Raw genomic sequence first — 72,089 nt, forward strand, 5'->3', positions numbered from 1 at the left:
GGGGGAGATGTAAAGATAAGTGACGCTCTCACTAAACAGCAGCGGAGGGAGGTTCGGAAATTAGTGCAGCAGAATACGGGCGTATTCTCGGAACTGCCCATCCGCACATCTCTAATCCAACATGATCCATCATCAGCATCGGGTAAGGGTGTGAATGAAACCATACTGTATGCCAGAGGCCCGGAGAGGCAAGCCTTCACGGCTGAAGTGAAACAAATGCTCCAGTTAGGAGTCATTGAGGAATCCAGGAGTGAGAGAGCTAGCCCCATTATGCTGATTCCAAAGCCAGACGGATCATTACGGTTTTGTAATGATTTCCGAAAATTGAATGAGGTGTCAAAGTTTGACCTCCAATGCCCCGGGTAGATGAGCTTATCAAGAGACTGGGGCAGGCCCAGTACTTCACGACGCTCGATCTGACCAAGGGTTACTGGCAGCTACTTCTTTTGTTGGGTGAAGAGAATGGGGCATCAAACTGCGCTGCTCGCCTGTCAGAATTATGTACCAGAGGAATCCAAGTCGATGTAATAATAAAATAGACTTTATTTCTACGCGTTTCGTGGTGATCACACCACTTCCTCAGGACAGTCTATACACATACACATACAGGGTCTGTTATTTATAGCAAAAGGATACACATGGAGAAGCCTCCCTTACAAAAAATCACCACACCCAGTGGGCGGGGAATCAGACTAAATGAATGTATACACCGTAAAGCACACACAAAACAATCATAAAGCATAATGGAATATATCGCTTAAACATTTAAAAATATGACTGCTGTTTTTTTTTTTTTAATATATTAAAAAATGATTAAATAAATTTTATAAGCTAGGGGTGTGCTTGAACCTATGATGTTGACCCATTTGTTCTTTGTCAGCACCCTGCTGTTACTGCTGCTTTAAACCAGTAAACCATGGGTGAATTTGATTTGATCTCTTTATTTGGTAATGGTTTCACAAGAATCAAAATAAATGAAAATAATATTAATGATAATAATAATACTAATGGATAAAAGGAGCTCCAAAGCTCTTAGACTAGTTTAAAAGAAGGGATATTCAATTTTATAAGAAATTGCAGTTAGGTGATCCTTATAAAAATCACATAGCAATTGATGGGTCAAAAATAATGGAAAAAACGGGGGTTAGATAAAAGGGAGCAAAGACAAACCACACTGAAAGGGATGAAACCCCTTCCTAGAAAGAGCTGATTTTTTTCAGTAACATTCATTATTACAAAATACAAAGAAAAAAAGGAGGTGGGTTGTACAGAGGAACAAAGCAGAGTCCATAAATATATCTAAATTAATTGAACAAATCAGTTGTTTCATTGAGTCCATGTGGATTTATAGTGTTCAGCTTGTGAATCCAGAAGATCTCTTTCCTGTTAAGAGTCTGGACTCGGTTGGAGGTCTCATGGGGGACATGGTCAATGGGGATCACCCAAAATGAGATCCTTTTATTGTGATATATCGCATAATGCCTAGAAAGGCCATGTTGTAAAGATCCTTCTTTTATATTATACCTGTGTGAGTTTATTCTTTTATGTAGCTGTTGTGTTGTCCTTCCCACATATAATTTCTTACATTCGCATATAATGACATAGATGACGAAACTGGATTGGCAAGTCAAATGATATTTGATTTGGAACTCACCGGGATTTTCACTGTCTGGTGGAAAATTTTTCGCATTATGAATGATGCTGGAGCAACATAGGCATCTCGGGATGCCACATCTATAGGAGCCTTGTCTGGGCTTTTCTACAGAGGGAGTAAAATCCTCTTTTTTCTTTAGCCGACTTGGGGCCAACATATTTTTTAATGTCGGGGCCCTTCGGAAGGTTATCAGGGGGTTGTTGGGTAGAAGCCTCCCCAATATGGGATCATTGAGAAGTATACCCCAATGTTTTTTCAGAACTAAACGAATTCTCTTGTTCTGGACTGAAAAAGTGGTGATAAAATTAAAATTAAACGTAGTGTTGGATGCTGATTTTTTTGTTTTTGTATTATTAGAGATTAAATCTATCTGTTCTATTCTTTTGCTTTCGGAGAATGCTCTCTGGATCAATTTTTTCGGGTAACTTCTTTCAAGAAATCTATGTGATAAAACTTTTGATTGGTTGATGAAATCTATGCCCATACTACAGTTCCTCTTAATTCTTTTGTATTGGTTGAGCGGGATATTCCTCAACCATTTAGTGTAGTGTCCACTTTGATAATGGACATAACTGTTCGCATCTACAGGTTTAAAGTAGGTTCTTGTGTGAATTTCTTTATTGTCATGAAAGAAAGTGAGGTCAAGGAAGTCGACTTTGTCCGGGTTTACTGCGGGGGTGAAACCCAAACCCCAGGTATTATTTTCAATGCTCCTGAGGAAAGACCGCACATCATCCTTTGAATTATCATAAATAAAAAATAAATCATCTATGTAACGTTTGTAAATGATGATATTGGGTGCATGTATACTACTGTATATGAAGATGGACTCGAAGATGGCAATGAACAAATTTGCATAAGTTGGTGCCACCTTCGAGCCCATTGCGGTCCCAAGTATCTGATGGGATAAGGTATCTTGAAAAGTAAAGAAATTGTTATAAAGTATAAACTGCATGCTTTCATACAGTAAATCTTTTTGTATGGGTGTCAACCGTGGATCAATGTCTATGAACGTTTTGAAACACACCAGTCCCAAATCATGTGGGATACTGGAATAAAGGGCAGAAACATCCATGGAAATAAAAACAAATGTGTTCTTCTATGGAATGCCCTTCGTAAGTCTGATTAAATGACTGGAGTCCCTCAAGTAACTGTGTAGTTGGTCTACATGTATGTGCATTACTACATCCACATAATTAGCAAGATTTGATGTCAGGGACCCTATCCCTGAAATTACGGGTCTCCCAGGGGGTCTTACAGCATCCTTATGGATTTTGGGGAGGTGATAGAAGAAAGCGATCGGTGGATTAACAACTTTTAGAAAATTTTTCTCTGATTTGTTCAGAATGTTCTGTCTATCCGCTTTTGATATTAAAGCGTTATAAGTGATCACTGCATTATTATATTGAGTGTTATTAACCTTTTTGTAAGTATTGGGGTCGGACAATAATCTCAATGCTTCTGCCAAATAATCCCCCCGTTGCTGTACCACTATCCCCCCCCCCCTTGTCTGCCGTGCGGATGACAAGGTCTGGATGGTTCTTTAGGGATTTTAATGCCTCTTTTTCTTTTGGGGTAAGGTTGGATTCCCCCTTGCTGTGTGTCAAATTGATTTTGTCCAGGTCATTTGAAACAAGATCAGAGAAAGTTTTCAGATGGTGGCCTTGACTTTGGATGGGGTAAAAATTAGACGTTCCTTTTAATCCTGTGTGATAAATGGGATCTTCTGTTCTTTTACTACTCTGGAGGGGGTTTTCCTTGGCGAAATGTCGCTTAAGTGTTAGTTTTCTTATGAATGACTGGAAATCCATAAACAGATCTATATCCCTAGTGTTATGGGTGTGATAAAAAGAAAGTCCTTTCTGTAGGAGACAGGTTTCTGTAGAAGAAAGGTTATAACTGGATAAATTGAAAATATTGTTACTTTTAGTGGCAGAACCGATGGAAGCTGTATCCATGTCACTTTCATTTGTTGGTACTACTTTTACATCAGGGATGACCTCCCTTTTTTGTTTGTGTTTTCCACCCCCTCTTTTCCCTCTGGGGCGTTTTTTCGTTTTGCTGATTTTACTGAGAGGTACTTCGTGATGAGATTGTTCTGGAAGGAAGCCCTGGGTAAAAAAGGCACCAAAGAGCTTCCCCCACCAGTATTGTCAATTACAATCTTATTTCCATCTGTTTCTATTTCATTTGTGATACAAGGTGCTGTTTGACATGATGCTCCCTCTTCTGTCTCATGTATGCTGAAATCAAGGAGATTGATCTCCACCTGATCGGTTTTCCCTTTGTCAGGTGAAGATTTTGTCTGATCAATTCTTTAATTGTCAGACAAAATTTTAGTTGATGTGGCCAATTTCTTATCTTTTTTGATTTTTTCTATCTGTTCAATGATGGCCCTCAAATGGACCTGGGTGTCAGAAAGGGTTTTTCCTTTTGTTCCATCCATGTCATTATTGCACTCCTCAGTGTTGGTTGGATTGATCTCTGGGACCTGTTCATACCTAGTGGAGCTTGTAATGACCTTTGGTTTGTTTATAATTAGTTCAACCCCCTTAGGTGTGTTCTCATTGATTGCAGATGATTCAGTGGTGGTCAGATCCACCATTGTCTCAGTATTATCAGTTCCTTTATGTTGTTTGAGGAACATGTTTGTCAATAAACTAGAAGTAGGTGTATGACCTTTATGAAAGGGAAGGGATTTCTTAGGGGGGGCAGTCCCTATAGGGGATCCAGTTCTCTTAAAATTGCTGTTAGTGAACCTCCTTTTGTGAATGAATTCCACCCCTCTGTTGCCATTGGGAGGATGGGTCATCAGATTGGGATTAGGTGCTGAGGGGTTTCTTGGGGCCCCCTTGCTACTGGAGCTGTAATCCTCCCTATCCCTATAAAGCTTTTTTGATTTTTTTAAAATAGTTTCCTGCTCTAGTTGTAGAATTTTTGTGGTGATAACTGAATTCAATTTATTGTATTCAGGGTGTGTGCTAAAATGCAGCAATTCCATAGACACCAGACTGATCTTTTCTGCTGCAGCTTCAGCAACAGTAGTCCGTTTTTTGAACAGGCATTGCAACATACCTTGGGTGCAGTTATTTAGGACAGTCTCCCACTCCTCTGTAAAAACCGGGTCCTGTGGGAAAGCAGATAGATGGTTGAGCCTCAGACCTCTAGGACAAAGTTTTTCATCCAGGTAAATAGAGAGGAACCGTGCATCGATATAATAATGCAGTTCCTCTCTTAATAAGTCTTCTAGTTGATGGAATAATTTCCTCATCCTCATAGTATTCTCCTCCGTGAAAGGTGTCGTGTCATTAAGGTCAATTTGCGACTGAGACTTGTTCCCGATGGTTTGTACAATGAGTCTCTCTCGGGATGACAATCTGTGTGGGAAGTAATCCATTATACCCTGCTGCTGCTCAATCCCGTATAAGAGGAGATCTTGAGGAACCTCCTGGACATGTAACAAGGTAACTAGAAGGAATATAGAGCGCACATAGGGTCTTATCCGAGATAAAGGAAATATATGTGAAAGATAAATCAAATTCACTCACCTATTGGGGTTGTGTAAGACGCAACCACTGTACTTAGCATTGGCGGCTGCTGCAAACCCCGAAACAATGATCCTTTGTTGGGTGAAGAGAATGGGGCATCAAACTGCGCTGCTCGCCTGTCAGAATTATGTACCAGAGGAATCCAAGTCGATGTAATAATAAAATAGACTTTATTTCTACGCGTTTCGTGGTGATCACACTACACTTCCTCAGGACAGTCTATACACATACACATACAGGGTCTGTTATTTATAGCAAAAGGATACACATGGAGAAGCCTCCCTTACAAAAAATCACCACACCCAGTGGGCGGGGAATCAGACTAAATGAATGTATACACCGTAAAGCACACACAAAACAATCATAAAGCATAATGGAATATATCGCTTAAACATTTAAAAATATGACTGCTGTTTTTTTTTTTTTAATATATTAAAAAATGATTAAATAAATTTTATTAAGTTTTACAAGCTAGGGGTGTGCTTGAACCCATGATGTTGACCTATTTGTTCTTTGTCAGCACCCTGCTGCTACTGCTGCTTTAAACCAGTAAGCCATGGGTGAATTTGCTATGATATCTTTATTTGGTAATGGTTTCACAAGAATCAAAATAAATGAAAATAATATTAATGATAATAATAATACTAATGGATAAAAGGAGCTCCAAAGCCCTTAGACTAGTTTAAAAGAAGGGATATTTAATTTTATAAGAAATTGCAGTTTGGTGATCCTTATAAAAATCACATAGCAATTGATGGGTCAAAAATAATGGAAAAAACGGGGGTTAGATAAAAGGGAGCAAAGACAAACCACACTGAAAGGGATGAAACCCCTTCCTAGAAAGAGCTGATTTTTTTCAGTAACATTCATTATTACAAAATACAAAGAAAAAAAGGAGGTGGGTTGTACAGAGGAATAAAGCAGAGTCCATAAATATATCTCAATTAATTGAACAAATCAGTTGTTTCATTGAGTCCATGTGGATTTATAGTGTTCAGCTTGTGAATCCAGAAGATCTCTTTCCTGTTAAGAGTCTGGACTCGGTTGGACTATTCCAGTATCCCACATGATTTGGGACTGGTGTGTTTCAAAACGTTCATAGACATTGATCCACGGTTGACACCCATACAAAAAGATTTTCTGTATGAAACCATGCAGTTTATACTTTATAACAATTTCTTTACTTTTCAAGATACCTTATACCATCAGATACTTGGGACCACAATGGGCTCGAAGGTGGCACCAACTTATGCAAAGTTGTTCATTGCCATCTTCGAGTCCATCTTCATATACAGTAGTATACATGCACCCAATATCATCATTTACAAACGTTACATAGATGATTTATTTTTTATTTATGATAATTCAAAGGATGATGTGGGGTCTTTCCTCAGGAGCATTGAAAATAATACCTGGGGTTTGGGTTTCACCCCCGTAGTAAACCCGGACAAAGTCGACTTCCTTGACCTCACTTTCTTTCATGACAATAAAGAAATTCACACAAGAACCTACTTTAAACCTGTAGATGCGAACAGTTATGTCCATTATCAAAGTGGACACTACACTAAATGGTTGAGAAATATCCCGCTCAACCAATACAAAAGAATTAAGAGGAACTGTAGTATGGGCATAGATTTCATCAACCAATCAAAAGTTTTATCACATAGATTTCTTGAAAGAAGTTACCCGAAAATATTGATCCAGAGAGCATTCTCCGAAAGCAAAAAAATAGAACAGATAGATTTAATCTCTAATAATACAAAAACAAAAAAATCAGCATCCAACACTACGTTTAATTTTAATTTTATCACCACTTTTTCAGCCCAGAACAAGAGAATTCGTTTAGTTCTGAAAAAACATTGGGGTATACTTCTCAATGATCCCATATTGGGGAGGCTTCTACCCAACAACCCCCTGATAACCTTCCGAAGGGCCCCGACATTAAAAAATATGTTGGCCCCAAGTCGGCTAAAGAAAAAAGAGGATTTTACTCCCTCTGTAGAAAAGCCCAGACAAGGCTCCTATAGATGTGGCATCCCGAGATGCCTATGTTGCTCCAGCATCATTCATAATGCGAAAAATGTTCCACCAGACAGTGAAAATCCCGGTGAGTTCCAAATCAAATATCATTTGACTTGCCAATCCAGTTTCGTCATCTATGTCATTATATGCGAATGTAAGAAATTATATGTGGGAAGGACAACACAACAGCTACATAAAAGAATAAACTCACACAGGTATAATATAAAAGAAGGATTTTTACAACATGGCCTTTCTAGGCATTATGCGATATATCACAATAAAAGGATTGCATTTCGGGTGATCCCCATTGACCATGTCCCCCATGAGACCTCCAACCGAGTCCAGACTCTTAACAGGAAAGAGATCTTCTGGATTCACAAGCTGAACACTATAAATCCACATGGACTCAATGAAACAACTGATTTGTTCAATTAATTGAGATATATTTATGGACTCTGCTTTGTTCCTCTGTACAACCCACCTCCTTTTTTTCTTTGTATTTTGTAATAATGAATGTTACTGAAAAAAATCAGCTCTTTCTAGGAAGGGGTTTCATCCCTTTCAGTGTGGTTTGTCTTTGCTCCCTTTTATCTAACCCCCGTTTTTTCCATTATTTTTTGACCCATCAATTGCTATGTGATTTTTATAAGGATCACCTAACTGCAATTTCTTATAAAATTGAATATCCCTTCTTTTAAACTAGTCTAAGAGCTTTGGAGCTCCTTTTATCCATTAGTATTATTATTATCATTAATATTATTTTCATTTATTTTGATTCTTGTGAAACCATTACCAAATAAAGAGATCAAATCAAAATCACCCATGGCTCACTGGTTTAAAGCAGCAGTAACAGCAGGGTGCTGACAAAGAACAAATGGGTCAACATCATAGGTTCAAGCACACCCCTAGCTTGTAAAACTTAATCAAATTTATTTAATCATTTTTTAATATATTAAAAAAAAAAAAAAAAACAAAAAAACAGCAGTCATATTTTTAAATGTTTAAGCGATATATTCCATTATGCTTTATGATTGTTTTGTGTGTGCTTTACGGTGTATACATTCATTTAGTCTGATTCCCCGCCCACTGGGTGTGGTGATTTTTTGTAAGGGAGGCTTCTCCATGTGTATCCTTTTGCTATAAATAACAGACCCTGTATGTGTATGTGTATAGACTGTCCTGAGGAAGTGGTGTGATCACCACGAAACGCGTAGAAATAAAGTCTATTTTATTATTACATCGACTTGGATTCCTCTGGTACATAATTCTGACAGGCGAGCAGTGCAGTTTGATGCCCCATTCTCTTCACCCAACAAAGGATCATTGTTTCGGGGTTTGCAGCAGCCGCCAATGCTAAGTACAGTGGTTGTGTCTTACACAACCCCAATAGGTGAGTGAATTTGATTTATCTTTCACATATATTTCCTTTATCTCGGATAAGACCCTATGTGCGCTCTATATTCCTTCTAGTTACCTGGCAGCTACTTCTGACAGAGTCGGCCAAAGAAAAGACCGCTTTTATTACGCCGGAGGGTCTCTATCACTACGTTGTCTTGCCTTTTGGATTACATGGGGCCCCGGCCATGTTTCAGAGGTTGATGGACGTAGTCTTAAAAGCTCATCAGAACTACGCTTCAGCATATTTGGATGATATCATCTTTAGTACCGACTTGCATACCTACCTGTCCCAGGTTCAAGCGGTGTTGGATTCGCTCAAAGTCATGGGATTAACAGCGAGCCCCAAAAAATGAGCGATAGGTCTCAGGGAAGCCCAGTACTTAGGGTACGTGATTGGCAGTGGGGTTATTAAACCGCAAATAAACAAGATCGAAACCATTCAAAACTGGCCCTGGCCTCTTACTACTAAACAGGTAATATCGTTCCTCGGCATGGTTGTGTACTACCGATGATTTATACCTAATTTTGCTGGGAGATCAGCAACCCTGACCGATCTGTTAAAGGGTAAGAAGTCTGTTATGGTTCAGTGGAACCCTCAAGTGGAGGAAGCCTTCCAGTACATGAAGTTGGCATTGTGCGGACAGCGGGTCCTCACCAGCCCCAATTAAATCCGGTCATCTACTTGTGAAGGAAACTTACCCTGGCATTGAAAAATTATAGCGTAGTGGATAAGGGGTGCCTGGCCATTAATTGGGTCTTGGAGTGCCTACGCTATTATTTGCTCGTGCGACAGTTTCAGTTAGTTACGGACCATTCACCCTTGGCCTGGATGAGAAATGCAAAGGAAAGGAAGTGTAGAGTCATCCAATGGTTTCTGTCCTTTCAGTGGAACATCAAGGTGGGAAGTCGCAAGGGAATGTGGATGCCCTGTCATGGGCACCCTGTATGGTGACAGGTGTTCAACCCCACAAGTTTCAACAGATGGGGGGTATGTGAGGCAGTGAGGGGAATTATATGCGAGGGACGGTATGTATCACCTAGGATGCGTATAGAAGCATATTGAACCCGCTGGAATGCATTGCAATCACAGAAACAGCTGTGCTTGCAGTGAAAAATAAAAGTAAAAGTTTGGACTTGGTCAAGCTATTTGACCAAGTCGGATTCAAGAAAACCTGACCTGGGCTTTTATTTTTGAGGGATCAACAGGATGGTAGTGGGGCTGGTCACTCCCTCCACCCCGGGTCTTACAACTGGCTCATGTCTGGGATTCACATTTAAACCTCAGCAAAGGTTTGGGTGAGTCAGTGTTTTGTTTGCTAGCTGCAGAGCAGGAGGCTCTGTGCACTGCATGCCTGGGTGAAGGCATAACACAGGCCTGCGAAGGCAACGTAACAGGTGCACCTCAGAGCAAATGGCGCTGCCGTCACCTACGACAACCAGTTTATACGGACTGTTTGGGCCACCCGGCTGCGATCCGGAGGACATCATTTGCATTTAAATTGTGAGTTTTTGCAAATAAAGACATTTACGTTGAACTTTCCTTGGGTCACTGCCTCATGACCGCACAGTGTGAACACCGCCACACTACAATGTATTTATGTGCTGTGTAAATGCATATACGTCTGTATATGTGCTCTTTGTTCACATATATCTGTATGCACTGTGGGGAAAAAAAGTATTTAGTCAGCCACCAATTGTGCAAGTTCTCCCACTTAAAAAGATGACAGAGGCCTGTAATTGATATCATAGGTAGACCTCAACTATGAGGTAGAGACAAAATGAGAAAACAAATCCTGAAAATCACATTGTCTGATTTGGAAATAATTTTTTTTCAAATTTTGGCGGAAAATAAGTATTTGGTCAATTACAAAAGTTCATCTCAATACTTTGTTATTTATCCTTTGTTGGCAATGATAGAGGCCAAACGTGTTCTGTAGTCTTCACAAGGTTAGCACAAACTGTTGCTGGTATGTTGGCCCATTCCTCCATTCAGATCTCCTCTAGAGCAGTGATGTGTTGGGGCTGTTGCTGGACAACCTTTGGAGAGAGTTGAAAGTACGTGTTTTCTATAGGGTTTAGATCTGGAGACTGGCTAGGCCACTCCAGGACCTTGAAATTCTTTTTACGAAGATTCTCCTTCGTTGCCCTGGTGGTGTGCTTGGGATCATTGTCATGCTGAAAGACCCAGCCACGTTTCATCTTTAATGCCCTTGCTGATGGAAGGAGGTTTGCACTCAAAATCTCATGATACATGGCCCCATTCATTCTTTCATGTACACGAATCAGTCGTCCTGGTCCCTTGGCAGAGAAACAGCCTCAAAGAATAATGTTGCCACCCTCATGCTGCACAGTAGGTATGGTGTTCTTTGGGTGCAACTCAGCATTCTTTCTCCTCCAAACACGACGAGTTGTGTTTGTGTTTCTACCAAACAGTTCTACTTTGTTTTCATCTGACCATATGACATTCTCCCAATACTCTTCTGGATCATCCAAATGCTCTCTAGCAAACTTCAGACGGGTCTGGACATATAATGGCTTAAGCAGGGGGAAATGTCTGGCACTGCAGGATCTGAGTCCCTGGCGGCGTAGTGTGTTACTGATGGCAGCCTGTGTAAAGTTGGTCCCAGCTCTCTGCAGGTCATTCACTATGTCCCCCCCCATGTGGTTCTGGGATTTTTGCTCACCGTTCTTGAGATCATTCTGACCCCACGGGGTGAGATCTTGTGTGGAGCCCCAGATCGAGGGAGATTATCAGTGGTCTTGTATGTCTTCCATTTTCTAATTATTGCTTCCACAGTTGATTTCTTCACACCAAGCTGCTTGCCTATTGTAGATTCAGTCTTCCCAGCCTGGTGCAGGGCTACAATTTTGTTTCTGGTGTTCTTTGACAGCTATTTGGTCTTCACCATAGTGGACTCTGGAGTGTGTTTGAGGTTGCGGACAGGTGTCTTTTATACTGATAACAAGTTCAAACAGGTGCTAGTACTACAGTTAATGAGTGAAGGACATAGGAGCCTCTTAAAGAAGAAGTTACAGGTCTGTGAGAGCCAAAAATCTTGCTTGTTTGTAATTGACCAAATACTTAGTTTCTGCCAAACTTTGAAAAAAATCTCTTTCCAAATCAAACAATGTGATTTTCAGGATTTGTTTTCACATTTTGTCTCTCATAGTTGAGGTCTATCTATGATGTCAATTACAGGCCTCTCTCATCTTTTTAAGTGGGAGAACTTGCACAATTGGTGGCTAAATACTTTTTTTCCTCACTGTATGTGTTCTGTGTATACATGTATTTGTCTGTATGTGCTACATATATTGGCCAATCTATGCGCTAAGTACCTTCCTTTACTGTAATTTTCATATTAATATTACAGAATTTTTTTAAACATTTTGTAGCCCTTTCATAATTTTCTATAGCAGCAACATAGTTTCTATGATTCAGAGCAATCACTCTGAGGCTATGTGCCCACGATGCAGAAATGCTCAGGATTTTTTCCTGAGCGTTTCTGCATCTCCCTGGAAGAAAAAACACATGCGGATTGTACATGCGGATTGTACATGCAGATTGTACATGCGTTTTTCCTGCAGGGACATGCGGAAATGAAGCGTTCTTCACATGCATTTCCGCATGCGGGTTGACAAGCGCTTTCCAAGTGATTAGCATCACTTGGAAAGTGCTTGTGACAACTAGGTCACACTATATAAATCCATGCAAACAGCATGGATTTATATAGTGTGACCCGAGAGAGTGGTTAAAAATAAAAAAATAAACCTATATTTACCTTCCGATGGCCCCTGCAGGCTTGCTGCGCTCCTGTGCTGGCTGCCGGCAGATCGCAGTACGCTGTACTGAAAAGACCTGCCGTCACATGACTGTGATGTCACCGCAGGTCCTTCAGTCCTGTGCGATCTGTCGGCAAGCGAGGAGAAGGAGTCCAGGGGCCGTCGGAAGGTGAATATAATCTTTATTTTTTATTTTATTCTTTTTTTTATGGTACTTGGGTGTGGATGAGACTCTCCTCTCCTCTACACCCGGGTACCATCCGCACATTAGAACGCGCCAATTACGCAAGTACAGATGCAGTCTTGCGGAATTGGCGCGTTCTAATGCAAGTCAATGGCGGCGAAAATGCAGCGCTTCCGCAAAATTAATGGACATGCTGTGGATTTTTGAGCGCAGCATAAACGCTGCGGAAAAATCCGCAGCATGGGCATTGAAAGTGTGGAATTGCATTGGAGACCATGGGGGAAGGTTTACCAAACTTTTCCCAAGCGTTTACGCTGCGGAAATGCCGCAGCGTAAACGCTTGAAAAACGCATCGTGGGCACACAGTCTAAGCAATTCAGGATGCAACTTTGACATTTCCTCATAGTTTGAATTTTTTAAGTTGGCTCATGTTCACACTGGATGTGCTGGTCATTTTCGCTATTTGCTTCTAATTCTCTCTTTGTCATGTGCTCTCCCATCCCCATCAGACTCAGGTGATTTTAAGTAGTTAGCTCGTTCATTCCTGACCCATAAATTGTAGGCTTTGAGCCCAGGAGACGTGACAAAGCAGGACAGGGACCCAACAATGAAGAACGCTTTGACGCTGGTTGTTGGGCACACGTATATTGGCCAATCTATGCGCTAAGTATCTTTCTTTATTGTAATTTTCATATTAATATTACAGAAATGTTTTTTGAAATATTTTATGTGTACATTTTGTAGCGCTTTCATAATTTTCTATAGTAGCAACGTAGTTTCTATGTTATTACAGATGGTTATATACACAGCATATTCAGAATTAATATAAAAGTACAAATTATGCCAAGAGATCCACATGGATATCAACCATAGTTCTGTACACAAAACAACAAGTATCCTTACAGAAAAATGTGGAAATCAGAACAAGACAACAAGTACACTACTAGTATAGAGTAGAAGACAAATGTATTTAATCATCAATTATACTTTATTAAATTTATAATGCAGGACATTTAAAAACATGATCCATAAAAAATGGGTAACCATTAGGTGGCACTGCCACCCCAACTATCATAAACTACCAGGTAATAAACAAAAGGTAGTGATGCAGATTCAATGATATATATCTCTAAGAAATGGCTGCAGTGTAAAAGAGCAGACAGCCGATCAGCCTACTGAGTGAAACTGCAACCTAATCTATCACACCACGTTAACCAGAACCAGGGACACTACCTGACAGAGGGTTGAGCACCACCACACGATCCAATGCACGTTTCGGCTTGTCACAGCCTTCTTCTGGGGTACTGCCATACTCACATAAGACATCTTATATAGGTGGAAGATGCCATGCACACCAGTAGCTCTGTTCCTAATTTGGGTGCACCGCCCCCAGCTCGACCCATATGATCTTTGCTCTCCTCATCTCCCCCCCACATACACATGTACTACCACAAACCACCACCCACCGCACCGGCCTCCTACAGACCAATATGTGGCGCATGCCGCATCCATCCATCAGGAGAGGTGTATTAAAGGGTCGCATCAAGGGAGGCGGTCCGACTACGCTGCCAGAAGTCGACGCCCACCCTGTGACGTGGACAAGAGTTGGACTGCGTCATCAGAGCACCGCCCATGGAGACACCCCCATGGATACGCACGTCCTGACAGGCAGAGTGCGCACGCACACAGAGTCCAGACTCAGAAGAACCAGTGCAGGAAAACCTCAAGTAGGTGTATAATAAACAAATGGGATGGGGAAGGAGAGATGGAAAAAAAACAAAACCAGGAGGCAAGACATAAGAGGTGAGGGGGAAGAGATCCAAAATCAATAGCAATAGTGGAATGGCAAGATCAAGACATAAATGCAAGTGGTTTTTATGTTTCAGAGTAATCACTCTTAGCAATTCAGGATGCCACTTTGACGTTTTTTCATAGTTTGAATTTTTTAAGTTGGCTCCTGTTCACACTTGATGTGCTGGTCATTTTTGCTATTTTTGTTCTGTGTATACATGTATGTCTATATGTATATATGTGCTCTGTGTATACATGTTTCCATATGCATGTGCTCTGTGTATATGTATGTGTCTGTAGGTATGCTCTCTGTGTATACATGTGTCTGTATGTATGTGCTCTGTGTATGCATGTGTCTCTATGCATGTGCCCTGTTTACACATGTGTTTTTATTTATGTGCTCTGTGTCTCTAAGCATGTGCTCTGTATCTGTATGTATGTGCTCAATGTATACATGTCTCTGTATGTATGGGCTCTATGTATGCATGTAACTATGTATGTGCTATGTATTTACATGTGTCACTATATATGTGCTCTGTGTATATTTGCTATGTGTATGCATGCATTTGTATGAATGTTCTCTCTGCATACATGTGTCTGCATGTACTTTCTGTATACATGTATGTGTGTGCTCCGTGTATGTGTGTTTCTTTATGTTGTGCTCTGTGTATACATGTGTCTGTGTATATGTAATCTATGTATGCATGTGCCTATATGTATGTGCTCCGTGTATATGTGTGTCTGTATGTGCTCTCTGTATACATTTGTCTGTATGTATGTGTTTTGTGTATAAATACATGTGTGTATGTGCTCTGTGTAGACATGTGTGTGTTATATGTGTATATGCATATATTTATGTAACATGCATTGTGTGTATACAGTGGTTACGGAAAGTATTCAGACCCCTTTAAAATTTTCTCTCTTTGTTTCATTGCAGCCATTTGGTAAATTCTAAAAAGTTCATTTTTTTTTCTCATGAACCCCTTTACCCCCAAGGTGGTTTGCACGTTAATGACCGGGCCAATTTTTTCAATCCTGACCACTGTCACTTTATGAGGTAATTACTCTGGAATGCTTCAACGAATCCCATTGATTCTGAGATTGTTTTTTCATGGAATATCGTACTTTATGATAATGGTAAAATTTCTTCAATATCACTTGCGTTTATTTGTGAAAAAAATCGGAAATTTGGTGAAAATTTTGAAAATTTTGCAATTTTCTAAATTTTAATTTTTATGCCCTTAAATCAGAGAGATATATCACACAAAATAGTTAATAAATAACATTTCCCACATGTCTACTTTACATCAGCACAATTTGGGAACCAACATTTTTTGTATTAGGGAGCTATAAGGGTTAAAAGTTGACCAGCGATTTCTCATTTTTACAACAAAATTTGCAAAACCATTTTTTTTGGGACCACATTACATTTGAAGTAACTTTGAGGGGCCTTTATTACAGAAAATACCCAAAAGTGACACCATTCTAAAAACTGTACCCTTCAAGTTGCTCAAAACCACATTCAAGAAGTTTATTAACCCTTCATGTGCTTCACAGGAATTTTTGGAATGGGGAAGAAAAAAATGAACGTTTAACTTTTTTAACAAAAATATTACTGTAGACCCCAATTTTTTTTATTTTTGCAGGGGTAACAGGAAAAAATGGACCCTAAAATTTGTTGTGCAAATTCTTAGGAGCACGGAGATACCCCATGTGTGGGGAAAAAACACTGTTTCGGCGCACGGCAGGGCTCAGAAGAGAAGGAGCACCATTTGACTTTTTGAATGTAAAATTTGCTTGAATAATTAGCAGATGCCATGTTGTGTTTAGAGAGCCCCTGATGCGCTTAAAAAGTAGAAACCCCCCATAAGTGATACCATTTTGGAAACTAGACTCCCCAGGGAATGTATATAGATGTGTGGTTAGCACTTTGAACCCCCAGGTGCTTCACAGAAGTTTATAACATGAAGCCGTGAAAATAAAATTTTCACATTTTTCCCGCAAAAAAGTTTTTCAGCCCTCAGTTTTGCATTTTCGTAAGGATAACAGGAGAAATTGGACCATGCAACTTGTTGTGCAATCTCTCCTGAGTGAGCCGATACCCCATATGTGGGGGAAAAACACTGCTTGGGTGTACGGCAGGGTTTGGAAGGGAAGGAGCGCCATTTGACTTTTTGAATGTAAAATTTGCTTGAATAATTAGCAGATGTGCCCCTGATTTGCCTAAACAGTGGAAACCCCCCACAAGTGAAATCATTTTGGAAACTAGACCCCTCAGGAACTTATCTAGATGTGTTGTGAGCACCAGGTACCCCCAGGTGCTTCACAGACGTTTATAACTAGTGTTGAGCGAGTATGTTCTATTAACCTTTTCGCCGAGTATGCTCGGCCGAGCTCCGAGTATTTACAGCTGCTCGGTGATAAGGTTAAATCGCTCCCGTGTGCATGATTTGCGACTGTTTGACAGCTTTATTACATGTGAGGAATGTCTATTTCTTACACATTCCTCACATGTAATAAAGCTGTCAAACAGTTGCAAATCATGCACACGGGAGCAGTTTAATAGTGTTGAGCCACCCCCTAGTGTTCGGATTCGGTTCGGTTCGTCGAACACCTGGATGTTCGTGGAACTGTTCGTCGAACACCTTAGAACACCGTCGAACACCGTTAAAACCAATGGCAGGCAAACAAAAACACATAGAAACACATAGAAAACACCTTCAAAGGTGTTCAAAAGCTGACAAACTGCTTAGAAGACACCCTCTTTGAAAAAGCCGGCCGGCAATTCAGCAGCGGCATACACCGGTACCCGACAATTTAGACAAGAAGGAATAGAGCATCACACATAGATTAGATAGATAGAAACATGTCAGTCACATATATAAGAAGTACAGTGACAGTGTTGCTTAGTATACTTGTCATTTAGTGTTAAAGGATTTATTAAAAAAAATAATAGTGTTTTCATGCACCGTCTCTTTAAAAAAGCCGGCCAGCATTCAGCATCAGTACCCGACAATTTATAACAGAAAGAATAGAGCATCACACATAGATCAGATAGATAGAAACATGTCAGTCACATATATAATAAGTACAGTGATAGTGTTGATTACTGTACTTGTCATTTAGTGTTAAAATAAAGGATTTATTAAAAAAAAATTGGCGTGGGGTTCCCCGTAATTTTAGTCTCTAGCGGAGGTTAAGCAGACGGCTGGGGCAGATGTTTGAAGCCGGGGAAGGGGGTAATACCCACGGATCTTCCCAGGCTACTAATATCAGCCTCCAGCTGAATACCTAGCCTTTACTAGCTATTAAAATGGGGGACCCCCCAAAGAATGACGTGGGGTCCCCCCTATTTTAATAGCTAGCAAAGGCTAGGCAGACTGCTGGGGGCTGATATTAATAGCCCAGGAAGGGTGCCATGAATATTGGCCCCCTCCCAGGCTAGAAACACCAGCCGTCAGCCGCCCCAGAAATGGTGCATCCATAGGATGCGCCAATTCTGGCACTTAGCCTCGCTCTTCCCACTGCCCTGTAGCGGTGACAGTGGGGTAATAGGGCTGGGGTTGATGTCAGCTTATAATGCCAGCTGACATCAAGCCCAGGTTAGTAATGGAGAGGCATCTAAAAGACACCCCCATTACTAACCCCTATAGTCAAAGTTAAAAAAATACACAAGCACCCAGAATAAAGTCCTTTAATTGAAATAAACACACAATTCTTTATTGTTCTAAATTAAACCATACTTACCATCACGCCCATTCCAGCTGAAGCCAATGTCTTCTGCAATAAAAGTAAAATAAAAATGACGTGGGGTCCCCCCTATTTTAATAGCTAGCAAAGGCTAGGCAGACAGCTGGGGGCTGATATTAATAGCCCAGGAAGGGTGCCATGAATATTGGCCCCCTCCCAGGCTAGAAACACCAGCCGTCAGCTGCGCATGCGGTGAGTGCAGGATAATTTCCCCACGCTGTCAGTGACGTGCATGAGGTGAGCTCATGTCCAATGAACTCATCTCACCTCATGCACGTCACTGACAGCGTGGGAAAATTCTCAGCGCTTCAGCAGGAGAATTCTCCCACGCTGCGATGGCATTGAGATGACAGGCTGGATCACAGCTGAGCGCTGCCATTCAGCTTGTCATCCTTCAGAGACACTGCAGAGTGCAAGCGTGCCTGCACTCTGCAGTGTCTATGAAGGATGGCATGCTGGATGGCAGCGCTCAGCTGCCATCCAGCCTGTCATCTCAATGCCATCCCAGCGTGGGAGAATTCTCCTGCTGAAGCGCTGAGCGCTGAGAATTTGGATGCACCATTTCTGGGGCGGCTGACGGCTGGTGTTTCTAGCCTGGGAGGGGGCCAATATTCATGGCACCCTTCCTGGGCTATTAATATCAGCCCCCAGCTGTCTGCCTAGCCTTTGCTAGCTATTAAAATAGGGGGGACCCCACGTCATTTTTTTGGGGGTCCCCCATCTTAATAGCTGGTAAAGGCTAGATATTCAGCTGGGGGCTGATATTAGTAGCCTGGGAAGCTCCGTGGGTATTACCCCCTTCCCAGGCTTCAAACATCTGCCCCAGCCGTCTGCTTAAGCTCCGCTAGAGACTAAAATTATGGGGAACCCCACGCCAATTTTTTTTTTTAATAAATCCTTTATTTTAACACTAAATGACAAGTACAGTAATCAACACTATCACTGTACTTATTATATATGTGACTGACATGTTTCTATCTATCTAATCTATGTGTGATGCTCTATTATTTTTGTTATAAATTGTCGGGTACCGATGCTGAATTGCCGGCCGGCTTTTTTAAAGAGACGGTGCATGAAAACACTAATATTTTTTTTAATAAATCCTTTAACACTAAATGACAAGTACAGTAACAAACACTGTCTCTGTACTTCTTATATATGTGACTGACATGTTTCTATCTATCTAATCTATGTGTGATACTCTATTCTTTGTGTTCTAAATTGTCGGGTACCGGTGTATGCCGCTGCTGAATTGCCGGCTTTTCATGTTTCACTGTGAGCACTGTTCTCATCGATTTGGGCAACCACTGTAATGCCACAACCACCATGGCTGTGGCATTACAGTGAGTGGCAGACAATCCCTGCATGATTGGTGCTCTAAATAGCGCCAGACATGCAGGACACGCTTTTGGTGCACGAACAGTAATCGAACATAACCTCGAACAGCCGAATGTTTTGCAAATCGTTCGCGTTTGTCGAACGACTCGAACATCGCTCAAAACAGCTCGACTTTGAGATTGGCGAACAGTTCTAGTTGAACACCGCTCATCTCTACAGTTTAACCTTATCACCGAGCAGCTGTAAATACTCGGAGCTCGGCCCGAGCATACTCGGACAGAACATACTCGCTCAACCCTATTTATAACATGAAGCCGTGAAAATAAAAAAATCGAACTTTTTCCACAAAAATAATCTTTTAGCCCCAATTTTTTTAGTTTCACAAGGGTAAGAGGATAAACTGGAATTAAAAACTGTTGTGCAATTTCTCCTGAGTATGACAATACCCCATATGTGGGGAAAATACTCTGTTTGGGTGCCCGTCAGGGTTCAGAAGGGAAGGAGCACTTTGTGACTTTTTGAATGCAAAATTGGCTGGAATCAAGAGCGGACGCCATGTCGCATTTTGGGAGCCCCTGATGTGCCTAAATAGTGAAAATCCCCCATAATTGACTCCATTTTGGAAACTAGACCCCTCAAGGATTTTATCAAGGGGTATAGTGTACATTTTGAATCCCGAGGTACAACAGAATTTGATAACATTAGGTCATCATATTGAATAAGATGTCATTAGTCTTGAGCGCAAGTGCTCTCTACTTGAGTTTGTATTGGGTACTCGGGTATGCACCATGTATCACGGGTGCTCGAGTGACATGTTCGAGTCCCTGCCCCGCATGCTTCGTGGTTGTTAGACACCCCAAAAAAAACATGCGACGATTGCTCGTGCATGGCAGGCGATCCCAGCAACGTTTTTTTTGGCCGCGAAGCACATGGGGCAGAGACTCGAGCATGTCACTCGAACACCCACGATACTCAGTGCATACACGAGCACCTGATGCAAACTCAAGAAGCGAAAACTTGCGCTCAACACTGGTCGCGATATCGTCATTATTTTTTTTTCTTTACTTTTGAAAAAATAACAACCCTAACCCCAACCCTAATACAACCCCAACCCCAGCCCTAAACCAACCCAAACCCTAACCCCAACCCTAACCCCAACCCTAGCCCAACCCTAACCCTAGCCCAACCCTAACCCTAGCCCAACCCTAAACTCAACCCTAACCGTAGCCCAACCCTAGCCCAACCCTAACCTAACCCTAACCCTAGCCCAACCCTAAACCCAACCCTAACCGTAGCCCAACCCTAACCCTAGCCCAACCATAACCCTAGCCCAACCCTAACCCTAGCCCAACCCTAACCCCAACCCTAACCCTAGCCCAACCCTAACCCCAACCCTAACCCTAGCCCAACCCTAACCCTAACCCATCCCCAGCCCAACCCTAACCCTAGCCCAACCCTAACCCTAGCCCAACCCTAGCCCTAGCACAACCCTAACCCTAACGCAACCCTAACCCTAGCACAACCCTAACCCCAACCCTAACCCTAATACAGCCCTAACGTTTAATTTTTTACACCTTTCTTCGTGTGGTATAAGTGATTAGATAACTTTATTATTCGGATCGGTGCTATTACAATGATGCCAGATTCATATCGGGTTTTTATGATTGACAGCTGTCACACACAAAAAGACGCTTTTTTTTGCAAAGACTAGTTTTTGCATCGCCATATTTTGAGAGCTATAATTTTCCATATTTTGGCCGACAGAGTCATGTGATGGCTTGTTTTTTGTGGGACAAGTTGACATTTTTATTGGTACCATTTTCGAGCATGTGACATTTTTTTATCTCTTTCTATTCCGATTTTTGGGAGGCAGAATAAACAAAAAACAGCAATTCCGCAATTGTTTATATTGTTTTTTTTTTAAGCCGCTCCGCGTGTGGTAAAATTAATAAGGCATATTTATTCTTTGAGTCAGTACGTTTACAGCGGTACCGCATTTATATATTTTTTTAATGTTTTGGCGCATTTACACAATAAAACTATTTTCTAGAAAAAATAATTTTTTTGTATCGCTTTATTCTGAGAGCTATAACTTTTTTATTTTTCGGATGATGGAGCAGTATGGTGGCTTGTTTTTTGTGGGACATGATGCCATTTCCAGCGGTACCATTTTTATTTACATTCGTCTTTTTGATCGCGTGTTATTCCATTTTTTGTTTGGCGGTATGATGAAAAAGCATTGTTTTTGCTTCGTTTTTTTTTTACCGTGTTCACTAAAGTGGTTAACTAGAGGGACAGGTTTAGAGGCCAGGTCGTTCCGGACGTGGCAATACCAAATATGTGTACTTTTATTGTTTTTTTTTCATAATAAATAAATATTATGGGTTCAATATATTCTTATTTTTGGGGGATTCTTTTTTTCATTTTTTTTTATATTGAATTATTATTTTTTTTTCACTTTTCTACATTTTTTTACTTTTACACTATGTCCCACTATGGGACTTTCACTTTTTGCAGCCTGATCGGCTGTATAGCATTGAGAGCAGCAGCTCCCTATGCCATGCTGCCTGTCAGCGCTGCATACAGGGGAGACATTACTTTGGTCATGCACTGCCCATGACCAAAGTAACATCCTGCCTCCTGGTGACCCAGATGTTGTCATGATGACATCGCGTCATGACAACATCCGTAAGCAGCCGCAGACACCGCTGGACGCCGACAGGAGGGGTGAGTATAGTGATCACCTCCCCCCTTGCCACCACAATGCTGCGATCGACATCGACTTCGGCAGCATTAAGTGGGTTAATGTACTGGAAGTGGTGCAGGACCGCTCCCTGCGCATAGTACCGGGTGTCAGCTGTGACAATCAGCTGACACCCGGCGGCGATCACCATGCACCGCTTGTGTGAGAGCGCGATCGCCGCACGCGTAATAGTACGAAGCTGGTCCATAAGTCCCAGGGCACAGCTACGTATTATTACTGACCTTGTCGGAAAAAGGTTAAAGTGCACTCTGAACCCCATCTTGACTGAAAAAACAGAAATGTAGAAATTATTGCAAATTTATTAAAAAAGAAAAACTGAAATATCACATGGTCATAAGTATTCAGATCCTTTGCTCAGAAACTCATATTTAGGTCACATGCTGTCCATTTCCTTGTGATCCTCCTTGAGAATGTTCTACTCCTTCATTGGAGTCCAACTGTGTTTAATTAAACTGATAGGACTTGATTTGGAAAGGCACACACCTGTCTATATAAGACTTCAGAGCTGACAGTGCATGTCAGACCAAATGAGAATCATGAGCTCAAAGGAACTGCCCAAGGAGCTCAGAGACAGAATTGTGGCAAGACACAGATCTGGCCAAGGTTACAAAACAATTTCTGCATTACTCAAGGTTCCTAAGAGCACAGTGACCTCCATAATCCTTAAATGGAATAAGTTTGGGACCACCAGAAGTCTTCCTAGACCTGGCCGTCCAGCCAAACGGAGCAATCGTGGAAGAAGAGCCTTGGTTAGAGAGGTAAAGAAGAACCCCAAGATCACTGTGGCTGAGCTCCAGAGATGCAGTAGGGAGTAGTGTTGAGCCACCCCCGTAGTGTTCGAGTTCGGTTCGGTTCGTCGAACACCCGTGTGTTCGCCGAACTGTTCGTCGAACTGTTCGTCGAACACCTTCGAACACCGTTAAAACCAATGGCAGGCAAACAAAACACATAGAAACACATAGAAAACACCTTCAAAGGTGTCCAAAAGCTGACAAACTGCTCAGAAGACATAACTAACACATGGAAAAGTGACAAGTACATATAGTCATGCGAAAATAAAAGAGGTGGAGGAGTAAAAGGAGGGGGAGACACAGATATAGGCATGTCATGCCCTTCTAAAATCCAAAAAGTGAGAAGCCGACACGGCCAGTCCGCTCCTGCCCGTGCCACCTCCGTGTCGCCGGGTTTGTGCCAGAGCCGCGGTGAACCCTGACGGCCAGCCCCCCTCTCCCAATACTGGTGCCTGTCCGCTGGTGGGTCGAGCGAGCCCCCCTGTGGTGGAGGCAGCTCTAAGCTTTTTAATTTAAATTGTCTCTCTAATTTGAATGAATACACTTTAAATCCATTTACAAGGATCTATTGGAGGGCAAGTCTCATGCCAGCAGCCGCGGTAATTCCAGCTCCAGTAGCGTCCACTAAAGCTGCTGCAGTTAAAAAGCTTTTATAAGGATCGAGCTCGGCTGTCCACCGCAAGGCATCCTACTGCCAGTCCCAGCCCCTATGCCTTGGGGTGCCTCCTGATGCTCTTCACTAAGTATCCCATGGTCCCGAAGCATTTCCTTTGAAAAAATTAAGTGTCTAAACTACAGGTGGTGCAGCTTGCTTAACAGCCGGGATAATCCGCTCACTAGCAGACACTGCTACTAGGCACAAAGTATTTCCTGGGCTAGATGCAGTTAAAAATTTGTAATTAGATACTCTCGTTGGATGCTGAGAAAGCATTCCATAGAGTCTCCTGGCACGCCATATATGATTCTCTTAAAAAGCTTGGGGTAGGGGTCTAGGGGACCCTTTTATAGCCAAAATCATGGCCCTGTATCGCAATACGTCACCTAGGCTGAAGATAAATGGAACTGTAGCACCCTGAGGGCTCGGTTGCTACAGACGTATTGCACCTCACCCAGAGGTGTGATATCTCACTCTCAGGTAAGGATGGAGTGTGGATCAGGACCCGACACCTGCATGCATTACACCACATTGCCGTGGGGCAGGGTGACCAATATGCCCCTGAGATGGGCACGACAGTCCCTGTCCCTGGCTGGAGTGGGGGGAGGGAACACTGAGGAAGGGGAACCCTGTAGTGCAGGAGCAGGGAGGAAGCAGTTCCTGGGTGCATTGAGAAGGGAGTATAAAAGGTGGGCACCATCTTAGTTCAGTGCAGAGAAGTCTGAGCAGAAGTGGCAGGGAGCAGGGGCTCTGCATGAGCTCTGCTCCGGAGGCGGGCCTAGTAACAGAGGCCCAGGCCTGGAAGAGGGAGAAGGAAGGAAGAGGAGCGGAGAAGGCTCCAGGAACGAGGAATGAAAAGATCCCAGGGGTGCGGACGGGCGAGTCGCCACCGCACGCCCGAATCCACCTGCGTGGAGGGGTCAGGCCAAAGGGGGAGACCGGTCCCCGAACTAGTGGAGGCAGGAAACGACCCTCAGCTAGAAACCGGAGGCTCTGACATTTTATGTGGCGCAGCCCCTCGCTACACCCGCTAGGAAGGCACCACATAGGGTCAGGGAAACTGGCGCCAAGTTTACCAAGAGGAGGCCCGAGGCAGCCGGACAGAAGTGTTGGTAAGAAAGGCCAGACAAAGGACACACAAAGGGGGTCCTGTGAAGTGCTCCAAAGTTATCTGGGAGTTGTCTGAGCCCCTCACCTGGTGAGCACAGTACGACGTGGGCAGCCGTTACCTGCAGACGTGGTCTGGATAATAAGAACTGTGAGTAAAGGCCCTGAACTGCATCACTGACTCCGTGTCGTTACTGCTGCTGCCCTGCACCATCACCCCCATCCTCCGCATACACTGCCCTGAGGCTATACTCCTCCCGTGGGGAGTTATGCTACGCTCTGCTGCACCCACAACACCAGCCTCAGTGGTCTGCCCTGTAGCGGCGGTTCACTCTGACCGCAATCCACGGGTGGCGTAGTCGGACATTTAAACATCAAAACCACATAAATAGTTCCGCCACTGGTTTGACCGCCCTGAGCCACGGAACTGGGTCGCCGCCACGAAGACTACAACCACCAGCATCCACCAAAAAGGGTCCGGCTCCGGGTGTCCCAAGGCCCAGGGGGTGCGTCAGAACATTTTCATCACCTTTCACAATCACCAATGGGACAAGGCAGTGATGTCCTCTGTCCCCTCTCTTATACATCCTAGTGACGGAGCACCTGCTCTCATCAATTCGCCATAACCCCAATATTAGGTGGATTGAGGTGGGAGGCACCGAGTACAAGTGCTCTCTATTTGCTGATGATGTCCTAGTATATATCACTCAATCACATATATCCATCCATGCTGTTATGGCTGAAATAGATCACTTTGTTACATGGTAAAATTTTAAAATCAATGCAGCGAAGTCTGAGGCCCTCGATGTCTCCCTCCCCAAATCCATATAGGATTCCATCCAGTCCAACTTTCCCTTTGCCTGGCCCTCACAGGGTATCAAATACTTAGGAATTCCTATTCATAGAGACCTCTCCCATCTATGTTATCTTAATTTTGGGCCCTTTATTGAACAACTCCATACAGACCACGGTTGGCAAGTTAGAACTGTAAGATTCACTACGTGAACCACTGGTGTTTTGTGGAAAAGCACATGTACACTGCGTTCCAAATTATTATGCAAAAAGTGTTTAGGAGTGATAAGGAAAGAATTTGTTTGTTTGTCAGTTAAACTCATTGATGGTGATGTGTGTCAGGGCTCTTTATATCACTGTAAGCAATTGCAGACACCTGTGCTAATTAGTTTGGCAGGTGTGTCCAATGAAAGGCAAGACTACTTAAGAAGGCTCTCTCACATTATTAAGCAGCCTACATTTTCTGCCAAAATGGGAAAGAAAAAGGATGTGTCGGCTGCTGAGAAGCAACAAATTGTGGAGTGTTTAGGTCAAGGCATGACTACAATCAACATTGTGCGATGATCAGGATGAAGTGTCTTGGCAATCAAGAAGTATGTAGCTGATTCACAGTACACACGTGTCACGGGTGTGTTGCCACGAAGATCGTCACGAGTACACAGCCTGACTTCTCGCAGCTGACTTGTTGGTGCTTTGTGTTTTCTCGGCAGTGTAGGAGTTAATTCTCTCTCTCTCTGGGCTAGCTGAGGTCCAGCCTCGCCCAGCTGCAATCAATGCTTCTTTAGTGAGACTCCTTTATATTCCTGCAGGTCTGTTTGGGAGGTGTCGGTGAAAGCTTTTCATTCAGACTTACAGAGCGGATCGTGGTGTTTGGAGTTGCTGAGATAAGTGTATTTGAAAGTGTTTTTTCCCTTTACTCGCTTTATCATTTATCTCCTTTCCCGTTGGTGTTCCCTCTGTTGTAGTTGTGTAGAAGTTGTATGCAAGGTGGTTTTGGTTTTTCCCTTGTACTGTCTCGTTCGTCTAAATACTGTGTGTGGGCATATTATTTCTGGTTCCCTATTGTTGTGATCGGGGTCCTTCTCAGGACTAGATTACTTAGGTGCAGGGATCCTCAGGAGGTAGGGGTTACGCTGGCGGCCTGGACCTCTGTACCTTTAACAGTACCTCCAGGTTGAGGGGTTAGTCAGGGTCCCAGCTTAGGGTCAGCTTAGGCCCCCTACCTCCAGTATTCTGTGACAGTGTGACATTAACTTAGACTCAGCAAGGGAGATCCGATCTGGGTCATCATATACGAGTCCCAGAGCAGCGAAAAACCTATCCACTGACTGGAGAACCGGGGAGCTTGGGGGAAGAGAGAACGCCCAAGATTGAGGGTCCCCTTGTAGGAGCGAGATGACAATTCCCACCCTTTGTTCTTCACTGCCCGATGACCGAGGCCGCAGCCGAAAGTACAATTTGCATGCCTCCCGGAAAACAAAAAACTTGTCCCGCCCCCCAGTGAACTTGTCAGGGAGAGCTACTTTAGGTTCTGGTCCGGCTTGCTCCAGAGGATGCAAAACCTTGGACTTAACGTCCGCCAGCCCCATGGACAAACTCTGCAACTGCCGAGCTAGACCGGCTACTGGATCCATGGTAGCTGGAGAAAACTAAGTGGGTCGGTGAAAATGTCACACTGTCACAGAATACTGGAGGTAGGGGGCCTAAGCTGACCCTAAGCTGGGACCCTGACTAACCCCTCAACCTGGAGGTACTGTTAAAGGTACAGAGGTCCAGGCCGCCAGCGTAACCCCTACCTCCTGAGGATCCCTGCACCTAAGTAATCTAGTCCTGAGAAGGACCCCGATCACAACAATAGGGAACCAGAAATAATATGCCCACACACAGTATTTAGACGAACGAGACAGTACAAGGGAAAAACCAAAACCACCTTGCGTACAACTTCTACACAACTACAACAGAGGGAACACCAACGGGAAAGGAGATAAATGATAAAGCGAGGAAAGGGAAAAAACACTTCCAAATACACTTATCTCAGCAACTCCAAACACCACGATCCGCTCTGTAAGTCTGAATGAAAAGCTTTCACCGACACCTCCCAAACAGACCTGCAGGAATATAAAGGAGTCTCACTAAAGAAGCATTGATTGCAGCTGGGCGAGGCTGGACCTCAGCTAGCCCAGAGAGAGAGAGAATTAACTCCTACACTGCCGAGAAAACACAAAGCACCAACAAGTCAGCTGCGAGAAGTCAGGCTGTGTACTCGTGACGATCTTCGTGGCAACACACCCGTGACAACACGTGTGCGTGCTGATAAGGGCAAATTGAGGACTCTTTCCAACAGGCAATTACGTCAGGTTGAAAGAGCAGCGGCAAAAAAGCCTTGTCATAGCAGCAGACAAGTTTTTGAAGCTGCTTGTGCCTCCAACGTCCCCCGAACAACAAGATGCAGGGTCCTTCAGAGGTTTGCAGCTGTGCATGCGCCATCCTGTCGACCTCCTCTATCCACTTCACACAAGCAGAAACGGCTCCAGTGGGCCAAACATTACATGAAGACTGATTTCAAAACTGTTTTGTTCTCGGATGAGTGCCGTGCAGCGCTCGATGGTCCAGATGGATGGAGTGGAGGATGGCTGGTTGATGGACACCCCACGCAAACACGGCTACAGCGCCAACAAGGAGGAGGTGGAGTAATGTTTTGGGCTGGAATCATGGGGAGAGAGATTGTCGGCCCCTTTAGGATCCCTGAAGGCGCTAAAGATGAACTCCATAATGTATGTGGATTTTCTCAAACAGCACTTCCTGCCATGGTTCAAGAAGAAGAACCGTGTATTTCACAGCAAGATCATTTTTCTGCATGATAATGCACCATCTCATGCTGCACATAAAACATCTGCATCTCTGGCTGATATGGGCATAAAAGGGGACAAACTTATGGTGTGACCCCCATGCTCCCCTGACCTCTACCCCATTCAGAACCTTTGGAGCATCATTAAAAGGAGTGTCTATGATGGCGGGAGGCAGTTCACATCTAAGCAACAGCTCTGGGAGGGTATTCTGTCCTCATGCAAAACAATTGAAGCAGAAACCATCCAAAACCTGACAAATTCAATGGACGAGAGAGTTCAGAAGCTCCTTTCGAACAAGGGGTCCTATGTGAAAATGTAACATCACCTAGAATAAAGTTTTGAGTTGAAAACTGTTTGATTTCAGTTTCTAACAACCTGCTAATGCTTATAATTTCAAAAATGACCATTTTTTTGGTCTTTATTAAAATGAAAAGGTTGATCGAAAAGTTTGGGGGATCTAAGAGTGTGGCAACCCAGTAGTCATGATTACTTCGAATTCTGACAATATGAGTGTTAGAACCTTGCTCTTAGGTCTTTTTTCCTTTGCTGGTCACATGACCTTGTTGGCCTATTTAATCCTGCTCCGCCCTTCTGGCTTTGCTGGACTTCATTGTATATCTACTTTCTAGCTAGCCTGTGCTCTGTATCTAACTCTGTTAGTTTGCTTGGTCTACGGACCTCTATGTTCTATCTATTTTGTTTGTTCGTCTGTCTGCTACTATTTCTGTTAGGAGGTGTCCCATATTCCTCCCAGTCCTTAGTACTTGTAGGGATTCCCTCCCCACATCTATAGGTCTCCGTACAGACTAGATTAGGACTTTAGCAGGTCTGATCGCAGGATGAGGTTCCCTGTTACATCGTAGGGATTCAGCTGAGTCCTATAGTAGGGACAGATCTCCTCTCTTTCCTTAGCTTTGGTAGCAGAACATAACAGTAAGTCCAGCCTGCAAATTCTCTAAGGAAAGATTTTTCTGTTCCATCATGGTGTCGGTTCAGGATTTGGCTAAACACCTGCAGGGACTCTCTCTGGAAGTGGCCGAGCTCCGTCAGCACGTGAGTAACTGTCCTGGAGCATATTTCTTGGAGCCTAAGGTATGTTTGCCGGATTTATTTTTTGGTGAACATCGAGAATTTTTTTCATTTAAAAATGCTTGCTTATTGTATTTTCGTTTGAGACCCAAGTCCTCTGGGGATGAATCCCAGCGCATAGGGTTCATAATGTCACTTTTGCGCAAAGAGCCTCAGGAGTGGGCCTTTTCTTTGCAACCTAGTGATACATGCTTCAGATCAGTGGATAGTTTTTTTTCTGCTTTAGGACTATTATATGATGATCCTGACCGTGTGGCATCAGCTGAGACTGAGTTGAGACGTTTAAAACAAGGATCAGGTAATGTGGAAAAATATTGTACTCATTTTCGTCGTTGGTCCACTCAAACAGGGTGGAACGATTCTGCTCTGAAAAGTCTATTTCTTGCTGGGCTCAGTGAAAGGGTTAAAGACCTGCTAATTGCTTATCCTACACCTGAAGATTTGCAACAGGCTATGCAATTAGCTATACGGGTGGATAGAAGACTGCGTGCAAGGGTTAATGAGAGCAAATCCTCTGCTATGTCAGTTTCTGGTTATGATAATGTGTGTACTAACAGTGGTGAACCGATGGAGATTGGATCGGTGGCACCTCGCTCTCAAGAAAAAGACCGTCGTTTTTAGGAAGGCTTTGGAGGAATACATACAGACAAGTTTGGCCGCCGGTCACATTAGGCCCTCTAAGTCTCCTGTGGCGGTTGGATTTTTTTTTGTAAAAAAAAAGGACGGCGGTTTACGTCCTTGTCTGGATTTTCGTGAGATTAACAAAATTACGGTACGCAATCCTTACCCACTGCCATTGATTCCTGATCTGTTTAACCAGTTATTGGGGGCCAAGTGGTTCTCTAAAATTGACCTTAAGGGGGCATACAATCTGTTGCGCATGAAGGAGGGTGATGAATGGAAGACTGCTTTTAACACTCCTGTGGGTCATTTTGAGAATCTGGTTATGCCTTTTGGTCTTACTAATGCTCCTGCATTTTTTCAGAATCTGATTAATGACATCCTTAGACCTTTGATCGGTAAAAATGTGGTTGTGTATTTGGATGACATTTTGATTTATTCGCCAGATCTGGAGTCTCATTGGCGGAGCGTGCGTGAGGTATTACAGTTATTAATGGACAATTCGCTTTTTGCTAAGCTGGAGAAATGTGAGTTCGCTGTACAGAGAATTAGTTTTTTGGGCTACATTATCTCCAGCAAAGGTTTTGAGATGGATCCGGTTAAGGTTCAGGCTGTGCAGGAATGGCCTAGGCCTATTGGTTTGAAATCGATACAGAGGTTTTTGGGTTTCGCCAATTACTACAGAAAATTCATAAAAAATTTTTCTAGTATTGTCAAACCTCTGACTGATCTCACCAGGAAAGGTGCTGATGCGGTTCAGTGGTCTTCTGAGGCCATTGAAGCTTTTGTGTATCTCAAGGAGAGGTTCACCTCTGCTCCCATCCTTATGCAGCCTGATGTTACTAGGCCGTTTTTGGTTGAGGTTGATGCTTCCTCTGTGGGGGTTGGCGCAGTATTGTCTCAGGATAACGGGGATGGATTACATCCCTGTGCCTTTTTTTCAAAAAAATTTTCGGAGACTGAACTGAATTACGATATTGGTAATCGGGAATTATTGGCTATTAAACTCGCATTTGAACACTGGCGCCACTTCTTGGAAGGTGCGGAATTTCCCGTTCAGATTCTTACGGATCATAAAAATCTGATATATCTTGATGCTGCCAAGCGCCTGAATGCCCGTCAGGCTAGGTGGGCACTGTTTTTCTCGCGGTTTAATTTCTCCGTTACTTACATCCCTGGTACTAAGAATGTTAAGGCGGATGCCTTGTCTCGCAGTTTTTCTCCCATAGTCGGTGCTGAGAAAGAGGAGAACATTTTACAAGAAGGTGTTGTGATAGCTGCTTTAGACTCCGTTTTGGAAAATGAGATTCTTAAAGCACAGGAGAATGCCCCTTCTAACACTCCTCATGGGAGGTTGTTTGTGCCTGGGACCTTTAGGAGAGATTTGTTTGTTGAGTGTCACGAATCTCGGTTGGCAGGTCATCCCGGAATCTCTGAGACCAAGAGACTGGTGGGTCGCAGTTTTTGGTGGCCTGGATGGCAGAAGGAAGTCATTAAGTGGGTGCGTCAATGTACTATATGTGCTAGATCTAAGTCCTCACATACTCCTGCTGCGGGGTTGCTTTGTCCTTTGGAGGTTCCCAGTGCTCCTTGGACACATTTGGCTATTTACTTTATAACTGACCTTCCCCCCTCTGAGGGTTTTACTGTCATCTGGGTGGTCGTGGACCGTTTTAGCAAGATGTGTTACTTGGTTCCTTTCGTCAAACTGCCCTGCGCTAAAACTCTCGCTAAGGCCTTTGTCAAGGAAATTGTCAGACTTCATGGCGTTCCTACTGACATTGTTTCTGATAGGGGTCCTCAGTTCGTGGCTCGTTTTTGGCGTGCCTTTTGTGATAGGTTGGGAATTCATTTGTCGTTCTCGTCCGGATATCATCCTGAATCTAATGGCCAGACAGAGAGGAAAAACCAGGATGTTGAGCAGTTCTTGCGTTGTTTTGTGGCAGACAATCAAGAGGGGTGGTCTGAGTTTCTGCCACTTGCTGAATTTGCTCTGAACAATCATACATCTTCTTCTGCTGGTTGTTCGCCTTTTTTTTGTTGTTCTGGGAGACATCTGTCGTTTGGGTCGTTCTCCAAGTTGGGATCTGCCGTGCCTGAGGAGGAGAATTTTTCCGGTGATTTGGAGAGAGTTTGGACGGATGTGCGTGGTAATCTTCAGGAGGCCAACAGAAAATCTAAAGACTACTTTGATAGGAAACGACAGGAGGTTTTGTTCACTGTTGGTGACATGGTTTGGTTGTCCTCTAGGAATCTGCGGTTGAGGATTCCTTCAAAGAAATTGGGTCCCAAGTTTGTAGGGCCCTTTAAGGTGCTTCAGGTTGTCAACCAATCTGCTGTTAGGTTGGAGGTTCCTACCTCCTGGAGAATTAATCCGGTATTTCATGTCTCTCTGTTGAAAAAAGCTGTTGTATCGGATTGTGACGCCTCTGCCTCTGTTCCTCCGGTGGTGGAGGACGGGGAATATGAAATTTCTCGCATCCTTAACTCTAGACGGTATAGAGGTAGTTTGCAGCATCTTGTGGCCTGGAAAGGTTTCGGTCCCGAGGATAACTCTTGGGTGAGGTCGGATGATGTTTCCGCGTCCAGACTTATCAGAGCGTTTCACAGGAGATTTCCTGATAAGCCTGGTCCTAGGGGATCCGGAGGATCCTCTTAGAAGGGGGGGTACTGTTAGAACCTTGCTCTTAGGTCTTTTTTCCTTTGCTGGTCACATGACCTTGTTGGCCTATTTAATCCTGCTCCGCCCTTCTGGCTTTGCTGGACTTCATTGTATATCTACTTTCTAGCTAGCCTGTGCTCTGTATCTAACTCTGTTAGTTTGCTTGGTCTACGGACCTCTATGTTCTATCTATTTTGTTTGTTCGTCTGTCTGCTACTATTTCTGTTAGGAGGTGTCCCATATTCCTCCCAGTCCTTAGTACTTGTAGGGATTCCCTCCCCACATCTATAGGTCTCCGTACAGACTAGATTAGGACTTTAGCAGGTCTGATCGCAGGATCAGGTTCCCTGTTACATCGTAGGGATTCAGCTGAGTCCTATAGTAGGGACAGATCTCCTCTCTTTTCTTAGCTTTGGTAGCAGAACATAACAATGAGGGTCATGCTGCAGGTAGTGCAGCAAGAAGGCACTTATGTGCCTTGCGCATCTCGGAGCCCCAAAATTATTTTCCGGGCTAGATGCAGCTAAAAATTATTTTTAATTTTAAATCTGGTGAAGCTTTAGTATAGATGGCCTAATAGGATCAGTGCTGCACACTGCTACAAAGCCCAAATTATTTTCCAGTCAAGATACAGATAAACATGATTAGTAATTTGAAAGCTTAAAACGGTTGGTAGGGTGATTTTAACCAATCATCAAGCTTTTACTCTCCCCAGGATGACACAGGTGTAGAAAAGTCGTTTCGGATCCATGATTTGTTCATCTTTATGAACGTGAGTCTGTCTACATTATCAGTGGAGAGCCGCGTGCGCTTATCTGTCAGCACACCACCAGCAGCGCTGAACACACGTTCAGACAGAACGCTGGCTGCGGGGCATGACAAGATCTCCAAGGCGTAAGTGGCTAGCTCCGGCCATTTATCCAGATTGGAAGCCCAAAAAGAGCAAGGGTCCAGTGACACAGTCGTGGCTTCAATGTTTACTTAGAGATACTCCTGTACCATCGTCTCTAGGCGTTGACTATGTGTCAGACTTCTTGTCTCCTGTGGCCTTGCAAAGGATGGGCTAAAAAAGTGGTGAAATGATTCTGCAAAATTGATGCTACCAGCAGATACTGTGGTTCTGTTACGGTTTGAGTGCTGAACACTTGACGGTCCCACGGTTGGCAAGTTGGAACTGTGAGATTCACTACGTGCACCACTGGTATTTTGTGGAAAAGCACATGTAAGATTCTGCAACAGGCTCTGCTGATACTCCTGCATGCGTGCATCCCTTTCTATGGCAGGAATAATTTCTGCAAATTTACTTTTGTACCGGGGATCTAACAGTGTGGCAACCCAGTAGTCAGGATTATTTCTAATTCTCACAATTCGAGGGTCATGTTGCAGGTAGTGCAGCAAGAAGGCACTCATGTGTGTTGCGCATCCAGGAGCACCAAGTCCCTGTTGTGTTGGTGGCGAGGTAACAATCATGCTTCCTTCCTCTGTCCTCTCCCCCCAACCTCGCACAACAGAAATGTGATCAAGGTCTCCCTCATCTGATGAGTCTTCCATCAGTTCGTCCTCCACTTCTTCCTGGGCTCCTGCACCTTCCTCACTAGTTTGGCTGCTACCATGCGCCCTGGTAAAACCATCTCCCCCACCCTCACATGCCTGCCGCCTTGGTGCTGCCGACCGTCTGGACCTTGCAGATGTTAGCCCTTCCGCATACAACTCCTCCTCCTCTACTTCCTCCACCTCCTCTTGTGCCACCACCTGACTCCGAATTCTGTTTAACATGTGCTCCAGCATGTAAATCACCGGAATAGTCATGCTGATAATGGCATCGTCAGCACTAAACATCTTCGTCGCCATTTCAAAACTGTGCAGAAGGGTGCATAGGTCCCTGATCTGAGACCACTCCTCCAGCGTGATTTGCCCCACCTCTGAATCTCGTTGGCCCAGGCTATACGTCAGAACGTATTGCACCAGGGCTTGTCGGTGCTGCCACAGTCGCTGCAACATGTGCAGAGTTGAATTCCACCGGGTAGGCACATCGCATTTTAGCCGGTGAAGTGGCAGGCCCAACGACTTCTGTAGAGATGTAAGTCGCTGAGCTGCGGGATGCGAACGGCGGAAGTGAGCACACAGCGACCGTGCCCTCTGCAGAAGGCCATCTAGTCTGGGATAGTGGGCTAAAAATTGCTGGACAACCAGGTTCAACACGTGAGCCATACAAGGCACGTGTGTGACATTGCCCCGGCGAAGGGCCGCACCCAGGTTTGCAGCATCACACGGCCTTCCCTGGTTTCAGGTCCAGTGGAGACAACCATTCATGAAATTGGTTCTCCAGAGCTGACCACAACTCCTCAGCTGTGTGACTCACATTTCCCAGACATTTCAATGTAAAAACCGCCTGATGACGTTGAGCCCTACTGCCAGCATAGTAAGGAGGTGTGCAGGATCCCTTCTGCGCAGTTAGAAAGCTTGTGGCATGACCAGACAGGCTTTGGGTGCAGGTGGAAGACCGAGAGGAGGTTGAGGAGGCAGAAGCAGTGGAGGAACTTTGACATAAAGAGGATTGACGCACAACTCGTGGGGACGGCAAGACTTGGACAGCAGCCCCTTGTCCTGCTGTCACCATAGTTACCCAGTGCCCAGTCAGCGACATGTAACGCCCCTGTCCATGCTTACTCGTCCAAGTGTCTGTGGTGAAATGCACCCTGTCACACACAGAGTTTCTCAAAGAAGCGGTGATGTTGTGTGCGACATGCTGGTGGAGCGCAGGCACACCTTTCTTTGAGAAGTAGTGCCGACTGGGCATCTGGTACTGGGGCACTGCGACGGACATAAGGTCTCGAAAATTCTCTGTGTCCACCAGAAAAGGCAGAATTTCTGTAGCCAAGAGCTTGCAGATGGTGAAATTCAACCTCTTAGCTTTCTCATGGCTAGGAGGAAATGGTCTTTTACTTGTCCACATCTGAGGGACCGAGGGCTGGCTATTGTGCTTAGACGGGGTTGATAAGGGTGTCCCCGGCAAACTGCCGGTCTGTGAGGAAGATGCAGGCGGACATGTTAGGTTGCCTTGATCCAAAGGTGGTGCTATCGATGTCGGACAGCGCTCAACACCAGCTGGTGTTACCACCTCCAAAGAAAATGATGACCTGCCAATCACGCTGGCTGTTGCGGGTAAAGAGGTGGCAGGTCTGCGCCCCAAAACAGGTGTGACTGCTGTCCCCCCAGTCACAGAGGATGAAGAGGCCGCGGATGCACAAGATATGGCAGACGGTGATTGGCCCGGCCGGCTAGGCCGCATTGTAGCACACTGAGCTTCCCACTGCAACTTATGCTTCATGTCCATGTGCCGGTTCATGCATGAAGTACTCAAACTATGTATTTTTTGGCCTCTACTTAGCTTTTGCTGACAAATGTTACAGATAACACGAGTTGGGTCATCTTTATCGATCTGAAAAAATGCCCAGGCTATGCAAGGCTTAGCACCCATGCGACCTGAAGAGCCACCACAACTTGTGGTGAGAGGCAGAGTTGTGTTTGAGGATGCAGTTGTTGACGTGCTTCCAGTACTACGTCTCTGTCCGGGAAGGTGCAACCTGACCTCGTCGTCACTAGCATCTTCCTCCACCTCCTCTGCTGACCTCATCTCTTGGCTGACTGTGGGTTGACAGTAAGTGGGATCTCCGACCTCATCATCATCACCCTGTGCGTTATCACACCCGTCGTCCTCAGAGCCAACCTGTTCCTGCCCTGACAAAAAACTAAAGTTGTCGCTCCAATCAGGTATTTGAGTCTTATCATCGTCTTCCTCATTGTCTCCACCAACAGGAGTTACAGTTTGGGAATGAGGGTCTACATTATGGTCAGAACCTTCTGCGTCTGGTCCTGGATCCGACTCATAAAGATTCTGGGCATCAGTGCAGATCATTTCCTCGTCTGGATTCACAGAAGCGCTGGAGTCGACCTCTGATTCCCAGGCTATAGTATGAGTAAACAGCTCTGCAGACTCAACCATCTGTTCTACCTCATACTCAGACGGGCAGCTGGAGATTTGGGAGCTGTGAGGAAGCAAGTGCGATTTGGGTGACACCTTTGAGGACTGGAGTATTTGTGATGTTGAAGTTGATGTGGAGGAGAGCCCACTTAAAGGAGCACTTGATATCCGTTGAAGCACCTGCTGTTTTTGTGCCTCATCTGGAATTTGTAGCGATTGGCGTGGCCGTAAGAAAGGGATCTTATCACATTGTCCGCTAAAAGAAGTAGACATTTTAGTTTGGCTGGAAGATGGTCTTTCTTCTGCAGATGTTACTGTTGCTTTAACACCTACCCCACGGACACAACCTTTTTTCCCCTTCCCAACACGCCTATTCCCCTTTCCACCAGCAGCAGGCCTTTTTCCACTCATTTTGGTGGTTAACTAATTCACAACTCTGGAGTTGTTTGCACAAAAAAACAATGGATGGTAACCGAGCAGAGCTGAGTGGCCAAACTGTGGTATTAGGCCAAAACTATTGGCTGGGTTAGATGCAAAAAAAAATTATTTTGAATTTGCAACCTGATGGAGGTCAGTATAGATGGACTAATACAAATAGTCCCACACACAGCTAGAAGCCCAAATATTTTTTTAGAGGTACTGTAGATGCAGATAAAAATTAGTTTTAATTTGCAACCTGATGGAGGTCAGTATAGATGGACTAATAGAGAAAGTCCGACACACTACTAGAAGGCCAAATATTTTTTCAGAGGTAGATGCAGAAAAAAATATATTCAGTTTGCAACCTGATGGAGGTCAGTATAGATGGACTAATACAAATAGTCCCACACACAGCTAGAAGCCCAAATATTTTTTCAGAGGTACTGTAGATGCAGATAAAAATTATTTTTAATTTGCAACCTGATGGAGGTCAGTATAGATGGACTAATAGACCAAGTCCCACACACTGCTAGAAGCCCAAATATTTTTTCAGAGCTAGATGCAGAAAAAAATTATATTCAATTTTCAACCTGATGGAGGTCAGTATAGAAGGACTAATAGAACAAGTCCCACACACTGCTAGAAGCCCAAATATTTTTTCAGAGCTAAATGAAGAAAAAAATTATTTTTAATTTGCAACCTGATGGAGGTCAGTATAGATGGACTAATAGACCAAGTCCCACACACTGCTAGAAGCCCAAATATTTTTTCAGAGCTAGATGCAGAAAAAAATTATTTTTAATTTGCAACCTGATGGAGGTCAGTATAGATGGACTAATAGACCAAGTCCCACACACCGCTAGAAGCCCAACTATTTTTTCAGAGCTAGATGCAGAAAAAAATTGTATTCAATTTGCAACCTGCTGGAGGTCAGTATAGAAGGACTAATAGAACAAGTCCCACACACTGCTAGAAGCCCAAATATTTTTTCAGAGCTAGATGCAGAAAAAAAATATTTTTAATTTGCAACCTGATGGAGGTCAGTATAGATGGACTAATAGACCAAGTCCCACACACCGCTAGAAGCCCAACTATTTTTTCAGAGCTAGATGCAGAAAAAAATTATATTCAATTTGCAACCTGCTGGAGGTCAGTATAGAAGGACTAATAGAACAAGTCCCACACACTGCTAGAAGCCCAAATATTTTTTCAGAGCTAGATGCAGAAAAAAATTATTTTTAATTTGCAACCTGATGGAGGTCAGTATAGATGGACTAATAGACCAAGTCCCACACACTGCTAGAAGCCCAAATATTTTTTCAGAGCTAGATGCAGAAAAAAATGATTTTTAATTTGCAACCTGATGGAGGTCAGTATAGATGGACTAATAGACCAAGTCCCACACACCGCTAGAAGCCCAACTATTTTTTCAGAGCTAGATGCAGAAAAAAATTATATTCAATTTGCAACCTGCTGGAGGTCAGTATAGAAGGACTAATAGAACAAGTCCCACACACTGCTAGAAGCCCAAATATTTTTTCAGAGCTAAATGAAGAAAAAAATTATTTTTAATTTGCAACCTGATGGAGGTCAGTATAGATGGACTAATAGACCAAGTCCCACACACTGCTAGAAGCCCAAATATTTTTTCAGAGCTAGATGCAGAAAAAAATTATTTTTAATTTGCAACCTGATGGAGGTCAGTATAGATGGACTAATAGACCAAGTCCCACACACTGCTAGAAGCCCAAATATTTTTTCAGAGCTAGATGCAGAAAAAAATATATTCAGTTTGCAACCTGATGGAGGTCAGTATAGATGGACTAATACAAATAGTCCCACACACAGCTAGAAGCCCAAATATTTTTTCAGAGGTACTGTAGATGCAGATAAAAATTATTTTTAATTTGCAACCTGATGGAGGTCAGTATAGATGGACTAATAGACCAAGTCCCACACACTGCTAGAAGCCCAAATATTTTTTCAGAGCTAGATGCAGAAAAAAATTATTTTTAATTTGCAACCTGATGGAGGTCAGTATAGATGGACTAATAGACCAAGTCCCACACACCGCTAGAAGCCCAACTATTTTTTCAGAGCTAGATGCAGAAAAAAATTATATTCAATTTGCAACCTGCTGGAGGTCAGTATAGAAGGACTAATAGAACAAGTCCCACACACTGCTAGAAGCCCAAATATTTTTTCAGAGCTAAATGAAGAAAAAAATTATTTTTAATTTGCAACCTGATGGAGGTCAGTATAGATGGACTAATAGACCAAGTCCCACACACTGCTGGAAGCCCAAATATTTTTTCAGAGCTAGATGCAGAAAAAAAATATTTTTAATTTGCAACCTGATGGAGGTCAGTATAGATGGACTAATAGACCAAGTCCCACACACCGCTAGAAGCCCAACTATTTTTTCAGAGCTAGATGCAGAAAAAAATTATATTCAATTTGCAACCTGCTGGAGGTCAGTATAGAAGGACTAATAGACCAAGTCCCACACACCGCTAGAAGCCCAACTATTTTTTCAGAGCTAGATGCAGAAAAAAATTATATTCAATTTGCAACCTGCTGGAGGTCAGTATAGAAGGACTAATAGAACAAGTCCCACACACTGCTAGAAGCCCAAATATTTTTTCAGAGCTAAATGAAGAAAAAAATTATTTTTAATTTGCAACCTGATGGAGGTCAGTATAGATGGACTAATAGACCAAGTCCCACACACTGCTAGAAGCCCAAATATTTTTTCAGAGCTAGATGCAGAAAAAAATTATATTCAGCTTGCAACCTGATGGAGGTCAGTATAGATGGACTAATAGAATGATGCTATGCCCAAAAGATTTTACTTCACTAGGTGCAGTAAAAAAATTGGTATTCTATACACAGGTGGTATATCTTGCAACACAGATAGGCTACTCCACTGACTAACACACTCTGCAATAGGCCAAAAAGGATTAGCTTTGCTAGATTCAGCCAAATGCTGTGAAAAAAACTTGCACAGCACTGGCACAGACCTGCCTGGCAAAAACTGATAGGAACTAATGTAACCTAGTCCTGAAAAGGACTCCAATTACAATTAGTCTTTACTCCCACAACCTATCTATTTAAGAGCACAGACCTGTCACGGGTGTGTTGCCACGAAGATCGTCACGAGTACACAGCCTGACTTCTCGCAGCTGACTTGTTGGTGCTTTGTGTTTCTCGGCAGTGAGGGAGTTAATTCTCTCTCTCTCTCTGGGCTAGATGAGGTCCAGCCTCGCCCAGCTGCAATCAATACTTCTGTAGTGAGACTCCTTCATATATCTGCTGGTCTGTTTGGGAGGTGTCGGTGAAAGCATTTCATTCAGACTGACAGAGCGGATCGTGGTGTTTGGAGTTGCTGAGATAAGTGTATTTGGAAGTGTTTTTTCCCTTTCCTCGCTTTATCATTTATCTCCTTTCCCGTTGTTTTTCCCTCTGTTGTTGTTGAGAAGTTGTTTGTATGCAAGGTGGTTTTGGTTTTTCCCTTGTACTGTCTCGTTCGTCTAAATACTGTGTTTGGGCATATTATTTCTTGTTCCCTTTGGTTGTGATCGGGGTCCTTCTCAGGACTAGATTACTGAGGTGCAGGGATCTTCAGGAGGTAGGGGTTACGCTGGCGGCCTGGACCTCTGTACCTTTAACAGTACCTCCAGGTTGAGGGATTAGTCAGGGCCCCAGCTTAGGGTCAGCTTAGGCCCCCTACCTCCAGTATACAGAGACAGCGTGACAAGACCTCCCTGATAAAAGTCGTAGGAAATGCTGTAACCTAGTCCTTAAAAGGACTGCAATCACAACTATTCCCTACTCCCAAGCTATCTGTATATTTGTGCGAAAATTGGCTTGAAATTAACAAGGTATAGCGCACACAGCAACAGCGGTGCCGTCTAACACGCAGCTGCAGCAGTGAGAAAATGGTGGCGACGGGGAAAATGGCTTGGTCTTATAGGGCAAGGACATGTGACATACACTGCCAATCACACATGCCCTTGCTTGTGTGAAAAAAAGCACTTCGCTCCGTGTGTGCGCTGCTGATAGGCTGACAGATTGCACCTCCCCACTGCAAATGCGGGAAAGAGAAAAAAAAATGGAGATCTTCATTGTTCCTGCAGAGATCCATCCCCCGCCCCTCCCCCCACCCCGCTATACACTCAAACTGCGTATTAACATTAATTTTCATCATTACTGAGAAAAAATCCAGTTATGATTTTGGTGCACGAACAGTTATCGAACATAACCTCGAACAGCCGAATTTTTCTCAAATTGTTCGTGTTCGCCGAACGGCTCGAACACCGCCCAAAACAGCTCGAATTTGAGATTGGCGAACAGTTCGAGTAGAACAACGCTCATCTCTAGTAGGGAGATGGAAGAAAGTTCCATAAAGTCAAATATCACTGCAGCCCTCCACCAGTCGGGCCTTTATGGCAGAGTGGCCTGACGGAAGCCTCTCCTCAGTGCAAGACATATGAAAGCCCGCATAGAGTTTGCTGAAAAACACATTAAGGACTCCCAGACTATGAGAAATAAGATTCTCTGGTCTGATGAGACGAAGATAGAACTTTTTGGTGATAATTCTAAGTAGTATGTGTGGAGAAAACCAGGCACTGCTCGTCACCTGCCCAATACAATTCCAACAGTGAAACATGGTGGTGGCATCATGCTATGGGGGTGTTTTTGAGCTGCAGGGACAGGGCGACTGGTTGCAATTGAAGGAAACATGAATGCAGCCAAATACAGAGATATACTGGATGAAAATCTCTTCCAGAGTGCTCTGAACCTCAGACTTGGCCAAAGGTTCATCTTCCAACAAGACAATGACCATAAGCACACAGCTAAAATAACAAAGGAGTGGCTTCAGAACAACTCTGTGACCATTCTTGACTGGCCCAGCCAGAGCCCTTACCTAAACCCAATTGAGCATCTCTGGAGAGACCTGAACGTCTCCATTCAACCTGACGGAACTGGAGAGGATCTGCAAGGAAGAATGGCAGAGGATCCCCAAATCCAGGTGTGAAAAACTTGTTGCATCATTCCCAAGAAGACTCATTCCCTGTACTAGCTCAAAAGCATTCTTCTACTCAATACTGAGAAAAGGGTCTGAATAGTTATGACCATATGATATTTCAGTGTTTCTTTTTTAACAAATTTGCAAAAATTTCTACGTTTCTGTTTTTTATCAGTCAAGATGGGGTGCAGAATGTACTTTAATGAGAAAAAAAGTTAACTTTTTAGAATTTACCAAATGGCTGCAATGAAAGAAAGAGTGAAAAATTTAAAGGGGTCTGAATACTTTCCGTACCCACTGTACGTGTGTTTAACATACAAATGTTTGTTGACACATTTTTATTTATTTACAGCAGGGTTTATGTTCATTTTGCTTCTGGTAGGTTTTTTTTAAACCAAGCTCAAATTTTGTGTTTTTTTCTTTGTATTTTTTGCATTCTGTGCAAGCCAGGGTGTGGCTTCCATTCCTAGAGCTGGATAATACATTTGTCACACAAGGTGTGGGAAAGACTTAGTGCAACACAAAGGGAAGAGGGAAAGGTAGCCCAGACTCTAGGGGAAGGGGGGAACTGGAGACCTCCTAGGTTGAACTAGCATCACCCTGTCTCCCCTAACGTCTCTGTATTGGCTCTTCACCAATCGCCACACGCGTGGCTTGCCGTCTTTCCCTGGCGTATGGCTAAGGCTAGGGAAATGAGGAGATGAGCACTAGTCGATTTCCACTAAACACTATAGACAACAAGGGTACGCAAACAGGGGAAATTGCTTAGCTTTAGATGACTCCGGACAAATGCGCACAAGTCCCCCGGCTCCAGAGAGGAAGTACCATATTTTTCGGACTATAAGACCATAAGACACACATAGGTTTTAGAGGAGGAAAATAAAAAATAAAAATTTAAGCAAAAAATGTGTTCATGATGCACTTTTAAGGGGGAGGAGGTCTTCTGCTGACTCTGGTATAGGGGTAATGTCCCCCAATTCTGACAATATCCCCCATCCTGGTATAATTTCCCCCCTTCCTTTTATACGTGGTCCCCATCCCCATCCTGGTATGCCTGGCATCCCTCATCCTTATCCTGCTATGCATTGAACTCCTCCATCCTGGTATGCATGGCACCCCTCATCCCTATCCTGGTATGCTTGGGACCCCTCATCCCTATCCTGGTATGCATGGCACCCCTAATCCCTATCCTGGTATGCATGGCACCCCTAATCCCTATCCTGGTATGCATGGCACCCCTCATCCCTATCCTCGTATGCATGGCATCCCTATCCTGATATGCATGGCACCCCTCATCCCTATCCTGGTATGCATGGCACAGTAATCCCCATCCTGGTATGCATGGCACAGCAATCCCCATCCTGGTATGCACGGCACCCTTCATCCCTGTCCTGGTATTCATGGCACCCCTCATCCCTGTCCTGGTATGCATGGCACCCCTAATCCCTATCCTGGTATGCATGGCACCACTCATCCTTATCCTGGTATGTATGGCCCCTCATCCTTATCCTGGTATTTATGGCCCCCTCATCTTTATCCTGTTATGTATGCCCCCCTCAGCATTATCCTGGTATGTATGGCCCCCTCATCTTTATCCTGTTATGTATGCCCCCTTCAGCGTTTTCCTGGTATGTATGGCCCCCTCATCTTTATCCTGTTATGTATGCCCCCCTCAGCGTTATCCTGGTATGTATGGCCCCCTCATCTTTATCCTGTTATGTATGCCCCCCTTAGCATTATCCTGGTATGTATGGCCCCCTCATCTTTATCCTGTTATGTATGCCCCCCTCAGCGTTATCCTGGTATGTATGGCCCCTCCATCTTTATCCTGTTATGTATGCCCCCTCATACTTATCCTGGCATGCACGGTCTCCCTAATCCCCATCATGCTGCACATAAAAAAAAGAATAAACACTGTGTGCCGCTATTAAGCAGCATGAATATTCACTGCTCCCTACGCCCCATGGGCATGGGGAGCAGTGAATATTCATTTTCTTTAGCAGCGGGGACAGTATAGGCTGCAGCGGGCGGCTGCTGCCTCCTGTGCTCCGCTCCTCTACCGCTACCGCTCCCCCCACACCCACACAGCATATATATATATACCACCCCCCCAACATTCGGACTATAAGACGCACCCCCCATTTTCCTCCCAAATTTTGGAGGAAAAAAGTGCGTCTTATAGTCAGAAAAATACGGTAGTACTGCTCTTGCTCAAGCCTTCACAAGGAGTAATGAATATCGCCGGCACCTCCCTCTGAAACACAGCAGTTATTTATACACCCAGGCAGGGTGTTAATTAGCCAGAGGAAGGTAGCTACTGGGTCCTAGAGACAGCCTTTAAGAAGATGCCTGTAAAACCAGAGGTAGAGATCTCCTGCAACCAACTGCAGGGCGACTGTCTGTCATTTCTGACACACCCGTGACAATACCCCCACCCCATCTACGAGTGGCCGCGTCCGGACATTCAGGCCAGGTTTTCTCAGGATAAGAGGTGTGCAATGAGCGAACCAACCTGGGAGCGTTCACCTCTAACGCTGAAACCGACATCCTCTCCTCTGGACCATAGCCTTTCCAGTGCACCAAGTATTGTAGAGAACGACGTTGGAGATGAGAATATACAATCCTCTAAATCTGGAACTCCAGATTAGCATCAACCATTACTGGGGTCGGTGGTAGAGGTGAGGCCTCAAGAGGTACTTTTTGAGTAAGGACCTGTGGAACACGTTGTGGACTTTAAGGGCCTGAGGAAGTTCAAGACGAAACGTTGCTGGGTTAATGATGGCGGTTATTTTATAGGGACCAATAAATCTAGGTCCCAGCTTCCAAGAAGGAACTTTCAATCTTATATTCCTGGTAGGCAACCACACAAAGTCATTCTCATTCAGGTCTGGAACTGGCAAGCGTACTCTGTCAGCCATATGTTAATACCTGTCTTCCATGATCTTTAAATTACTCAGAACAGCCTGCCATACCAAGGAGAGTGACGAAACAAACCGCTCCTCCTCAGGAACTCCTGAATCTCCTCCCCCACTAAAGGTACCAAACTGTGGGTGATAACCGTATGCACCGAAGAATGGAGACCTGCCAGTGGATTCTCGGCGATGATTATTAATGGCAAATTTCTGCCAGCGGTAAGTAATATGGCCAATCCTGATTTTCGGAGACGAAACACCTGAGGTAGGTCTCCAAATTCTGATTGACCCGCTTGGTCTGACCATTCGACTGAGGGTGGAAGGCAGAGGAAAAGGACAGCTGCACCCCCAGTCGAGAACAGAATGCCTTCCAGAACTTGGAAACAAACTGGGTCCACCGATCTGACACCACATCGCAGGGAACCCGGTGAAGCTTCACAATCTCATTTATGAACGCTTGAGCAAGTGTCTTGGCATTTGGAAGTGCAGGCAATGCGACAAAGTGAACCATTTTACTGAACCTATCTGCTACCACCAAAACCACCATTTTGCCTGCAGAAACCGGTAGGTCAGTAATAAAATCCATGGACAAGTGTGTCCATGGCCTACTAGGGATAGGTAGCGGAAGAAGAGTACCAGACGGATGGGTATGCGAAACCTTAGAATGTGCACAAATACTACAAACTGCTACATGTTCAATAACATCCCGATGCAACCCCGGCCACCAAAAACGACGAGAGAGGTCTACGGTTGCCTTACTACCTGGATGCCCAGCAAGCACAGAGTTATGATGTTCCTTAATTACTTTGTGGCACTGATTAGATAGTACAAATAACCTTACTGAAGGGCAGGAGACGGGCATCCCCCTGAGCCTCCAACATCTTACCCTCCAGTTCAGGACACAGTGCTGAAATGACTACCCCTTTCTTTAATATCGGGGCAGGATTTTCATGGTCACCATCCCCAGGCAAGCTCCGGGACAAAGCATCAGCCTTGACATTTTTGACCCCTGGACGAAAATTGACAACAAAATTGAACCTAGTAAAAAACAGGGACCATCTGGCTTGCCTAGGGTTGAGACGTTTAGCTGACTGGAGATATGACAGGTTTTTATCGCCAGTAATAAAAGTAATAAGATGGACCGGCCTCTCCAACCAATGTTGCCATTCCTTGAGCCCCAATTTGATCACAAAAAGTTCCCTATTACCCACGTCATAATTTCTCTCAGCCAAAGACAATTTTTTAGATAAGAAGGCGCATTGACGCCATTTACCAGGGACGAACCTTGATACAACACAGCCCCAACCCAGACATCCGAAGCATCATCCTCCACAATAAAGAGTTCGGAAACATTGGGTTGACTAAGTATAGGTGCAGTGGCAAAATGATTCTTTAATGAAGAAAAAACCTGGAGGGAAGCATCCGACCATTTGGAAAAATCAGACCCCTACTTAGTCATGTCAGTAAGGGGTTTCACAATAACAGAGTAATTTCTGGTAAAAATTGGTAAAGCCCAGAAAACGTTGTAGGGCCTTCAGGATCTCGGGACGTTCCCAGTCAAGGACTGCATGGATCTTCTCCGGATTCATCTGAAAACCAGAAGATGGCAACAAGTACCCCAATAACTGCTCCTCCTGAACAGCGAAAACACATTTTTCTAGTGTGGCATAAAGTTTGTTATCCCTTAATATCTGGAGCACCTGCTTAACATGCCCAAGTTGAGTCTCAAAATTAGGTGAGTAAACCAAAATATCGTCCAGATAGACCACCACAAACCTCCCCAACAAATGATGGAAAATATCAGACTCTCGAAACGTTCCTCTGTGGTATTGAACGCTGTTTTCCATTCGTCTCCTTCTCTGATTCTAACCAGGTTGTAGGCTCTCCTTAAATCCAACTAAGAGAATACCTTAGCTTCTAAAACCTGGCTGAACAAATCAGGAATTAGAGGAAGAGGATATGGATCACGGATGGAAATTCGATTTAATTGTCGGAGATCTAAACAGGGACGTAGACTGACATCTTTTTTCTTCACAAAGAAGAACCCTGCCGCACGGGCGAAGATGAGGGTCTGATATGTCCCTTCTCCTGACTTTCCATAACAAAATCCTTTATGGCTTGTCTCTCAGGGCCAGAAAGATTATACAGTCTGGATTTCAGTAGTTTAGCTCCAGGGGTCAGGTTAATAGGACAGTCATAAGCACGATGAGGAAAATCCTGACACCCCGCTCAGAAAAAAACATCCATAAAACCAGGCAGAAAAGCAGGTAATATTTCTGCAGCAAGGAGCAAGGGGTATATCTAAACAGTTCTCATGGCAGTAATCTCCCCATTCAGTAATCTCCCCGAATTGCCAATCCACAAACGGATTATGTTTAACAAGCCAGGGGATACCTTAAACAATTGGAGTAGGGAGATTTTCCAAAACATAGCAATGGATGATTTCACAATGAACTGACCCCACCCTCAGTTTTACATTATGTACAATCTGAGTAAGCCTTCAGTGCAAGTGGCGCCGAGTCAATGGCAAGATGGGAATAGGTTCAGCTAAAGCACAGCAATCAAGACCATGAGTTTTCGCAAACTCAGCATCAACCATGCTGACCCCGGCTCCACTATCAACAAACACAGAAATTTTTTCGGTATTGCTCTCTAGCACCACCTCTGCTGTCAGGACAAAGTGGGAACTGAAGTTTGCCCACAAATGCACCCCTTGTTTATCCAACTCCAGACTAATGAGAGTTAAACGAGTCTCCTTTTGTTTAGAAATTGAATGACAGGTCCCAACAGTGTCCCTTTTTCCCATAAAAAAAAACATATGCCTCTTTTCATGTGAATCTCCGGGGAGATGTATGATGTAGAGACACCCCCTAACTGCATAGGTTCCTCCACCTCCCCCCGTACTGGTTCACCCCCAGACCGCTCCCTTGGCAAAGGTACACAACCCCGACAATAAGGCCCCGGAGAAGAAGGTTGCACCCGTCTGTCCCGAAGGCGCCTGTCCAGACATATGACCAAAGACATGGCAGCCTCCAAGGACTGAGGGGTATCATATACCGCCAAGGCATCTTACAACCCTTCAGTAAGTCACTCACAAAATTGACTTTTAAGGGCTGAGTCACTCCATTTGGAATCCGTTGCCCATCTACGGAATTCCGAACTGTACGTTTCCACTGACCGAATCCCCTGCTCAAGGCGATGTAGCTTAGACTCAGCCAAAGCGACTCGGTCAAGGTCATCATAGATGAGGGTAAGAGCTCCAAAAAACCCCTCCACAGACTGGAGACAAACTGAGTCCTGCGGTAACGAAAACGCCCACGACTGAGGATTGCCCTGCAGTAGAGGGATCACAATACCAACCCATTGCTCCTCATTACCGGAGAAGTAGGGACAAAGTTTGAAGTACAATTTGCATGCCTCCTTAAACACAAAAAACTTGTCCCTACCTCCTGAAATCCTGTCTGGGAGGGCAACCTTGCGCTCAGGCTGGACAGGCCTACCAGCAGAGACTCCTACCTTGGTGACCTGCAGCCGCTGAAACTGCTGCTGCACTTCACAGCGGAGGTCATTCACCTCCAGAGACAGACAGTGGAACTGCTCTGCGAGCTCTGCAACTGATCCCATACTAAAGGGAGTAAGGAAAAAAAAAGTGCACGCCCAAAAACACACAAAGAAAAAAAAATTTCATTCTTGCGCGTTTTTTTTTCTTTTTTTTTTTTCCAAAACGTGCTTGGCCGGTTATAATGTCAGGCCAGGTGTGAGTGCAACACAGGGAGTCACGCCAGGTGTGAGTGCAACACAGAGGGGAAAGGAAAAGGGTGCCCAGACAGGGAAAGGGGGAAGAGGTGACCTCCTAATCTGGACTAGCGTCACCCTGTCTTCCCCTAACGTCCCTATACAGCCTCCGCAGCTGTTGCCGATCACGTGCCTCTCCCTACTATCCCTGGCATAAGGCTATTGCTGGGCGCGGAAGGAGATGAGCACTATTCAACCTCCTCTAGCACTCTAAAGACAAAATGGGAAGACAACACAGGGGAAAAACAACTTCGCTTTAGAAGAACTCCAACAGGGCACACAGCCTCAAGATTCTAGAGAGGACGTGATGCTGATTCAGCTAAGTTCCAAGTAGAAATGAGTATAACCGGCAACACCCACCTAGACACATCAGGTATATATACACCTAAACTAAAGGGAGGCAGTCGGTGGGTCTTAAGCACAGCCTCCTATCTAGGCAGCTGTCTGCATTGCAAAACGTGGAGATCTCCTGCAAACCACTGCAGGGTGACTGTCTGTCACCTCTGACACACCCGTGACAGGTGGGGCACCCTAAGGCCACTGCCCCACTATTGGTACTTGGTCAGTATTCAGTCAGTATTTTTTCTCAGGAGTGGGAGCCAAAACCAGGAGTGGGTGATAAATGCACCGTTATCCCCAACCTGCACAAACTCCTTATCCTGCTGATACCCTAATACTGAGCTGCTGCTGTATATGTCCCTATTACTGCACCTACGGTGTGCCGTCTAATTTTCCTCCTACTGGAGCCCTAGATTCCCCTTTCATTACATTCGTAAAGTATAAGTATGATCCCCTAACTGTGACCCTCACACAGCCCTCCATGCAGTATAATGAGCCTACATACAATATAATGGACCTACACTTCTCCACACTGTATAATGGCCCCCACACAGCATGATGGAACCCACAGAAACCTTAACACTGTATAATTGCTTGCATCTAGTTTAAATGCACCCTGTAGCCCATACATATAATCCACCCCCATAGCCCATACAGTATAATGTACCCCATAGCACATAAAGTATAATACACCCCCATAGCCTATACAGTATAATGCACCCCCATAATCTATACAGTATAATGCACCACCATAGCCCATACAGTATAATGCACCCCCGTAGTCCATACAGTATAATGTGCCATCATATAGGATAATGCACCCTATAGCCCATTCATTAAAATGCACCCTCATATCCCATTCAGTATAATGCACCCCTATTCAGTATAATGCACCCCCCATATACACTGCTCAAAAAAATAAAGGGAACACTCAAATAACACATCCTAGATCTGAATGAATTAAATATTCTCAATGAATACTTTGTTCTGTACAAAGTTGAATGTGCTGACAACAAAATCACACAAAAATCATCAAAGGAAATCAAATTTATTAACAAATAGAGGCCTGGATTTGGTGTCACCCCCAAAATTAAAGTGGAAAAACACACTACAGGCTGATCCAACTTTGATGTAATGTCCTTAAAACAAGTCAAAATGAGGCTCAGTATTGTGTGTGGCCTCCACATGCTTGTATAACCTCCCTACAATGCCTGGGCATGCTCCTGATGAGATTGCGGATGGTCTCCTGTGGGATCTCCTCCCAGACCTGGACTAAAGCATCTGCCAACTCCTGGACAGTCTGTGGTGCAATGTGACGTTGGTGGATGGAGCGAGACATGATGTCCCAGATGTGCTCAATTGGATTCAGGTCTGGGGAACGGGCGGGCCAGTCCATAGCTTCAATACCTTCATCTTGCAGGAACTGCTGACACACTCCAGCCACATGAGGTCTGGCATTGTCCTGCATTAGGAGGAACCCAGGGCCAACCGCACCAGCATATGGTCTCACAAGGGGTCTGAGGATCTCATCTCGGTACCTAATGGCAGTCAGGCTACCGCTGGCGAGCACATGGAGGGCTGTGCGGCCCTCCAAAGAAATTCCATCCCACACCATTACTGACCCACTGCCAAACCGGTCATGTTGAAGGATGTTGCAGGCAGCAGATTGCTCTCCACGGCATCTCCAGACTCTGTCATGTCTGTCACATGTGGTCAGTGTGAACCTGCTTTCATCTGTGAAGAGCACAGGGCGCCAGTGGCGACTTTGCCAATCCTGGTGTTCTGTGGCAAATGCCAAGCGTCCTGCACGGTGTTGGGATGTGAGCACAACCCCCATCTGTGGACATCGAGCCCTCATACCATCCTCATGGAGTTGGTTTCTAACCGTTTGTGCAGATGACGCACCCCCTGGGCCATGTTCAGGGGATACCCGGAGCCGGATCTGGATAGGGGTAGTAGTCCTTGTGGCGGTGACCCGGTCCGTGCCCAGGGTGTCAAACTAAGTGGCAGTCTATGGCAGTAGATGTTAACTTGATCGACTACGCCACCCGTTGAGTGCGGCTTTGAAGCCGCCGCTGCATAACAGTCCGCTGAGGCCGGTGGTATGTGTGCAGCAATGGTAGTATAACCCCCAACGGGAGAGGTATGGCCTCAGGGCAGCTGGTGCGGATGATGGAGGTAGTGATGGTGCAGAAAGGAGAGTCAGAGACGTGAGATGCAGTTTCAGGGTTTTTACTCACAGGTGTTCCTTCAGTCACTCTGGCCTTGAGTGACCACCCGAGCCGTGCTGCATTCACCAGGTGCGGGACTCGGCTAACCCCCAGGCAGTTCTGGAGCGTGGTCCTGAGCTCCCTTCTCTTTCTCTCTCTGCTGGCCGTCCCCACCAGGGATCCACCTCTGTCCGGTTCCCTTGGGCCTCCTGGTGGCAAAACCTTCTCTGGCTTTCCTGACCCTACTCTTGGTGTACCTTCCTGGTGGATGTGGTGAGGGTCGTGGCAAAGCTTGACCACGACCTCCGGTTCCTGGTTAAGGGTTACTTTTGCCTCCGCCAGCTTGGGATCCGGTGCCCTCTTCTGCCAACCCTTCACCCTTCTGGCTTAATTCTGGGATCTCAGGGTTCCCTCTGGCTCTGCGTCTCTGGGCCTTCCTTCTTCCTCTTCACTACAAGCCTGGCCCTGGAGCTGGGCCCAGCCGGAGCCACAGCTCCCTGTCAGCCCTCCTGGCTGAGCTCCTCTGCTCTGCTTCTCCTCAGACTGACGCGACTCACTGACCCTGTCCTAAGATGGTGCCCACCTTATATACTCCCTCTATGTGTGAGCCCAGGTGACTAGCACCCAATGGGCTCCTAGCTTTACCCAGAGTACTCCCCCTATCTGCCCCTACACTACTGGGATGTTCCACCCCCCTCCCACTCCAGCCAGGGACAGACGCTGTCGTACCTGCACATCTATCTGGTGGGAGTACCGTAGTTCTGTCCCCCGGAAATGGGATGTATGTAGTGCATGCAGCCTACTGAGCTCAGTCCCACACTCCATCCTTACCCGGGAGTGGAATACCACACCTCTGGGTCGAGGTGCAATACCCCTGTAGCAGCCGAGTCCTCGGGGTGCTACATTCCCCCCTGGCAAATCACAGCACATCCTCGGGCTGTAAAAGAGCAAAACATATAAACATACAAAATTTTTAAAACATACACGAACATATAAAACATTATAAACATTATCAGACTCTAGCAATATAAACTTTTTCATATCAAACTCTTTTATATAAAATGTTCTTGAGCTTCTGGCCACTGTGCACTTATGACCAGGTAAAGTGCCACAGTCTCTGGAAGAAAAACAGTTCTTCTATAAAACCGGTAGGGGGCGCCTTAGGAAGCGCAACTATATACAAGGGTATGGCCGCTCTCAGTCCTCGGCCAGGTAGAGGGAAAGAACGACCGCTCTCAGTCCTCGGTCAGTGGGAATAAGGGATGGCTGCTCACAGTCCTCAGCCTAGTAAGGAATAGGGACACACGGGTAGCAGTTTGCTGGTCCCAACGGGGACTATACTTTACTGGTAACAGTTCTGGTACCCTTACGGGTAACTATTTACAGCTTTACTGTACCGTACTTTAATAACGGCATCCTCCTGCTCCTTCTTGAGGGTAATCTTCAGACCCGTCCGGGTCCTCTTGACCTTCCTCGAACCGCAGCTCTTCCTCAGTCAATCTGTGCACATGGAGAGCATATGGACCTTTGGCACATTGATGCCGGGTGAAGGTGACCTCATCACCCAGGTAAAGATCACGTCCTCTGTGTCCCTCCGGCAGATGGCTCTCGACGTCCCTGCAGGTGACGAAGACGTCGCCGGGGGTTCTGTGGTCCCGGATAAAACCCCAACCGTGCTGCAGTTGAAACTTGATTACGGTCCCGGTGGCGCGGGGACCATGGGCTGCACGGGGGTTTCGTCTGGTCCGGCTTTTCTGTTCCGCACTCTGTACTTGCAGCCGCTCCTCGCGGACCCGCCTCTCTCGCCGTTCCCAGTCGAAGACCTCCAGCTGTTGCCGGCAGCACTCCGCTCGCTGGGCTGCGGCCGCCCGGGTCTCATGGGTGAACCCAATGAGGTTTTCTCCGGTGGGGTCCCATTCGAATTGGGCTTCCTCCAACGGGAGCGGGACGATCTTGACAGGCGCCGGAGCCGGGATCAGGGGCTCACACAGGGGCCTTTCCTTCCGGAATCGGGGATGGATGTATTCCGGTGGCCACTCAAAGGGCTGCCGATCCGGGCAAGTATGCTGGGCGAACAGATCTTCACCCAAGGGCAGGACCTTGAGGGCTGAGGGCGCGGTGGTGGCAGCGGCGCCCGGGTTCACCAGGCCTTGCGACCAGGCTGGGGGCACCCTGAAGGTAAAGGGCACTGTGGAGACGGCGGCGCCCGGGGGTACTCGACCTTGCGACCAGGCTGGTGGCATCTCCTGCTTGGCCGCGCTCAGGGTTGAGGCGCATGACGTCACAGGGGGCCTGGCCGCGGCTCCTGCTTGAGGCCTAGTCTGGAGCAGTGGCGGTGCAGCGATGGGCACGGTAGGGGGAATTTCGGGCTCTGCGACGGGGAGCTGGGGCAGGCTTACGGTTTCTAGGCTTGGGGTAGTGACGTCCCCTTTACCTGCCTCCGTCTCTTCAGCTCCTTCCACGGCGTCGTCTCCGGCCTTCATTCCTCCTGCACCATCCTCAAAGGCGGTCAGACTCCTCGTCTCGGGTGGCGTGCTCCGCTGGCGGGTTCCAGCCTGCTGGGCCATCTCCCTACTCCACTCAGTCAGCGTTTCTCGCTGCACCTGGGCCATCCTCCGTGCGAGGCCCTCCAGCGCGGTCTGTGCACGCTCCCGGTCTCGGGGGAGCTGTGCCAGGATCTCCACCAGGTCTTGTGGGGTGGTGGCTTGCAACAGGCTCGTGACCACAGGGTCGGTGCTGCCTGACTCTCCCTCCATCTCCGGGTGCAACCTCTCCAGACTCCTCCAGGCTGCACCCATCCTCACTCTTTTGTTCTTGATCCGCCCACACTGAGGGTGGTCCCGGGGCAGCTTGGTGATTGTCAGTTCCAGGGGCAGACCCCCCACGCTGATGGACATCTCAATCATTGCAGTCTCTGCTGGTGGGGGCGGTCTTCGCTTTTGGCGCCATTCTTGGACCTGGCCCACGATGGGAGGTGGTCTCTTGCCACCCTCCGGCACGCCCACAATGGCGTCCGCTCTGCCAGGGCGGGAAATCCTCTCAGATGGCGGGAATCGTCTCCCAGTGGCGGGAAACTCCGTGGATGGCGGGAAAAGGCTGCAGATGGCGGGCAAGCGGCGGGAAACGACCCTTGATGGCGTCCGATGGCGGGGACCCTCCGGAATTGGCGGGAGACTTCTTCTTACGGTACAGATAAACTTTTCTTCAGGCACGCAGTACCCGGTAGTGGCGGGCACGTTATCCTGCCGACTACGCCAAAGTTGACGCACCCCCTGGGCCATGTTCAGGGGATACCCGGAGCCGGATCTGGATAGGGGTAGTAGTCCTTGTGGCGGTGACCCGGTCCGTGCCCAGGGTGTCAAACTAAGTGGCAGTCTATGGCAGTAGATGTTAACTTGATCGACTACGCCACCCGTTGAGTGCGGCTTTGAAGCCGCCGCTGCATAACAGTCCGCTGAGGCCGGTGGTATGTGTGCAGCAATGGTAGTATAACCCCCAACGGGAGAGGTATGGCCTCAGGGCAGCTGGTGCAGATGATGGAGGTAGTGATGGTGCAGAAAGGAGAGTCAGAGACGTGAGATGCAGTTTCAGGGTTTTTACTCACAGGTGTTCCTTCAGTCACTCTGGCCTTGAGTGACCACCCGAGCCGTGCTGCATTCACCAGGTGCGGGACTCGGCTAACCCCCAGGCAGTTCTGGAGCGTGGTCCTGAGCTCCCTTCTCTTTCTCTCTCTGCTGGCCGTCCCCACCAGGGATCCACCTCTGTCCGGTTCCCTTGGGCCTCCTGGTGGCAAAACCTTCTCTGGCTTTCCTGACCCTACTCTTGGTGTACCTTCCTGGTGGATGTGGTGAGGGTCGTGGCAAAGCTTGACCACGACCTCCGGTTCCTGGTTAAGGGTTACTTTTGCCTCCGCCAGCTTGGGATCCGGTGCCCTCTTCTGCCAACCCTTCACCCTTCTGGCTTAATTCTGGGATCTCAGGGTTCCCTCTGGCTCTGCGTCTCTGGGCCTTCCTTCTTCCTCTTCACTACAAGCCTGGCCCTGGAGCTGGGCCCAGCCGGAGCCACAGCTCCCTGTCAGCCCTCCTGGCTGAGCTCCTCTGCTCTGCTTCTCCTCAGACTGACTCGACTCACTGACCCTGTCCTAAGATGGTGCCCACCTTATATACTCCCTCTATGTGGAGCCCAGGTGACTAGCACCCAATGGGCTCCTAGCTTTACCCAGAGTACTCCCCCTATCTGCCCCTACACTACTGGAATGTTCCACCCCCCTCCCACTCCAGCCAGGGACAGACGCTGTCATACCTGCACATCTATCTGGTGGGAGTACCGTAGTTCTGTCCCCCGGAAATGGGATGTATGTAGTGCATGCAGCCTACTGAGCTCAGTCCCACACTCCATCCTTACCCGGGAGTGGAATACCACACCTCTGGGTCGAGGTGCAATACCCCTGTAGCAGCCGAGTCCTCGGGGTGCTACACAGACACATGCACATTTGTGGCCTGCTGGAGGTCATTTTGCAGGGCTCTGGCCGTGCTCCCCCTGTTCCTCCTTGCACAAAGGCGGAGGTAGCGGTCCTGCTGCTGCATTTTTGCCCTCCTACGGCCCCCTCCACATCTCCTGATGTACTGGCCTGTCTCCTGGTAGCGCCTCCAGCCTCTGGACACTACACTGACAGACACAGCAAACCTTCTTGCCACAGCTCGCATTGATGTTTCATCCTGGATGAGCTGCACTAACTTCTGTGGGTTGTAGAATACGTCTCCTGCTACCACGAGTGTGAAAGAACAACTAACATTCAAACGTGACCAAAACATCAGCCAGAAAGCATTGGTACTGAGATGTGGTCTGTGGTCCCCACCTGCAGAACCACTCCTTTATTGAGTGTGCCTTGTACAATACTCACCTCTCCTTCTCATTACTCACTGATCCGGTCTCCGCAGCTTGTGTTCTGAAATCTGAAGCATTGCACATCTTAGCATAAAGGACACCACATAGTGACGTCATCGCGCTGAGACGTCAGACACTGAGTAAGAATGATGGGGGAGGAAGCGTCAGCTGATACTCCCTCCTCCATTGCTTTCAACTGTATTGGAAGATGCCGATATAGTTTAACTTGAGCGGGGGGGCCCAGCTTACGGACCCTATAGTGGTAGTGCAGTGAGATCATGTCTCCATGCTCTGCTGCAGAGTTTAACTGTATCGGTGTATCGGTGCACGCTGATACAGTTAAACGTAGTGTTGCTCCGGGTGGGCCCCTCAGTGCGTGGCCGCACCCTTTCCCCCCCGGTTGCTACACTACTGGATGAGTGTAATGAAGCTATGCCAGTATCTGCCTGGCAGCTCCTAAAATGGCTAACACAGAGAGGTTTAGCACTAGGTACTCTAATTAGCAAATCCCAGGGATAGGCCTGGACATCATCCTTTAAGCCCTGAATAGGGATCTACATTTACACATGGGTCTCTGGATTGGGGCCACGGAGTAGGCTGTTGGTTGGTAGTACAGGTTGGCAGAAGTGGTCATGTTGCCAGGAGGGCAGTAAAGATACAAAATCAGAAGACTCATGAGTAGTCAGTCAACATGCCGAGGTCACCACAGGCAACCAATAGACAAAACAGGAGCTGAGAAGCAGCAGCAAATCAGAGGAAGAACTAACTACATCTGGCAGCTATTAGCAATAAGCAGGGAGCTTTATTAGGGTGCAGTGCTTTCCAATTAGTCGAAGCAGGAAGCTGATTATGCCAGCTGGACAGCACATACATCCGTATTGCCAACCACCCTAATCTTAGAGTCCGGTCTGAGTCTGCGTGACCCAAAAATTCTGGTCCTGACTGGTCTCCTCCAACACTAATGCCGCCCACAGAATGAATACAATAGCACCTGGTGACTGAAACAGAAGTTGCAAGAGCAGTTCCCTAAGGAGATGAGACAATGAGGTAGCAAAAACCTGCTGACAGAGTCTCTTTAGATAGAAAATTACTACCTGTCTACAAGATTTTCTATTATTAGAATATTAGAATTAAAAAAAAACAAAGAAGCAATCACACTATATGGCTTAAAGAGTGTAGTGAGTCATATGACACCATGCACTGTTCTGCCACATTGCTAAACAGTTTCTCATATCAAGCTAATTGCATGTATTTATGTTGTTTTGTATACTGTACTATAGTATTCAGTCACTATGCTCAGAATATCTGCGGAGTTAAGGCCCCGTCACACTAAGCGAGATCGCTAGCGAGATCGCTGCTGAGTCACAAGTTTTGTGACGCAACAGCGACCTCAGCAGCGATCTTGCTACATTTGACACGTAGCAGCGACCAGGCCCCTGCTGTGAGATCACTGGTCGTGTCAGAATGGCCTGGACCTTTTTTTGATCGTTGAGGCCCCGCTGGGTAGCATGCATTGGTGTGTTTGACACCTACCAACGACCTCGTTGGCGACTCAGAACTGAGACACATAGGCGTGCATTTGATTTGCATCGTTATACAGATCGTTACGGGTCACCGCATCGTTGCTGCATCGTTGGGCAGATCTGACTGTTTGACATCTCACTAGCGACCACATAGCGACGCAGCAACGATCCCTGACAGGTCGTATCGTTGTCGGGATCGCTGTAGCGTCGCTTAGTGTGAAGGGGCCTTTACTGAAGAACCATTAGTGAAGTAATTATGTCTGAGAGCCAAAATAAGTGGAATCTTCCCAGATTTTTGGCAGGAACCAAGAACAGGCAGTCATAGAGGCCTTCATCCAGATTAGTAACCAAACTAAATTGTTGATAAATCACTACATTTTTATAGATAGTTATTAAAGGGGAATTGCCCTCTTGTACATTTATGGCATATCCACAGGAAGACTACACAGTCTTTACCATAAATATATAATAGATACTGGTTACAAATTGGACACATATCTATATCGAGAACAGAGCCTCTCTCATATTTTTGTTAGTGGAGAAGTAGTTGAAATTCTGATACACATGATTTAATGGCACATACAATGGATATTCTATAAAAGTATGAGATGAGAATACCTATGAGAATTTTAAAGAAAATAAGTTATTTTCTCATGATAGATTATGATTTGTTTTCTAACATATTTTTAAAAGACATATATTTTTTTTAAATATCAAAATTAATCAAAAACCCCAAAATGAGTTATCTTGCAATTTTCACACTGGCGACTGGGGCTTTTTTAGACACATATTTCCCATCCTTTCAAGGAGATTTTTCTGCAAGGCTCCTTATTAGCAGAGGCAGGATACAATGAAAGGTATCTACTCACAGCTGATAACACAGGATTCACCTTTCACAATAGGTAATGTCTCAGTTCATCCTGCTCCCCCTTCCTTTACAATGAGATTTGCGCAAGTTCATTAGATACTTAAATACAAATTAAAGGGTCAGAGTTTGCTCATTGTAGCTAAGGTCCATGTATTGTGTTCTAAAAGTACAGGAGGTCAGAATCTAAAATAACCCCAGTGACCAAAGTGAAAATTGTAATATTCCTATTTTTTATTTTTATTCTTTTCAAACAAAAAATCCTGATTGAACCCTGGGACAGGCACATCTCTGGCACTACCGAGTTCAGGCGCAGTGCCCCTGACAGGCACAGATTAGAAAACCGCCTATAATATCTAATTATCTCAATTTCTGGACTCTAAAAGTAATCAGTGACCTTCATATGGATATATTAAAAGAGAGTACATAAAATCAGATGCAAAAAAACCTTTTAATAGCCATAAACGTAATAAAACAAAAGGTACCCACATTTCACAACTACCGCCAAATAGACTCTAGTTTTCAGAACATAACTATTACTAAACATTAAAATTATGAAAAAAATAATAATTGTAAGGCACTTAGATGCTACTGGAGTCATATTCACTTAGACTCAGACGTTAAAAATTTAGCAGAAGAAATGACGCGCCCCCTGGGCCTGTGTTGTGCAGGGGATACCCGGAGCCGGATCGCTGGGGGTTGTAGTCTCCGTGGCGCTGACCCGGTCCGTGCCCAGGGTGGTCAAACCAGTGGCAGTCTTAGGTAATAACAATGTCCGACTACGCCACCCGTGGATTGCGGTCAGTGGGGACCGCCGCTGCGCTGCAGACCGCTGAGGCTGATGTTGTTTGCGCAGCCGAGTATGGAATAACTCCCCACGGGAGAAGTATTGCCTCAGGGCAGCTAGTGTGGAAGATGGGAGTGATGGTGTGAGCATGCCAGTACTAATGGTGCTGGTGCGGCGATGAAACACAGAGACGTGTGGTGCAGTTCAGGGTCTTTACTGATGGTATAAAGCAGAACCTCCCGGGAGTACTAGTTAGCAGCAGGGGCCTGGTCAGTCTGTGAGCAAGCAGGAACTCCCCCTGGCCAGGTGGAGTTGTAGGCCTCCCCGTCTATCTGCACTCTTTCCTGGCTACCTTGCTCTATGCGGGTAGAAGTAGCCCACGTCCCTGAGTATACCATGTGGTGCTCACCCGTATGGCCGGTGACTTGGGGCCTTCTGTTAGCCTCCGCTTCACAATGGCGTTGCTGGTCCCTTGCTTGTGACCATGCCTCCGGGCTTCTATGGCCAGAGGACATGGAATCCCCTGCCGGTTGGATTCTGCTGCGGATGGACCTGGATGTTCCCACAGCCTCGGACTCCGTGTCCGGTATTAGTGTCTTCAACCAGGGCGAACTCTGCTCAGCTCCAGCCTCTGGTATTCAGCTACTGTTCCTACAGAGCTCCTGGTTCTTACTTTCCCTCTCCAGGCTCTGACTCCCAGACTCTGACTCTGTCTGGGACTTCACTCTAGGCTCTGACTGCTCTGCTTGTTCAGCAGGCTCTGTCTCTCTTAATCCCGCCCCAGACCCAGTTTATAAGGGCAGATTCCTCCCCTCCCAGGTCTGGGCGGGCAGTGTTGCATGCTTAGGGCTCCTGACCAGAGAAACCTCCCACTTGCTCTCAGACATAATATTTCTATTACTGTGGCAACCAGACCCCTGGGGTGCCACATTCCCCCCTAGTAAATTTTAGTACTCCGGGACTAAACACATTTTTTAAAGAAACATAAATACAAGGGTATAAACGATAATACAATAACATATTTACAAGAAGCTTTAGTTCTTTAAAGGTCACGGCGTGTCCGCAACCGGGTGTCCATATCACCCAAGGTGAAGTTCTTGAAACAAGAGGGTGTCCATGTCACCCAAGGTGAAGCTTTAAGCGAAGTAGGGGACCTGTCCAAAGCAAACCCCTTGCGTTGGCCTTGGGCGTGGGTGCAAGGCTGGAGCTAGCTACTTTGGGCCGCAAGGAGGCCACGCCAGACAGGTTTTCTATTCCGCGGCCGTCTTCGCAAGAGGCACCAAGATGCAACTATCTACAAGCATTTGACTCGCCCCCTGGGCCGTGGGGCACTTGGATCCGGGCAATAGGGGGAACGATGGGAGTAGTAGTGGCAACCCGGTTCCGTGGCTCAGGGTGGTCAGGCCAGTGGTAGTCCGTTATGTGTTGTTTATGTCCGACTACGCCACCCGTGGATTTGCGGTTATTAGGAACCGCCGCTGCATGCAGACCGCTGGGGCTGATGAGATGTGCAGCTATGGTAGTGTGACTCCCCACGGGAAGAGTGCGGCCCCAGGGCAGTATAGTGGATGGTGGGAGTGATGGTAGTGAGAGTCCCAGTGCTGGTAGTGCTGGAGGAGCAAGGAGCACACAGACAACAGGTTGCAGTCCAGGGTCTTTACTAAAACAGGTAAATTGACCCACAAACAGTCCCGGCTAGGAGGGGACCTGGATGTCTGAGAGCAACGGGGAAATTGGCCCTGGTCCGGGTGAGGGTGTAGGCCTACCGTGCTTTCTGTGCTCCTTCTGGCTATCTCCTCCTGATAGGGTAACAGCCCACGTTTCCGAGCTTTCCGTGTATTCTCGCCTGTATGGCCTGTGACGTGGGTTCCTTTCTGCTCCCAGCCTTGTACGGCTTTACTGGTCCCTTCGGTTGTGGCAGAGCCTCCAGGCTTCTTAAGCCAAGGAATGTACAGTCCCTTGCCGACTGGTTCTCTGCTGGGGGATGTGGAATCCTTCCAGCCTCAGACACCAAAGTCTGGTAAAATTAAGTCTTTTCTCTGCCAAGACAGGCTCTCTTCGCCTCTTGTCTCTGGCTTGTGGCTCTCCTACTGCCACACTTCCTCTTAGGTGCAATCAACTTTCTGTCCCTGCTCCACTCTGGGACACGTCTCAGTGCTGAGACAGGCTATCCAGTTCTCCCTAACCCTGCCCTCAGTACCAGCTTTTATAGGGGCAGCCAGCTCCCCCTACTGGCCTGAGACAGGAGGCATTGCATGCTAATGTTCCCCTGACCAGAGAACCTCCCCCTTGCTCTGAGACACAGCTTTATTACACTTGTGGCATCCAGGTCAGGGTGACACATTCCCCCCTAGTGAAATTTAGTACTCCGGGACTAAACAGCAAACAAAGACAATATTCATAACAATAAAACATTAATAGACAGACGACGCACAAATTGAGTTCTTTAGGTCACAGTGTGGTCTGTGACCGGGTGTCCATATCACCAATACAATGGGGAGCCATAACCAGGTGGGGGTCTGTCCTACCCCAAGTCCTTTACAGTCTTAGTTCATTCCTGGGTTAGGCTCCGAATGCAGTCCACACAAGGTCCTGGTTATAAAAAGTCCATAACCTGTGAGTCCTTACTGTAGCTGCAAGAAACTGAAACACGCTATTAATAATCACGCAGGTAACTTGGCAAACATGTCAACATTTTGCAACAGGGTTATTTACAATTTAGTACACTCTATATTCTCCAGCGAGCGGGTATCTGTCCCTTTGTGCTCCTGGTTGACCTACGTAGCCCACTGTCTGGTGGTGGACTGACTTGGCTTTCCCCACTAGCGTTAGGGGTGCAGCTACCAGCTGGGTGTACAGGTAGGGCAGGCAGCTGTCTGCGGGTCCTTTGGCTTACCGCAGGCATGGCAGGCTCACTGTCAGCAGAGGGTTGACTCTCCTGGGCTGCTGGAACAGGCTCTTCTGCCTCTGGAACCGCTTGCTCCTCTTCACCTTCCGGCTCTGGTGTTGGTTGTTGCTGTGCCGGTTGCAGGAAATGCAGGACGGGTACCACTATGGCATAATTTATGCGAGTCCAGGACTGAGGGAACTCTCCGAGGACGGTGCTGATCATTTCTTCCTTGTCCTCTGCGGGTTCAAGGTCACTCTGATCCTCTTCTGCACTACGGAGTTGCTCGGGGCACCTTTTGAGGTGGTCTCTGGAGACGGTGCTAGTGGTTTCTCCTCCGTCCTTGGTGATTACGCACACCTTTGGGTTGTCGTGGTCAGACTGCAGTACGGTGTAGGGTTCCCTTTCCCACTGGTCGTCCAACTTATGTAGCCTTCTTTTTCGATTTAGGACTTGCTCACCAGGTTCTAGGGGACCAGCAGGGGCGTGTTGATTGAAGAGTCTTTCTTGCTTCTCTCTCACCTGGGCCAGGCTCTTCTCCACACTCTCCTGTACCTTCTTGTACTGCAGTTGCCTTTCCGTATCCCAGTCCGCATCCGGGGAGGTGTCCTCAGGTATTAGGACTCCCATCTCCAGGTCTACGGGCAGCTTACCCGGTCTAGCTCGCATCAGGTAAGCCGGGGTGCAGTTTGTAGCGTTCACCGGGATATTGTTGTACATGTCTACCAGGTCCGGCAATTTTTCTGGCCACAGGCTGCGTTCCTCCAGGGGCAACGTCTTCAGGAGATCAATGACTATATTGTTCATCTTCTCACACATCCTGTTGGTTTGGGGGTGGTAAGGCGTTGTCCGTATTTTCTTACAGCCATAGAGGTTGCAGAACTCCTGGAAGATTTCAGCCTCGAACGCTGGACCCTGGTCTGTCAGGACCTGTTCCGGATACCCGTGTGGACGGCAGAAGTATTGCTGGAAGGCTCTGGCCGCTGTTTGGGCTGTCAAGTCCTTTACCGGGACCACCACTAGAAAACGGGAATAGTGGTCCACGATTGTCAGGGCATAGATGTATCCTGACCGGCTTGGAGCCAATTTGACGTGGTCCAGAGCTACCAGCTCAAGAGGCTGCGTGGTGACGATGGGCCTCAAGGGTGTCTTCTGGCTGGTGCGGTCCTTCCTCCTCAGGTGACAAGGGCCACAGTCTCTGCACCACTTTTCTACAGCTCCTCTCATGCCGACCCAAAAGAATCTTCCTCTTAGCAGGAACTCCAGTTTCTTCCAACCAAAGTGTCCCGCTCTGTCATGGTAAGCCCCCAGGACCATAGCTGCATCCCGCCTTGGGACCACGACTTGCCAGATCAGCTCATGCGTCCGGTGGTTGACAATCCTTCTGCACAACTTGCCTTCGTAGAGGAACAGCTTGCTCTTCTCCTTCCATAGCTGCTTGGCTTCCTCTGGGGCATCTGGATCTAGGCGGGCGTCTTCCTGGGTCAGCAGATCTTTCACCAGGCGGACTGCAGGGTCACTATCTTGGGTTTCGGCCCAGCTGTGGTGAGGTAGGGGATTTATCATCACAGTTGTTAGATCCTCCTCCTTCACGCGAAGTGTTGAGCGGCTCCATACCGGTGAAACGCGGGGAGTTCTACCTCCTCCAGCTCTTCTGGGTCTTCGTCACCTTCAGGTAAGTGAGGCATTCTTGATAGGGCATCCGCGTTGGCGTTGGTTTTGCCTGCCCGGTACTTGATCACGAAGTCATAGTTGGAGAGACGGGCCATCCACCGCTGTTCCAGGGCACCCAGTCTTGCATTGTCCAGGTGTGTCAACGGGTTGTTGTCCGTGTACACGATGAACTTTGCGGAGGCCAGGTAATGCTTGAAGCGTTCCGTCACGGCCCACACCACCGCCAAGAATTCTAGCTTGAAGGAGCTGTAATTCTCCGGGTTCCTCTCGGTGGGCCTCAGCTTCCAGCTGGCGTATGCGATCACCCGTTCTCTGCCCTGTTGGTTTTGGGACAGTATGGCTCCCAGTCCCACATTACTGACATCTGTGTGGAGAATGAAAGGCTGGCCGTAATCAGGGTAGGCCAGGATCTCATCCCCCGTGAGGGCCATCTTTAGCTGGCGGAAGGACTCCTCTTCCGGTTTATCCCACTTGAAGGGTGGCTTTTGACTTCGGGACTTAGACTGTCTGATCAGGAGGTCCTGCATAGGAGCTGCCATCTTAGTGAACCCGGGGATGAACCTTCGGTAGTAGCCTACCAACCCGAGAAACTGTCTCACCTCTTTGATGTTCGAGGGGCTTGGCCAGCTCTTGATTGCCGTGACCTTGTCAGGGTCGGGGGCCACTCCTTCCGCACTTACCACGTGCCCTAGGTACTGGACCTTTGGTTTCAGCAGGTGGCACTTCGATGGTTTCACCTTCAGGCCATAGCCTGCCAGGGCTTCGAACACCTCAGCCAGGTGCTTGAGATGGTCCTCGTAGGTCTTCGAATAGACGATCACGTCGTCCAGGTAAAGGAGGACCGTCTCGAAGTTTCTGTGCCCTAGACAGCATTCTATCAGCTGCTGGAAGGTCCCTGGTGCGTTGCAGAGCCCGAAAGGCATACAGTTGAACTCACTCAGTCCCATCGGGGTGGTGAAGGCGGTCTTCTCCTTGTCAGCCTCTGCCACAGGAACCTGCCTGTACCCGCTAGTAAGGTCCAAAGTAGAAAAGAAGTTAGCTGATTTTAGTGCGGCTAAAGACTCTTCTATTCTAGGCAGCGGATATGCGTCTTTGTGGGTGATACGGTTGATTTGTCTATAGTCCACGCACATTCTCATGGTGCCGTCTTTCTTTTTGACCAGAACCAAGGGGGCTGCCCAGGGGCTACAGCTGTCTCTAATAACCCCAGCTTCTTTCATCTCTCTTAGCATCCCCTTTGCGTTCTGATAATGTGCAGGAGGTACAGGTCGGTGTCTTTCTTTTATCGGTGGGTGGCTCCCTGTGGGGATGTGGTGTTCTATCCCTTTTACTCTGCCGAAGTCTAGCGGGTGCTTGCTAAAGACTCTCTCGTACTCCTGTACCACCCGGTAGACTCCTTGTTTTTGGTGCAGGGGAGTGGAGTCAGCACCCACGTGGAGTTTCTGGCACCAGTCCTCTTTTTGTTTCTGGGAGCCATTACCCTCCGCCTGTGGAGATGGAGGCAAGGGTTCCACGGCCCTGATAGCTTTGTGTTCGACCACAAACAGTTTGGCGAGTGTAGCGTACCTGGGTATGTGTACTTCCCTCTCCCCAATGTTGAGGATGCGGACGGGCACCCTCCCATGACGGACATCAACCACCCCCCGGGCTGTCAAAATGGTGGGCCTGCTGTCTGAGTACACGGGTTCTACCATGGCTTGGTAGTCTCTACCTCTCAACCCGATTGCAGTCCGACACCAGATCATCATTTCACTTTTGGGAGGCATGGAAATGGGGAATGGGTCACTCAGTCTTACGCTACCGATCTCACCACCAGACAGTTCTACCTGCTGCTGTCTCATCAGGGCTTTTATCTCCTTGTTGAGGACTCTCTGTTGGCTGGAACTAGCATTCACCGCCACCTGTTGTAAGATTACAATTACCTCTGAAAGACAATTTTCAATTATGTTAGTACCCACAGTTATTTTTGTGACTTTCATGACGGTCAATGTCCACAATAATCACTCCCTGTGCCGGCAGTTCAACTTTACCAATTTTAATGGTCATCTCCTTGAACCCCATCTGCGGCACGGGTAAGCCATTACTGGCGATGATGCTCAAGTTACTGTCTGGATGCCGTGTGATATCAGCATCAGTCCAATACTGCTTAAAAAGTACATAAGGGATTGTGGTTACTTGCGACCCAGTATCCAGCAAGGCTCTCATGGGGATACCGTCCAGCACCACGGGTAAAACCGGGCGCCCCCCAACGTACTTATCACGCCAATTATAAGGGCCTGGTGATCTTATATCTGGGGGTCGGCCCTCTGCCCCAGGTTGGACCCGTTTAAATTACAGTACCTGGAAATGTGTCCGGGCTGGTTGCATCGACGGCAAATGGGCTGTCCATCCTCTGCGTAGCGGTCTGTGGGCCTCCCTCGGAACGACGGGATCCTCCTCTGTCTACGCCACGGGACATCCTCCGGACTTGAAGCCAGCTCGATGGGTCTTGACTGGTCCACTTGCAACACCTGGACGGTCCTGGTCAACGCCGCGACGCTCCTGGTCAGCTCCTGGACTTGGTGGTGCAGGCCTTTCGACGGGGCTTGGTTCAGGGCCTGTGCATCAGCCTCCACGGAGTCCATAGAGGAGGGCGCCGCCTCCTGGTGGTAGGTGATAGCAGGGCGCCGGGGGTTTATGGCGCCACTGGTTGCAGATTCACGGAGCACCCTTATGGCCCTGTCTTTAAATTGGGCAAAGGTCAGGTCGGGGTTCTGAAAGAACATGAGGCGCAGCTGGGCCCTGTGGGCGCTGGACAGCAGATCCTCTATGAATTGCTCTGTTAGCAGCTTATCGGTTTCCTGCACACTGCCAGGGTCAGTTTGTTGAATAGCCCTCAAGGCTTCCTGCAGATTTAGGGCATAGTCTCTGATGCTGTCCTGTGCCCGCTGCTTACACCCATAGAACCTCATTTTAATCTCAGCGGAGGTACGTGTATCAAAGGTACCCCGCAGCCGGGCCAGAATACCCTTCACAGTCCCTTTCTCCTCAATGGGCCATGATTTTACCTCCCTTTGGGCTGCGACTGTTAACTGCCCTGTCAATATGCTGACCTTCTGTTCCTCTGTCAGGGGGTAAACTTGGAACAAACTATACAGTCTTTCCTTGAAGTCAGTTAGGGCATGGGGCTCCCCTGAGTACTTGGGCAGCCAGGCCGCTCCCGGGATGTAGGGTAAGGAAAAGGGCATAACCGCTGCTGCAGCTGCGTTGGTGGTAGTGGGCGCCTCTGTGTCCGACATCTTCCTCCCCCCCTAGTGAAGTGTGGCCTACCTTCCGACGATCCTCTTCTGTAGGCCGCGGCTCCGCTGCTGCTCTGGACGAGGACCTGGCGTCGCACTCCGATGACATCTGCGTCGCTCTCTCTCCCTTCCAGGACCTTGCGCAGCATCGGTGCGTGGGGCGGAGCTTTGGATCTCGCACGGTTTTGACGTCCACGCCCCTCTTCTTCCTGCGCGGCGTCCTGAAGATGGCGTCCGATGGCGGGAAACAGCTGCGGATGGCGGGAAGGCGGCAGAAGACGGCAGGAAAAGGTCCAAGATGGCGTCTGATGGCGGGAATCGGCTCCGGATGGCGGGAAACTTCTCCACAGGTAAGTTTACAACAGTCTTTTTCAGGCACGCAGTACCCGGTGGTTGCGGGCACGAAATCCTGCCGACTACGCCAAAGCTGACTCGCCCCCTGGGCCGTGGGGCACTTGGATTCGGGCAATAGGGGGAACGATGGGAGTAGTAGTGGCAACCCGGTTCCGTGGCTCAGGGTGGTCAGGCCAGTGGTAGTCCGTTATGTGTTGTTTATGTCCGACTACGCCACCCGTGGATTTGCGGTTATTAGGAACCGCCGCTGCATGCAGACCGCTGGGGCTGATGAGATGTGCAGCTATGGTAGTGTGACTCCCCACGGGAAGAGTGCGGCCCCAGGGCAGTATAGTGGATGGTGGGAGTGATGGTAGTGAGAGTCCCAGTGCTGGTAGTGCTGGAGGAGCAAGGAGCACACAGACAACAGGTTACAGTCCAGGGTCTTTACTAAAACAGGTAAATTGACCCACAAACAGTCCCGGCTAGGATGGGACCTGGATGTCTGAGAGCAACGGGGAAATTGGCCCTGGTCCGGGTGAGGGTGTAGGCCTACCGTGCTTTCTGTGCTCCTTCTGGCTATCTCCTCCTGATAGGGTAACAGCCCACGTTTCCAAGCTTTCCGTGTATTCTCGCCTGTATGGCCTGTGACGTGGGTTCCTTTCTGCTCCCAGCCTTGTACGGCTTTACTGGTCCCTTCGGTTGTGGCAGAGCCTCCAGGCTTCTTAGGCCAAGGAATGTACAGTCCCTTGCGGACTGGTTCTCTGCTGGGGGATGTGGAATCCTTCCAGCCTCAGACACCAAAGTCTGGTAAAATTAAGTCTTTTCTCTGCCAAGACAGGCTCTCTTCGCCTCTTGTCTCTGGCTTGTGGCTCTCCTACTGCCACACTTCCTCTTAGGTGCAATCAACTTTCTGTCCCTGCTCCACTCTGGGACACGTCTCAGTGCTGAGACAGGCTATCCAGTTCTCCCTAACCCTGCCCTCAGTACCAGCTTTTATAGGGGCAGCCAGCTCCCCCTACTGGCCTGAGACAGGAGGCATTGCATGCTAATGTTCCCCTGACCAGAGAACCTCCCCCTTGCTCTCAGACACAGCTTTATTACACTTGTGGCATCCAGGTCAGGGTGACACACATTGTTCCGGTTATCCAGTGTCCATAACCTGTTAGTCCATAGAAATCTGCAGGGTAACAGAGAAACATAATTAATAACAGGCAACAAACATAAACCATAAACATTTTCAATAAACAGGTAAATTTACAGTGCATTAGTTTAGCGTTTCCAGCGAGCAGGCATCTGACCTCTAGTGACTCTAGTGGACCTACGGAGCTCACTAACTGGTCCTGCACTACAGGGTGTAGGAGGTGTTATGGGTAAGCTGGGCAGCTGTCTGCGCACTCTTTGGCTCACTAGGGGCACGGCAGGCTCACTACTAGCAGAGGGTTGATCCTCCTGCGCTGCTGGTGTGGACTCTTCTGCCTCCTGGGCCGGCTGCTCTTCCAGCTCTACTTGGTCTTCTGTAGGCACTTGAGGGGCTGGCTGGACAAAGGTGAGGACGGGCACCACGATAGCGTTGTTTACTTGTGTCCAGGACCGGGGAAAGTCTCCGAGTACGGTGCTGATCATTTCCTCCTTTTCCTCTACGGGTTGAGGGTCTTCCTGATCTTCATCCGTGCTTTGCAACTTCTCGGGCACTTTTTCAGGTGGTCTCTGGCGACAGTGGCTGTGGTCTCTCCTCCATCCTTGCTGATGACGTACACCTTTGGATTATTGTGGCTTGAGGGCAGTACGGTGTACGGGTCCTTCTCCCACTGGTCGTCCAACTTATGGAGCCGCCTTTTTCTTTTCAAGACCTGCTCTCCAGGTACCAGGGGAACAGCGGGAGCATGTTGGTTATAAGTCGTCTCCTGCCTTTCTCTTGATTGACAGAGACTTCGCTTGACGCTCTCCTGTACTTTCCGGTACTGCTGCTGCCGTTCTGTATCCCAGTCTGCTTCTGGCGAGGTGTCCTCGGGTGTCAGGACTCCCATATCCAGGTCAACAGGCAGCTTACCAGGTCTTGCTCTCATTAGGTAAGCCGGGGTACAGTTGGTGGAACCTACCGGGATGTGGTTATACAGGTCCACCAGATCGGGCAGTTTCACGGGCCACAGACGGCGTTCTTCCAGGGGCAATGTTTTTAGCAGATCTATCACCACCTGGTTCATCTTCTCGCAGAGTCCATTGGTTTGGTGGTGATAGGGTGTTGTTCTTATCTTTTTGCAGCCATACAGGTTGCAGAACTCCTGGAAGACCTCCGCTTCGAAGGCTGTTCCTTGGTCCATCAGCACTTGGTCCGGGTACCCGTGTGGGTGGCAGAAGTGCAGCTGGAAGGCTCTGGCTGCTGTCTGAGCCGTTAAGTCTTTGACAGGGACCACCACCAGGAGCCGGGAGTAGTGATCTACGATGGTTAGGGCGTAGACATACCCGCTTCTGCTTGGAGCCAGTTTAACATGGTCCAGGGCGACCAGTTACAGCGGCTGTCTGGTGATGATGGGCTGCAGGGGAGTCCTCTGGCTGGCACGGTCCCTTCTTCTTAGATTGCACGGGCCACAGTGTCTACACCACCTCTCAATGGCTCCTCTCATGCCTATCCAGTAGAACCGTTCACGCAGCAGGAACTCCAGCTTCTTCCATCCGAAGTGCCCTGCCCCATTGTGGTAGGCCTCCAGCACCACAGCTGCGTCCCGTCTCGGTACCACCACCTGCCAGATCAGCTCATGTGTCTGGGAATTGACCATTCTGCGGCACAACTTCTCCTTGTAGAGAAACAGTCTGCTCCTTTCCGTCCACAGTTGCTTGGTCTCTCTGCTGGGTCCAGGCGGGCATCAGCCTGGGTCAGCATCTCCTTCACCAGACGAACTGCGGGGTCACTGTCTTGCGTCTCCGCCCAGTTGTAGTGGGGTAAGGGGTTGAATGTAGCAGATCGCTGGCCCCTCACACGGTGGGAATACTGGGTAATCCCATAAATGTGGAGCGCAGGGAGTTCGACCTCTTCCAGTTCTTCTGGATCTTCCCCTCCGTCCGGTAGGTTTGGCATCCTGGACAGGGTGTCCGTGTTGGTATTGGAGCGTCCTGCCCAGTACTTGATCGTGAACTCAAAATTGGACAGGCGGGCCATCCATCTCTGCTCCAGGGCACCCAGTCTGGCAGTGTCCAGGTGTGTCAACGGGTTGTTGTCCGTGTACACGGTGAACCTGGAAGAGGCAAGGTAATGCTTGAAACGTTCGGTTACTGCCCACACCACTGCCAGGAACTCTAGCTTGAACGAGCTGTAATTCTCAGGGTTTCTTTCCGTGGGTCGCAGTTTTCGGCTGGCGTAAGCAATTACCCGTTCTCTCCCCTGCTGGATCTGGGACAGTACGGCTCCTAACCCGATGTTGCTTGCGTCCGTGTGGAGGATAAAGGGCTGGCTGTAATCAGGGTACGCCAGGATTTCATCCCCCGTGAGGGCCATCTTCAGCTGGCGGAAGGACTCCTCTTCCAGCTTTTCCCATCTGAAGGGCAGCTTCTGGTTTTTGGCCTTCCTAGACTGGCCTATCAGGAGGTCCTGCATAGGAGCTGCCTTCTTGGTAAAACCGGGAATGAATCTTCGGTAGTAGCCTACCAACCCGAGGAACTGCCGCACTTCCTTTATGCTGGATGGTCTTGGCCAGTCCTTAATCACGGTGATCTTGTCAGGGTCGGGAGCCACTCCGTCAGCTCTCACCACGTGTCTCAGGTACTGTACCTTCGGCTTCAGTAGATGACACTTTGAGGGTTTTACCTTTAGTCCATAGTTTGCCAGGGCTTCAAACACTTCTGCCAGGTGTTCCAGATGGTCCTCATAGGTCTTGGAATAGACGATGACATCGTCCAGGTATAATAGGACCGTCTCGAAGTTCCAGTGTCCCAGACAGCATTCCATCAACCGTTGGAAGGTTCCTGGTGCGTTGCAGAGCCCGAACGGCATACAGTTAAATTCGCTGAGACCCATTGGGGTGGTGAATGCGGTCTTCTCCCGGTCCGCCTCCGCTACAGGAACCTGCCAGTACCCGCTAGTGAGATCCAAAGTAGAGAAGAAGTTAGCAGATTTTAATGCAGCTAAGGACTCTTCTATCCTTGGTAACGGGTACGCATCTTTGTGTGTGATACGGTTGACCTTCCTGTAGTCTACACACATTCTCATGGTGTTGTCTTTCTTTTTCACTAAGACTAGTGGAGCCGCCCAGGGGCTACAGCTGTCCCTAATTACCCCAGCCTCCTTCATGTCTTTTAGCATCCCCTTGGCGTGTTGATAGTGTGCGGGGGGTACGGGTCGGTATCTCTCCTTTATGGGAGGATGGTCTCCC

This window comes from Phyllobates terribilis, unplaced genomic scaffold (genome assembly GCF_046119375.1).
Source record: "Phyllobates terribilis strain yellow unplaced genomic scaffold, ASM4611937v1 Scaffold_2__4_contigs__length_985480577, whole genome shotgun sequence".
NCBI lineage: Eukaryota > Metazoa > Chordata > Amphibia > Anura > Dendrobatidae > Phyllobates > Phyllobates terribilis.